This window comes from Ursus americanus, chromosome X, assembly GCF_024610735.1.
Source record: "Ursus americanus isolate L20-20 chromosome X, mUrsAme1.1.p, whole genome shotgun sequence".
Lineage (NCBI taxonomy): Eukaryota > Metazoa > Chordata > Mammalia > Carnivora > Ursidae > Ursus > Ursus americanus.
This window is the reverse complement of record NC_142164.1, coordinates 8,056,399-8,128,487: the sequence shown is the minus strand read 5'-3', so window position 1 is coordinate 8,128,487 and position 72,089 is coordinate 8,056,399. Positions and strand designations below refer to the sequence as shown.

At 39.9% G+C, this 72,089-nt stretch overlaps 1 pseudogene; it reads right to left on the bottom strand.

Annotated features, from left to right (window-relative positions):
- Window positions 1-30,468: 30,468 nt before the first annotated feature.
- On the bottom strand, window positions 30,469-55,869 carry LOC123786854 (melanoma-associated antigen 8-like; annotated as a pseudogene).
- Window positions 55,870-72,089: the final 16,220 nt, after the last annotated feature.

The following is a 72,089-nucleotide window of genomic DNA, read 5'->3' as shown; positions in this document are numbered from 1 at the left end:
AAAACAATAATTTGGTTTCCCATGGCCAAAAGGTGTTGCAGCTTTTATTACGGGAGTATATACATTATTTTCTATTGCTGCAGTAACATATTACCACAAGTGTAGTGGCTTAGGGCAATAAACATTTATTATGCTGTAATTCTGGGGGGTCAGAAGTCCAAAATGTATCTTAGTGGGCTGAAGGAGTCAACAGGATGTGCTCCTTCTGGAGGCTCCAGGAGGAAATCCATTCCTTCGCTTTCCCCAGGTTCTAACAGGCTCCGAGCAATCCTCGGTTCATGGCTCCTTCCTGCATCACGGAAGTCACAGTTGTGGCATCTTTAATATGTCTCTGGCTTTGACTCTTCGGTTTCTACTTCGGAGGACCTTGTGATTACATTAGGCCCAACCTGATAACCCAGGATAATCTTATCTCAAGACCTTTAACTGAATCATCTGCAAAGTCTTTTTTGCTCCGTAAGTTAACACAGTCAAAGCTTTGGGGGATTAAGACACGGTCATCTTTGAGGGGGGCATTGTGTTTATCCTAGTATATGTACAATGGGGGAGGTGGTGTAAACATGCTCTAGGCTGTGAAGCAGTGGCATTTCCGTTAAGCTACGGGATGGTTCTAAAGCCTAGGTCTGCTGCACAAACAGGAAGACCCCACTCCCACACCAAATATAGCATCCTGGACCTCATCCCGGATTTCTAGGTGTAGAACCTTGGAAAATGTATTCCGAGAAATCTTCTTCCTATATCTCCTCCCCCAAATGAGTTTCTATCACAGCAAGTCTATAAACCAGCATCTGAGGTTTTTCTTTACCCTCTGCCAATTTTAATGACTTATGGCGCCATACCACTGATTTCCAAAACATGTTTGTGGAGTGATTTTCCCACATTGGCATGCTCCAAAAAAAAGTGTGTGGCCAGAATTTATGAGGGTTTCTTCATATTTTATTCTGCTCTCAGAGAGTGTTAGGTATTCGTAACTAAATAAAGGTTCTGCAAATCCCACAGTACATAAGCCTGGTTAACTTCATTTTACCTAGTTTCTCCAGCTTACTTGACGACAGAACACTTTTCTGTCCTTAATACTTGTCAATATCCCATAGAATACAGTTTCATAAATGCTTCCCTGGGATCCAGTGAAAGAAAGATCAAGAGTTTTGATTCCAAGGAGAAAGAGAATAAAGTATGGTTGTGTTTTGGGAAATGGGGTGTGAACGTTTCTGAGAAAACTAGTAATATCAAGTCACACATATCTACGTTTGCTCCAAAATACACTACGCAAGTAAAACGTTCAACCCAGACTTGCAGATACAAATTCTTCCTTGCCAATATTTTGCCTTGTTTATTTGAACTCTCAGCTTCTTGACTTTACTATTACTTGGAGTTCTGGCAAACAAATGATAAGCTGCTTTTCTCATGATAACAGACAGTACGTATCTTTTCAGGTGTATTTTAGAGAAAACGGATTGCTTCAGTCTTAAAACATGTCTTGGCATTGGACACATGCTGTTTTATGCTTATCTCCAGAAGATTCTTTTTTTTTTTAAAGATTTTATTTATTTATTTGACAGAGAGAGACAGCCAGCGAGAGAGGGAACACAAGCAGGGGGAGTGGGAGAGGAAGAAGCAGGCTCTTAGTGGAGGAGCCTGATGTGGGGCTCAAACCCAGAACGCTGGGATCACGCCCTGAGCTGAAGGCAGATGCTTAACCACTGCGCTACCCAGGCGCCCCTCTCCAGAAGATTCTTGATAAAAATTAGAATTGAGATGAGCTGACTATAGAGACTTGTGTCCATAGAAATGTCAACAGTATTTCTGATGAGTTTTTCCAGAATGTAGACCAAAGAATCGTGTTCTTAAAGTACAAACTAGTGAACATTGAATAGTAAAATATTGGGACTAACTGGAACGTGGTATTCTGAATTCAACCAATATCGAGATTATAAAACATTGTAAGTAGGTTTAATTTCTGTAAAACTATGAGAATAAAGGCAATCAGTGTGCAGGGAATTCGAGTGCAGATACTGATGCTAGCTTGTCTGGATTAAAAGACTCCAGTTCTGGGGCGCCTGGCTGGCTCAGTTGGTTAAGCGTTTGCCTTCAGCTCAGGTCATGATCCCAGAACCCTGGGATGGAGTCCTGCCTCGGGCTCCCTGCTCAGCGGGGAGCCCTCTTCTCCTGCTGCCTGCCTCTCCCCCTACTTGTGCTCTCTCTCTCTCTGATAAATAAATTTAAAAAGTCTTCAAAAATTTTTTTAAAATATTAAAAGACCCCAGTTCTGCTATTACAAGTTGTAGGGTGTTGGGCAAGTGACAGTCTTTCTTTCCTTCAGTTGGTTCATATGTAAGGTGGGATAACACTAGTTAGTATTCACTTCATAAGATGTTTTTGAAGATTCAATTAGTTAATATATGTATAGCAGTTAGAGCAGTTTCTGGTTTATATCATACCGTAAGCCCTGCTATTATGATTATTACTACAATGAAAAGCATACACCAAATAACAGTGAATCCTCATGGATTTTTTTTTTGCTTTTTTTTAAGATTTTATTTTTAAGTAATAGTTACTATGTGTATGCCCAACGTGGGGCTCGAACTCAAATCCGAGATCAGGAGCTGCATGCTCCACCGACTGAGCCAGCCAGGCGCCCCTCATGAGGTTATTTTAAAATTTTATTCTGGACTTTGTCTCAGAGAATTATAAATTCCAAAGAAGTAAAGCTCAATTTGGTGAGGTTTTGTTAAAATTGGTTATTAAGTAGATCTCAAAAAGTCAACGGCATTTTCTTCTTTCCATCAGTGTATTTAATAATTTTATAAATTATAATTTTCAAAAATCGTATATTTTTTTCAAAATCTCTTTTAAGATTGATAATAAAATACAGACAATAAGATCGTTTTGCAGTTTTCGTATAAAAATGTTTACAGAAAGGGAAGTCAACATCCTGAAAGTCTTAATTTGGTACTCTATGCTACATCGTCTCAGTTAGTAAGATCCACATTGAAAATTGAATCTTACTGTTTAGGGGCTACCTAGTTGCGAAACTAAAATAGCCTTCAGTTCAGACACCTGAAGCATAGACTGGACAAATTCCAATTCTAGATTTAGGATCAAAGTTTAGTATGGGAAATTTATCACTTAGTGTATTATTTATTTAAATTGTTCTCTTTTAATGGCATTATAAATCATTTATCAATTTATTATAAAAATTTCAAATGAAATCTAACTGAATTAGAATAGGCAATCCAGTTTTGAATAAGAAACCCAGGCAAGTGAATCTTAGGGACATCATGATGTTATCATTATTTATTAAAGGTAATATTATAATCCAATACTTACTATGTGTCCAATTGCTCTAAGTGCATAATCACATTTAAGCCTCACAAATATCTTCTTGAAATAAATATTTTACCCATAGTACAGATGACAAAATAGGTTTTAAGTGATTAAAGGACTTATTCTTTGCTACATAGCTAGTGATTTGCAGAACCAAAACTTGAATAATGTGGTCTGACACAAAGATGTGTGTCATTAACCTCTACAGTATTAACTGCATTACAAAGCAAAATTAATTGTCCGTCTATTAAAAATATCAAGATGTTCATTTTTTTTTGTTAAGAGAAAGAAACATGTAGCTAATGAGTACATTGTGACCTTTAAGGAAATGGTATGCTATTTCAGTACGAAGAGGGAAATATGAAAAGAACAAGGATTTTGGCTTTCTTAAAAAAGATTTTATTTATTTGACAGAGAGAGCGAGAGCGCGCATGTGTGGGTGAGCACGCAAGCAGGGGGAGTGGCAGGCAGAGGGAGAGGGAGAAGCAGGGTCTCTGCTGAGCAGGGAGCCCAATGTAGGGCTCTATCCCAGGACCCTGGGATCATGACCTGAGCTGAAGGCAGATGCTTGACCGACTGAGCCAGCCAGGCACCCCAAGAACAGGGATTTAGGAGTGAGAAAGAGCTGGACTTAAATCCTGGCCTGACAGCTTATGAGTTGTGTGATCTATAAAACAGATAATAACAACAACATAATTGTCAGGAGGAATAATATAAGAATATCTAGCAGAGAGCCTGGAACATAGGTTACCTAGTCAATAAAATGAGCAATTTAAAGGCTCCGAGAAATACTGCAGTAAAAAAACCCACAAATATTTGGGCCCATGTTTCTCAAGTGGATCTCCTTTTGAATGTCATTTATTTCATGGTACCCAGTGTTCCAGAGAAGCAAGGTTAGGAAACTGAGTTTAAAAAAATTGCCATCTTTCTGAGAAGAGGATATTAGTAGGGGTGCAATAGGAGTAGTAATAGAAAGGGAAAGGAAGGGAGAGATGCAGAACACACCATTTAAGATGATTCTACCATTTTGAATTAACGATGAGGCCTCAAGAAGGATAGAAGAGGAAGGGTAAGTGATGCAAAGGTTGGAGCCTGAATTGGACTAAAGCGTCCTCAGTTTTGACTTGAGTATTTCTTTAAGATGTATTTTAATGTCTAAGGTTGAGGCTTGCTATTCAGGCCTTCAGCATTTTGCAGGGAGGTGTCATTGAAATAATAGGAATGGGGGGACACCTGGGTGGCTCAGTCGGTTAAGCAGCCAACTCTTGATTTCGTCTCAGGTCATGAGATGGTCCTGGGATCGAGCCCCTCTTTGGCTCTGCTCAGCGAGAAGTCTGCTTCAGGGTTCTCTCTCTTCCTCTGCCCCTCCCCCCACTCACTCTCTCTCTTTCTCTGAAATAAATAAATAAATCTTTTTAAAAAAGAAATCATGGAAATGGAATTAATTGAATTTACTGACTTATGACTCAAAGAATATCCTTGCTGTCATGCCTGAATGTTTAGGCATATTGCATTTCTACATTGCCAATACTGTGTGGAGAGGACTCAGAGACAGAAATAATCTCACGAGTACATCATGTTCCTGACAAATGCTGTGAACATTTAGAGACCTTTGGATTTTGGATATGAAAGAATGAATGGTTTAAGAACATTGTAAGTGGGTCCCATGGGCTCCATCATGGTTAAAGGAGCCCTGTCTAATGAAGTATATTTGGATGTTTCCAGCAATGTGGTGGATAACAGCATCCTAAGGCAAAGACAACTGTTTTCTATATATTTCCTTAATTGAGATATTAGTGGAACAAATTGTGATATGTATGAATGGATTTGAATGGACTATAATAAATGTTTGATTTGGGTAACCTGCTGATTTCCTAATCAAAAGGAAAATAAGACAAACTCTTACAGCTGAAGGAAAAACAAAGTTTGGAATGATCTCATTGCAGCAACGTTTTCTCAGAAAATCCTAATTATGTAATAAATCCCCATGTACAACAATATTTCTTAATAGGAAAAAATGAGATCCATTGAAAATGAAAACATTCAGAATGCATAGAAATGGAGCTAATTTTATAGCATTTCACTATTATGTATTGAAGTTTTTATTTTGTAAACACAAGCAATTTATTTCATAAAAGCAAACTAATTATTCCCTCTTCCTGCAAAAACAGGGGAAAAAAATCCTATAATTTACTCCTTCCCACTCAGAGATAAAGATACACTCCGCAGATATGAAATGAGCCCATTCTTTTGAATGCTACTGGCTGACATTTACTGTTTAGGTGTGATGATCTCTCTGGCTTTCACATTAGAAAACAACACCATCCTTGGAAGAGGAACATAAAGCAAATAAAGGAAAAAACAAAACACAGCCTGAAAGTAACTTCAACAATTTCCTATGCTTTGTTCTTCTCCTCGCTTACAAACATCAAAGAGTCAACTGCTGTTTAAGATGATAAGTTGTGGAAAGGGAAACTTGGCAACATCCATTGGTTTGAGCCAAAGCTCTTTTTCTTTTACACGTGGGGCGGTGAGTCAGTGGAGATGATCTCAAACACAGCATGTTTGCACACTTTCATCATCCCTCCGTGGTGGGAATTAGATGCCGAATTACTTCTCACCAGCCATTGTACTCAATCCTGCTCCAATGGGTGAGTATTGTTTGGTTGGAGAAGAGTATTCAGAGGATTTCTTGTTGGAGCAGAATCCTGTCAAGGATCACATTTTTATGGCTTTTTGAATCCTCTCGATTAGAAAGAAAGCTTGAAGGGATGGAAGTAAAGAGGATTTCATAGGCATACCGATGTTCAAGTAAAATATTGGTGAAGAAAATCATGAGTCCTTGGAATTGAAGCTGAAAATATATATATAATAGAAAAATAACTTTATTTTGTAAACATTTCTAAGCTTGAAAAACATAAATATTGACATACAACGAGTTAAGTCTTGCCTGGAGAATTGAAAATTCAGTGCCCGTTCTTTTGAAAACTGAAATTGTCCATTACAACATTTCCTGAATGGAGGTCAGCTGGCAAGGTCATTCTACTTCTTGCTAGTGTTTAGTTTACTTACAGCGTAACAGTGGAAAGATCCCTGTACATAGATTCCGAAGGCACAGACTCATCTACCAACTCTGCCATTTATTATCTAAATGAGTTTGGAAATGTGACCTTAAAAAATATTTTTACTATAAAGTTATAAAATATTCTCATAGTAAAAATTCAAATAGTAGAAGAGGGTACACATAGAAAAGTCATTTCTCCACTCTCCAGTCCTACTGTAGTTTGTCTATCATTCCAGAAATGTTAATGTATTTGTAAACATAAGTATTTTTCACTTAAAAATATAAATAGGGTCACATCAGGCATATTCCTCTACAGTGTGTGTTTAAAAAATAATATTTCATGGATATTTTTCCATATTACCACATCCAGACTTTATCTTTTTTTCTTTTTTCTCCTAGTTAATATTTTATTTTATTTTATTTTATTTTATTTTATTTTATTTTATTTTATTTTATTATTAGTTTCAAGGTAGAATTTAGTGATTCACCAGTTGCATATAACACCCAGTGCTCATTACATCAAGTGCCCTCCTTAATGCCCTTCACCCAATTAATGACCCCATCCCACCATCCCCCTCCCCTCCAGCAGTCCTGTTTGTTTCCTAAAGTTAAGAGTCTCTCATGGTTTGCCTCTGTCTGTTTTTTTCATCTTATTTTATTTTTCCTTCCCTTCCCCTATGTTCATCTGTTTTGTTTCTTAAATTCCACATTTGAGTGAAATCATATGGTATTTGTCTTTCTCTGACTGACTTATTTCGCTTAGCGTAATACCCTCTAGTTCCCATCCACGTCATTGCAAATGGGTATTTTCCCACATTACCACATCCAGATCTTCATCATTTTAAAGACTGGATAATTGATTTACTCAATTGCCTATTGATGGATGTTTAGATTAAACCTAGTATTTTATCCATAATATCTTCCTGTACTGACCCATTGTATGGCAGTGGGTGAGTACTAGGGAGCGCCTTCTAAAGTTTACATTTGGCATTGACTAGAAGTATAGATGATTGGATTTTTGAATGTTCTGTGGCGGGGTTGGCAGTTGAAACTGAGCTCTCAGGATCTCGTCAGTACTAGAAGAATGGTGTCATTCATGTTCACTGGGTGCTGCCCCTAAGCTATGTTGCTTTTGCCCCGTTACAAACTTTGCATTTGCACCAAATTCCAGTTTTCCGAAAGGAGTTAAGAATGCTGGGTCCGCAATAGCTCTGTTATAAGAAGCTGGTGTTTGGTTGCATACAGATGAATATAATTTTGCTACTGTCGTTTTCTTTTTCCTCGGCTGGTTACAGAATTGAGGTTAGGGACAAGTCTTTGGAGAAAGTGTAGATCATGAGAAACAGGTTAATGAATATAAGGAAAATATTCAGGTAATTCTGGGATGCCTTGACATAGTACCTTCAAAGAAATGTCTCACCTAAGTTGTTCAATGCAGTGAGGGCAATTTCAATGATGTTTAAAAAATGTATTTTTTACCAGACCCTCACATATTTGTATTCATTTCTAAAAATCAGGTGGAATTTTCTGCCAGTAGACCATTTGGTTAGCTTTTATGATTACCCATATTTCTTAATATTTTAGTAACCGCCCTCCCCAAAATAGTATATAGAATGCATGTGTAGCTATTATAATGAGAAAGCAAAACTCATAGGATAGGCTTAGAAAGAGACTACTTTGTTTTTCCCATTGTTCTTTTAAATCTTTTCTGTGGCCTTGGTGCTTCCCCTGCCACAGATTCTAACTGGGGCAAAGTTTTTCTGGTCATTCCTACATAGTACAGTTTCTTGATCACTTCAACTAAAACCAAACCAAATGAGCAGAACCACTCTCAGTGTAAGAATTACAAAGCCCTGCCCTGGGGCACCCGGGTGGCATCTGACTCTTGGTTTCCACTCAGGTCGTGATCTCAGGGTCATGAGATCGAGCCCCATGTCGGGCTCCGAGCTCAGCCCAGAGTCTGCTTGAAAGTCTCTCTCCCTCTCCCTCTGCCCCTCCCGCTTGTGATCGCTCTCACACGCTCTCCCTTTCTCTAAAGTAAATAAATGACAATGCCCTGACCAATATAATTGCTATTTCTCGAATCGTCTTTTATTTATTTTTTTTAAGATTTTATTTATTGATTTGACACAGAGAGAGAGACAGCCAGCAAGAGAGGGAACACAAGCAGGGGGAGTGGGAGAGGAAGAAGCAGGCTCCCAGCAGAGCAGGGAGCCCGATGTGGGGCTCGATCCCAGGACCCTGGGATCACGCCCTGAGCCGAAGGCAGACGCTTAATGACTGAGCCACCCAGGTGCCCCTCAAATCGTCTTTTAAATCAGACTTTTACCCTCTCACAAATTCTGCCATGTTCCAAAAGGAAGCTGAGTGGCAGCTTTCTTGTGGTTTTTCCCATCTACTGCTTCTACTCTTTTTCTTCTGTCTTGCCAACCATATTTCTGACTTTTCCATGGCTGGAGTACAAGGAACAAGAAGAAATAAAGAAGCAGAAAAATTCTTATTTGGCATTGTCCTGGTGATCAGCTATTTGTACTTTCTGTGCCTGGTATTAATTTAAGACGGACTTTTTGGGGCGCCTGGGTGGCTCAGTGGTTAAGCGTCTGCCTTCGGCTCAGGGCGTGATCCCTGTGTTCTGGGATTGAGCCCCACATCAGGCTTCTCCGCTGGGAGCCTGCTTCTTCCTCTCCCACTCCCCCTGCTTGTGTTCCCTCTCTCGCTGGCTGTCTCTCTCTCTGTCAAATGAATAAATAAAATCTTAAAAAAAAAATAAGACGGACGTTTTGCCTTGCAGGTGGTTCTGGTGTTCCTCCAAGTTTCCCCTTCCCCTCCATTAGGCTTCTTGTATGGGTAGTCTACTTGACAAGGTAAAGCATCTTCTCCCTTATTTCACTCTCAGTATCTTGGGCAACCTGTGTCCCCTTCAATTTCCCCTTTCTGGATCTTTCTTATGGGTAACCCACTTCCCGAAACATTCCAGCATCCTCTGCCTGGACAAAATGTGGAGGTTAGGTCACCAGGTTCAACCACCCACTCCTTCACTGGACGTTTAAATCAGTCAGCCATCCATTTCTTGTACACTCAGTTTTCTTCAAAACTGTGAAATACTGGTTGATTGTGTCCTGCAACCTTCTGGGGACATGTGGATTTCTAAGCTGGAGAAGAAGGGTAAGTACTACCAGGTCTCCTGAAACTTGCCTTCAGTATGTCCTTGAATCCCTTCTCGGAAGATCTGTCCTTTCATCCTCCTTCCAAATGTGCAGATATACTCTCAGACATTTTTCCGTGTCTCCAGAGAAGTTCCCAGCTGCCCAGCCTATGTTTTCTTTCATTTGCTCTGTTGTTGAGGATAGACATCTTACTGCAGTACTCGGCACTTTGGACAGTTCCCTCTCCCCAGGTCCCTGGCAATCACCATTCAACTTTCTCTCTCTACCAGGAGGTTTTCTCTTGTGCCACGTTGTCTTCGGATCTCCAGGCACTGAAGCTCCTTCCTCCTACGTAGAAGCAACACACAAGACATTTGTCTGTGAACAAATTCATAAGCACTTCTTAACGTTATCACTAACTTCTTAACATTATCACTAACTTAATATCATCTTTGGCTTTTAACATAGTGACTAATAATGGTAGCAAAAATAACAGCAGCTAACCTTTACTCCGTAGAAAGCTCCAGGCGCTGTTGTAGGTGTTCGTGAGGCAGTAACATAGGTCATGTGCACAGCAACCAGGAGAAAGTCACCCTGACACCCCTCGGCTTACGAAGAAGTTGATACACGAGGAGTTGAGTGACTTCCCCGAGGTCTGACGGCTGTGATTGTGAGCCTGGAATCCACACTCTTAACCAACGGGCTGCCTCTTGGCTGCGCTAAGAGTAGCAGTCGAGCAGCTTGCCCGTGTCTGCTCGTGTGTGCGGGGCGTCGTACTGCCAGGAGCTCCAAGACGTCCTCGTCTACCCGGCTCGCGCTTCAGCAGCGTGTGCTTGGAGTTTTGTTTGCGGCCCTCTCGTGCGTTCCCATGCCATACTTTTAAGTTTTGTGGAAACGTTCCTCAGTTCCTCGTCCCCTGTCACATGGATCTCATCAATTAATCAGCTGCAACTCAACTCTCAATTTGCTGCCGAAAAGAAATTTCTCTGTGCAGACATCCCTCATTCTTGTGACTGGGTTGGGTCATTCTGCTTAGAATTCGTACGGCTCCATGAATTTCTTCTTCGTCTTTAATATAGGAATCATTATTTTAAGGGGCCGTTTTAATGCCTGTCTCACCCTCTGTATTGGATACCCAATAAGAGGAGGAATTGTGCCTGCCCTGTGTACTAAATCCTGCTAACCAATGACTTCTCTTTTTTTCCATGTAGGATCCCTTCACACGGTCCATTTCACTCTTGCTTCCCTTTGTCATTAACTGATCTAGGCTTGACATTACTTTCTGGTTTTCCTTTACTTCTGGTTAATGTAATGGATTCTCTATCAGTTTTATTTGATTCATCAAGTACTTAGTCTACATGAGCCTTGACCTCAAGAAACTGTAAGTTCAAAGGAAAAGACAAGTAAAAAATCGAGAGGATAATGCTGAGATGTATCTTATAACAGAGTTTGGAGAGTTTATGAAACGGACTAACACATTAGACCCCAACAGCTGTGCTACAAAGTGTGTAGTGAATCCTCCAACTGCCCTTAATAGTTTTCTCTAAAAACATCAGGAGGAAGAAAGTAAAAGTAGACTTTGGAACCTATTTTAACCTACGATTGCTCTCTCTAAAATAGTTTCTTGCTACGCTGCTCCTTCCTTCCTCAGGAAATCGAAATGGTGCACAAAAGCATCTCTTTCCTTTTTAGTTGTTCTTATGTGACTTAAGCACAGGTTTCAACCTTGGCCGGAGGAAGCAGCTTGTTTGCAAAAACAAAAGAGGAATCAGTGTTTTCTCAACTGTAACTGCAGTCTTAAAATACACAGTGGCTATTTCATTTGCAGTTCACACCTACCCGTCCTCCTTCTGGCTTGTCAAGCCCCATTCGGCTTTTATGACACAGGGGAGGGAAGGGCAAGGACTCCACGCCTCTTAGCCCTGCCTGCTACGGCAGAGCCCGTATATCCCACCCCATCTGTAGCACTGCCACGCGGCCGCACAGGGACAAGACAGTTTCTCGGCAGGGGGCGGCCACAAGACTCTCACTGGGTGTTTGTCCTCCCCCAGATTTCTGGAGATGGGATGATGAAGGTGCCTGGGCAAGCCTCCGACCCTCTCTTGAACATGCTTGTCTGTCCTTCCAAGGGGGATTGAGTCCTACAGACATGGACTGTCAAATTCCTTATTTCCCACCTCAGAATGCCCCTAACCCCCTCTGGTTCTACCTCAGAAAAATGAGTTCATTTTCTGTTCCAAGGATGACCCCCACGCCTGTATTTGATTTGTCTTTTCCTGACTATATCACCTTAGAGGGAAGACCTCGAACCGAGTCTAAATCTTCTGTTGTGTAAACTATCACCTTTTATTATTGTATTTTGCCCTTTTGATTTATTTCTGACAAAATGCATTTCTGGCGACCTTACTGGTGAAGGCTCTTTCATGGGCTGCTATCAGTTACGAAAGTTAGCCAAGTTTGGCTCAATGTATCACACTCCTGGATCCTTGTGCAAGGCGCACATTCAGTGTGCTTTCTGCAGAGCCTTGTAATGGTGTTGGGGGGCAGTATGGTGGTCAAGAAAGGAACACTGTCTTTGCTAGGCTCTTGATTTCAATTGCTGGATCTCATTCTCTTTATAAAAAGTGTGCCATTGAGAAAATGTTATTTGTTTCACCTAGTATGCGAACCCAATATCCTAGACTTTGTGGAAGCATGTGCTTGGGCCTTGCAGTTGGACCAGAGTGCAGCATGTTTCTGTTTGTGACTCTTATGTTTGCCTCAAAATCAAATAGTCCCTGTAAATGTATCCCAGGAAAGAGAAAGCATCCCCATTCTCTCAGGCTACTTAGTGGTTAGCAAGGAAAAGAGACTGTTTTTCTTCCCTCTTTACTCTCTAAAACATGTTCGTGAAAGAAGGCTCTCTGATTCTGGGTCGCGAAGTACACTCTTTTTACCATGGTAGGGTAGCTGATTCAAGAGGCACAGAAAGTGCTCAGAAGATGGAATAATGAAAATAATTCCTTATGTTTACATACTGATGTTCAGGGCAGTAACTACCACTTCCCCCACGTTTAAAATCCAATATGTCAAATAAGAAGATGGTAATTAAATATCCACACTAACTTTTACCACCCCGTGTTTCCCTTCCGATTCACGGATCCCTGTTCCACGGTTTCAGTAACTACTTCTGCGTGTCAGGCACTGTACTTGACCCTGGGGCTAAGTAGTTAACAAAATTGACAGAGATCCTTGACCTCATGGACTTGACCTTGTAGAGAAGGGAGACAGAAAACAAATGGAAAAAAGGAATAAATTATAGCAATTTAGATGTTAATACATTCTATGGATAAAAATAAATCAGTGGAAGGGAAAATGTGTGCTGAGGGTTAGTGGTCACAAATTTAGACAGAATGGTAGTGAAGGCCTCACCAAGAAGGTGTTATCTGATCAGTCATAAAAAGATGAGGGTAACAGGCCACCTCTTATTTAGCTGTGTACTCTTGTGGGTTTGTTTTTTTTTTAGGATTTTATTTACTTATTTGAGAAAGAGAGCCGGGAGAGGAGCAGAGGGAGAGGGACAAGTAGACTCCATGCTGAGCACAGAGACTGACAGGGGACTTGATCCCATGGCCCTGAGATCATGACCTGAGCTGAAATCAAGAGTCAGTCACTTAACTAACTGAGCCACCCAGGTGCCCCTAACCGTGTACTCTTGAGAGTGTTATTAACTTCTCTGAGCCTCAGTTTTCTCATTTTTTATATTAATTTTTTACCTAAGTGTAGTTGACATGCAATGTTACATTAGTTTCAGGTGTATAGCATAGTGATTCAACAAGTTTAAACATTACGCTATGCTCACCACAAGCGTAGCTACCATCTCTCACCGTACATCTCTATTACAATACCATTGACGATATTCCTTATGCTGTGCCTGATTCATTCCATAACGGGAAGCCTTTATCTCCCGCTGCCTTTCACCCATTTTTTGTAAAGATTTTATTTATTTGACAGAGACAGCCAGTGAGAGAGGGAACACAAGCAGGGGGAGTGGGAGAGAAAGAAGCAGGCTCCCAGTGGAGGAGCCTGATGCGGGGCTCAATCCCAGAATGCTGGATCACGCCCTGAGCCGAAGGCAGATGCTTAACGACTGTGCCACCCAGGCTCCCCCTTTCACCCATTTTGCCTGTCCCCTACCACCCTCCCTTCTGTCAACCATCAGTTTGTTCTCTGTGTTTACAGGTCTGATTCTGCTTTTTGTTTGTTTATTCATTTTTTAAAGATTCCACATGTGAGTGATAATCGTATGATATTTGACATTCTCAGTCCGACTTATTTCACTTAGCATACTACCGTCTGGGTCTACCACGTTGTCAAAAATGGCATGCTCTCATCCTTTTTATGGCTGTGTAATATTCCATTGTCTAAATGTACCATATCATCCTTATCCATTTCTCTATTAATGGACTCTCAAGTTGCTTCCATATCTTAGCTATTATAAATAATACTGCAGTAAACATAGGGGCATATATATCCTTTCAAATTAGTGTTTTCATTTTCTTTGTCACTTGAGGATAAAGCTACCTAGCAGAGTTATTTTTAAGATTTAAATGAGAGGATGTTAATAAAGTACCTGTCACCCAGTAAATGATTAATAAATGGTAGCTTTATTAAAAATGAATCACTTTCAGTAATAGTCATCTGAGCTCAAATGTTTCCGAAAGTGAATTAATGTGAGTTATTGTTTTCTTTATTTTCCCTCTGACATATAGTTAACTTTTCAGTTAAATTTCTCCCTTGGCTTCTGTATTTGAAAGCTGCCAGGTTCTTAAGAAGCATTGAAATTGTTATCTCCCATAATCAGTTACACTGTCTGCCTAGGTAATGGGAATTAATGAGTGGATTAGACTTGTCAGCCAGCTCCCTTGAGTTCATTGTTTCCTATGGAATAATGGCAAAAGGAGCAGTAGATAAAAAGCTTTTTTAAAAAAACTTTCCATGAGATAGAAAAAGCCTGTAACACAAGCATGCCTTCAAAGAGATTGAAACATGACCTAACTATAAATAGATATTTGCAGAATCAGTCTAGGCTAATAAAATGAACACATAGTTTTTGTCCTAAATGCCAGTTATTTTGCCCAGTGCCAACAGAAAAAAAGAAATTGAAATGTTATAGGAAACAAAATAGTCAGGGGCGCCTGAGTGGCACAGTTGTTAAGCGTCTGCTTTCGGCTCAGGGCGTGATCCCAGCATTCTGGGATCGGGCCCCACGTCAAGCTCCTCCGCTGGGAGCCTGCTTCTTCCTCTCCCACTCCCCCTGCTTGTGTTCCCTCTCTCCCTGGCTGTCTCTCTGTCAATTAAATAAATAAAGTCTTAAAAAAAAGAAAAGAGAAAAAAAGAAACAAAATAGGCAAACATAATTATGAGTAGAAATTGAATCCAATAAAAATATTTCCAGTCTGAAAATTATTATAGTAAACAGTAATAATGCATTCATATCCAGGGGGCACATAATTTAGGGAACCAGATTTTCCTGGGAGAATTCTCACAGTGATTTAGATGTAGGATTTTTCTCTGAAGTCTTCCAAAATATTAAGTGTTACTGAATACCTGGCATTTGTCTTGGTAATGTAGGGGAGGAAAATAATTTTCTTTCTACCCTTCTAGGTTCTTGAATGAGCCCCCTCCCCCATGGTAATAAAAGATTAATGGGAGAAAAACACACTGAAGTTTAATAACGTGTGTACCTCCTGTATACATGAGAGAGACCCAGGAGAACTGAGTAACTCCCTGGTAATGGCCCAAGCCACTTCCTTATATACCATCTCCAGCTAAAGACAAATGAAAGGGATAGGGAGGCAGTTATGAGAAGTTATCAGGAGAAGCCCCATAAACAAGGGTATGATAGTTATACAGATTTAAGTTGTTGTCTTCTCCATTGATGACAGTTTCCAGAGATTTACAGTCATCCTCTTCTTCCTGGTACAGAGAGGGAGACAGCCTTACAAATGGAGATTTCCTTTATACATGTACATGTCTTTTACAAAAGGGTAACTTCTATTTGGTTTTCTGAGCTTCTCCTATGTCTGCTTTTTAAAAATAACTAGCCTTGGTGTACCTGGGTGGCTCAGTCGGTTAAGCATCTAACTCTTGATTTCGACTCAGGTCATGATCTCAGGGTCCTGGGGTTGAGCCCTGCATTGGGCTCTGTTCTCAGCAGGGAGTCTGCTTGTCTCCTCCCTCTGCTCCTTCCCCTGTGTGCTCTCTCTCTTTCTTTCACTCCCCCCCCCAAATAAATAAATAAACCTTTAAAAAAACAGCCTCGGGGCGCCTGGGGGGCTCAGTCAGTTGAGCATCCCACTCTTGATCTTAGCTCAGGTCATGATCTCATAGTTATGAGTCTAAGCCCCATGTTGGGCTCTGCACTGGGTGTGGAGCCTACTTAAAAAAATATATTAGCCACCCTAAAATAATCCTTATGCCAAAGAGGAATGTTTTGTAGTTGGAAATTTTGCTCCCCTTAAGTAACCTGATCTGAAAATGTGACATTTACTCTCATTCAGTAAACTTGAGGATACGAGTAAAGGTTTGTAGTGAATGTGGAGGTTAGGATGGTCACAGGACAGTGAAACTTCGAGGCTCAAATGGTAGTTAAGTATGAGAGACTATAGACCAATAGAAAAGGTATGAACTCTGCAACCAGGTGTTGGTGTAATGGCTCTGTTTTGTATGTACCAGGTATTTGACCTAACCTCTCTGTGCTCGGGTCCTTTTTAATCTCTAAAATATTATGCCAGCAATTTCATGTTTGAGCCCGGTTGTACCTACCCTAAAGGTAATATTGAGGGATTGAGTTAATTGGCATGAAGTGATTAAAATGGTGCGTGAAAGATAGTAAGTCCTGTCTAAATATTATTATAGCCAGGTCATCTAATGAAGCAAAAGTCTATTGGCTGGTGGGTGAGGATTTACTGCTCTGGTTGAATGTTCGTCGTGAAGGGTACAGGTCAGTCCCGTGGGAAAGGAAGCTATAAAAGATGATTCCTGCTGAATCAGACTGATCCATTTTCACTCCCTCTCTGGTCAGAATCATGACAGTAAGCATAATGCACCTACTAGAAATTACTACATGATAGCTTTGGAGCCATCAATGAAAGAATGTGGGTTTTCTTTCAGTAGGGTATAGTTGTATATACAGGGAGAATTAACCTCTAGACTTGGTTTGCTGCTTTTATGCAATTTTTTCCCCACCTTCTTGAAACAGTTTTAGTCCCATGTTTGAAATTATATCTATAAGCTTAGGTCTCCAAAATGTGTGTGCATCTGTCACCCGAGTTCTCTCCTGAATTCAGATGTTCATGTACAAAGGTCTACTCTGCATCTCAACATAGAAGTCTAATTGGCATCTCAAACTTGTATCCAAAACTAAGCTTCCAATTCCTTCTGTAAACATTCTCCAACTCACTAAATGCCAACTCCATGTTTCCAGGTGCTTAGGCAGGAAAATACTGATGTCATTCTTGGTTTCTCTCATTCTCTCATACCTCTGATTAAAAAAATCTGACATATTTTACCACCTATACATTCAAAATAAATCTGGATTCTGACCGCCTCTCACCAACTACACCACTGACATCCTTGTCTAAATTACCACTTATGAACGTGTGTGGTAACGACCTAGCTGCTTTTTCTTCTATTCTCATCCCACAGAACAGAGAAAGTGATCCTTTGAAAACATGAAACAGCTTATACCACATCTTTACTTTCAATTCTCCAATGGCTTCCCATCTCATTCAGAACAAACTCCAATGTCCTTACTATGTTCTCATAGTATCTCATGGTATTTCTCATGGCATCATGGTATCTGTCCCCGGTTGACCTCTCCAACCTTATCTCTTGTTCATTTCATTCCAGCTGCAATGGCCTCCTTTCCATTCCTCAGACATGCCTAACAATTTCCTTTCTCAAAGATTTTGCATTGTACTTATTTTCATCTGGAATGCTTTTCCTCAGGATATTTGCAAAGATTAAACTACCAGTGTATTCAAGTGTCTTATCAAATGTTATCAGAGAGACTTCATCCAACTCATGAAAAACAGTAGTCCCTGTAGGTACTCCTATCCTTGTTATTCTGCTTTGTTTTTCTTCAGAGCACTTATCACGCCAACATATTATAGTACGCATTCGCTTATTTTTAAGCTACTTACTCATCACTTATTTATATGTATTATTATACTGTATGTGTAGGTTTCTGATTATTTTTTGTAACCAGAGATGGTTTTTACAAATGAAATAACATTCAGTTAAACAAAACATTGCAAAATATTGATATTTAATAAAAAGTTGCCTTGTATAATTTCTGTAAATTATACTTGTTCTGAAAAAGGTGTAATGCCCTAATGATAAAAAGATTTCTAAACCAAAAAAAAAAAAAGACAGAAAAAAAGAGAGAGAGAGAATGAACCAATTCTGCAACACCTTGACCTTGGACTTCTGGTCTCCAGGACTGGGAGGCACCAAGTTTCTGTTGTTCAAGCTGATCAGTGCGTGGCGCTTTGTTAAGGCAGCCTCGGCAAACTAATACAATGTTGTTGTTTTTTTATAATGATGAGGAAATTCCTTTTTATTCTTGTTTTTGACTCTTCTTATCACGCAGCCAAGAACACAGCCCCCTTAGGGATAGTAGCAGTTGCTTTGGTGCTCACTTCTCGGCTACATTATGAATGGTCAGGATGCATACCATTTCCCATGGCTGTGTTTTTCCTTATTTTCGTTAAGGGACTTTATTTTTTAGAAGAGTTTTAGGTTCACAGCAAAATGGAGCAGAAGGGACAGAGATTTCCTATATACCCTCTGCTCCCCACATGCGTTGCCTCTCCCATTAGCAGCGTCCTCACCAGAGTGGTACGTTTATTACAATTGAACGGCCTGCATCGGCACATCATTATCACCCGGAGTCCATAGTTGACATGAGGTTTCACTTGTGCTATTGTAATTTCTATGGATTTGGACAAAGTGGTAATGACATGGCATCTACCATTAGAATATCATACAGGGTAATTTTACTGTCCTACCCTGACAATCTTCTGTCTGTTTATCTCTTCCTCCCCCAAACTCTTGTAACCACCAATCTTTTTTGGTCTCAGTTTTATCTTTTCCAGAATGTCATATAGTTGGAATCATACAGTATGTAGCTTTTTCACATAATAATATGCACTTAAGGTGCCTTGCCTTTTCATGGCTTGATAAGCTTCTGTCTTTTTAGTGCTGAATAATAATGCACTGTCTGGATGGACCACAGTTTGTTTATCCATTCACCTACTGAAGGACATCTTGGTTGCTTCCAAGTTTTGGCAATTAGGAATAAAGCTACTATAAACATCTGAGTGCAGGGTGTTCTGTGGACATGTTTTCAACTCTTTTAGGTAAATACCAAGGAGCGGGATTGCTGGATCATATGGTAAACGTATTTCGAGTTTTGTAAGAAGCTGCCAAACTGTCTTCCAAAGTGGCTGTCCCATTTTGCATTCCCACCAGCAATGAAAGAGAATTCTTATGGTTCCATATCCTTGCCAGTATTTGCTATAGTCATTGTTCCAGGTTTTAGTCATTTTAATAAGGGTATGGTGGTATCTCCTTGTTTGAATTTGCGTTTCCCTGGTTATGTATGATGATATATGATGTGAAGCAGGTTTTTGTGTACTTATTTGCCATTTGCATATCTTTTCTTTCTTTTTTTTAAAAAAATTATTTATTTATTTGACAGAGAGCAACAGAGAGCACAAGCAGGGGGAGCAGCAGACAGAGGGAGAGGGAGAAGCAGGCTCCCCACCAAACAAGGAGCCCTGCATGGGGCTTGATCCCAGGACCCTGGGATCATGACCTGAGCTGACGGCAGCTGCTTAACCGACTGAGCCACCCAGGCGCCCCTGCATATCTTTTTCAATGAGGTACCTGTTACAGTCTTTGGTCCCTTTTTAAATTGAGTTGCTTGTTTTCTTATTGTTGCATTTTAAGAGTTCTTGGTGTATTTTGGATAACATTCTTTATCAGAAATGTCCAGTGAAAATATTTTCTCCCAGTCTCTAGCCTGTCATTTTCATTTTCTTTTTTTTTTTTTAAGATTTTATTTATTTATTTGACAGAGAGAGAGACAGCCAGCGAGAGAGGGAACACAGGCAGGGGGAGTGGGAGAGGAAGAAGCAGGCTTCCAGTGGAGGAGCCTGATGTGGGGGTCGATCCCAGAATGCCAGGATCACGCCCTGAGCCGAAGGCAGACGCTTAACCACTGAGCCACCCAGGCGCCCCTAGCCTGTCATTTTCTGTTGACAGTGTCTTCATCAGAGCAGAAAAATTTAATTTCAGTGAGGTCTAGCTTATCAATGTTTTATTTCATGGATTGTGCCTTTGTTGTTGTATCTGAAAATCATTGCCACACCCAAGGTCATCTAGGTGTTCCTCTGTGTTATAGAAGTTTTATAATTTAGTGTTCTACATGTAAGTCTGTGATCCATTTTGAGTTAAGTTTTGTGAAGGGAATAAGGTCTATGTCTAGATTCATATTTTGCATGTGGATGTCCAGTTGTTTCAGCACTATTTGTTGAAAGACTATCTTTGCTCCTTGTGTTGCTTTTTCTCCTTTGTCAAGGGTTAGTTGGCTATATTGATGTGGGTCTATTTCTGGACTCTATTTGTTCCATGGATCTATTTGTTTATTCTTTTACCAATGCCACATTATCTTTTTTTAAAAAAGATATTTATTTATTTGAGAGAGAGAGAGCACTAGCAGGGTGAGGGGCAGAGGGACAAACAGACTCCCCAATGAGCAAGGAGCCTGAAGCAGGGCTCAATCCCAGGACCCTGAGATCGTGACCTGAGCCAAAGGCAGACAGTCAACTGCCTGAGCCACCCAGGCGCCCCAATGTCACATTATCTAGATTACTGTAGCAGGTGTATACTTTCTACTGTTGCTTCCCCAAGTAGATGGGATTACCTCTGGAATCAAAGTTTTACTGGGCTGGAGCCAGATCATAAATAAAGCTGTTGATGGGTCCACAGTGGAATCTGCAGTTGGCAGGCCTATTGCTAGTGGCTTTGGCAGGCAGAGACCTAGATGGAATGGCCTATGGGACCTTATTCAGTAGGGTGGTACCAGACCACGGGTCAACTTCAGTGTTCACAGTTGGGTCCTCAGACAATGGGCCTATTACTAGTTGTATAGATGAGAGAGGCTCCTGCTAGTCTCTGGGTGTGCTTTTGCTGGGTCACTGGGTGAGTCCCTGGACAGGCAGAATTTTTTTTGCAGAATTTGGCTGGAAGGGGCTGTGGCCTAGTTATAGGGCCATTAAAATTAGGATCTCCTGGGACACCCACGGCTGGCAGGATTTCTTATGGACTGCTGCTAGAAAGGTCTGAAGCTGAGTAGAGGGTGCTGTTAGGATTTCCAGTAGCAAAGACAGGATTGTCTCCTGCTAGGACCCTGGGTCGGCAAGGCTACTTATGGACTGCAGCTGGGATGGGCTAGAGCCCAGTTACAGAGCTGTTTCAGAATCTACAGTTAGACCAGGTTTGGAGGGCTTGCCTCCAAGGGCTCCCAGACTGTGCCTGAAACAGGCGAGAGCTGAGTCATAGGCCGCTTCAATGTCCATGACCATGACCAGGTCTTTGGGCCTTTTACCTGAGAAACCAAGGGATGTGACTCCTCATAGGTTCCTTGGTGTATGGTGCTGTTGGCAGAACCAAGGACAAACGGGGCTGTAGCTGAACCCACAACAGGTATGGAGCTGTTTCTGGGTCTGTAGCCAGGATCACAGCTGGCACATCAGCCACCTGGGTGTGGGCCTGCCTTCTCAAAATGACTTTCCTTGGTCTTGAACTCCACCAGGGATTCACATCTTCCTACCTGGATCCCAGGGTTCCCATAAAGGCAATTTTGTCAATGAATGGCTGCACCCCGCTCTTGTTATTTTTTACATACAGCTTTATTGAGATGTGTTTCACATACCATCAATTTACCATTTTAAAGTGTATAACTCAGTGGTTTTTAATGTATTTTACAGAGTTGTGCAATCATTACCACAATTTAATTCCAGAATATTTTTGCCATCCCCAAAGGAAACCTCATACCTGTTAGCAATTATCCCTTCTCCCCATTCATCCAGCCCTAGTGCAACTGCTACTGTATAAATGGAATCACAGAAAATGTGGGTTTTTTTGACTCACTTATTTCACTTACTAAGTATTTTCAAGATTGATCCATATTGTAGCATGCATCGGTTCTTAATTCCATTTTTACCGCAGCATACTGTTCCATTGTACGGATATACCACATTTTATTTATCCACTTATCTTTTGATGGGCATTTGAGTTGTTTCCACTCTGGAGTTATCTTAAATAATGTGCCTGTGAACATTCACACATGAGTTTCTGTGTGAACATATGTTTCAGTTCTCTTGCACATACACTTAGAAGTGAAATTGCTGAAACATATAACATGTATATGTTTACTATTTCAAGGAAATGGCCAAGTATTTTTGGAGCCATACACATTGAAGATTAAATTTAAAAAAAATTTTTTTTAAATAAACTCTATGCCCAATGTGGGGCTCTAGCTTATGACCCCGAGATCAAGAGTCACGTGCTCTACTGACTCAGCCAGCCAGGTGCCCCTGGAGATGAAATATTTTTAAGACCAAGTCACTTATCTTTAACTATAAATTGATATTGACTTGTAAAATTGATACTGAATCTGGCAGGTAATTTCACAGGGTTTGCATTTGCTAGGTGCTTTAAAATACACATTTTGGTCATTTGTATATCCTTTTTCCTCACATATTAGTATGCTCCCTCTTTAGCTCAGTCTCGTTAGCAGGGGTACAAGGTCAACGTGACTTTTTGTTAGTGCAGCGCTCATGCTTTTGATTACTTTGTATGTCCTGTCAAAGCAAAGTTTATTGTGATCTGTAGCATTTTGAATTTTTTATTCTTCTCTAAAATTTAGGTTTATCCACCTCGATATGGCCCCATTGCCAGTGGAGTCAATCAAAGTCCTTTTAATTTACTGGAAGACTAGAAAGTAAGTTTTGCTTTTTCCTGTTTGCACATTAAACAAAAATGATTTGACCACATGTTTCTTTTCAATCTCCTATGCTGGTATTTTCAAATATATTAACAGACAATGTAAAGAGTTAGTTAATCCTGGAGTAGATTTTAGAGAATGGATTTTACTTGTTCTGTACTTAATTTTGTAAAGTGAGAACATGATGTATGTAAATTTATGGCATTTTGATCAACAATGAATAACAATGATATATAATAAGATATTCAGTATTCATAAAGATGCTAGGCATTTAAATATAGTACTTTGATAATTTTTGCTAGGAATATTCATTATATATAATAACAAATAGGAATAGAATATACTCATTAAACTTTGAAAAAGGAAAAATGTCTTCTTGTTATCTCTTGATGAATTCAGTCGATTAAAGGCTTTTGTCAATTAATGTTTATTGTTTCACACTATGTTTCCTATTTGTCTGACCCCCTTCACTGAAAACCAATTTATATTACAGTTTCCTCTTATTCAAACTTTTCACCAATGGTAAAAGTAGAAATAAATTTGTGGCAGTGATAAATGGGCCAATATTTGAAAAAATGTAATGCCATTAAAGAACAGAATTCTTCTGATGTATACTGTAGGACACATTCCTACCTAGAGCTAAATATCTCTTTCAAAAAGCCCCCTCTAAGTAATATCACTTCTTTCTTTTTATTCTTTTAAATAACTTCTTTAATGTATTCTGAAATTGAATGAAGCATTGAATCTTTCATTTTTTGTTTTGTTCTTATTTACGTCCTCACCATTTTTCACTGTGTTTTTCTATTACCTAATCAATCTTAAAAAACAACTGGATAATTGCTTGGTATATCTTGAAGTATAAGCTCATCTACAAACAAACCCTTTTTTATTACTATTTTCTGGGATTGTATATGTGTATTTGTATATATAAAAGGCATCACTGAGTAAAAGGCATCTGGGTGGCTCAGTCAGTTGTGTGACTGACTCTTGGTTTTGGCTCAGCTCATGATCTCATGGGTTGTGAGATCAAGACTCCCACCCACTCCTCCGCCTTCATGCTCAGTGGGGAGTCCGCTTACAGATTCTCTCCCTCTGTCCCTGCTCTTACTTGTGCACTCTCCCTCTCTCTTTCTCTCTCAAATAAATAAATCTTTAAAAAAAAGATTTGTTTCTTAAAAAAATGAAACATTTTGAAAATATTATTTCAGAAACCATGTATCTAGGCTAAGAAATGTTTTAACATATCAAATTTTCTTTTTTTAAAGATTTGTTTATTTGTTTTTAGAGAGAAAGAGAGCAAGAGAGAGCAAGTGTGAGTGTGGAGGGGGAGGGGCAGAGGAAGAGGGAGAGAGAGAATCTCAGGCAGGCTCCCTGCTGAGAGGGAAGCCTGATGTGGAACTCGACCCCACATCCCCAAGATTATGACCTGAGCTGAAACCAAGAGCTGGTCGCCTAACTGATTGAGCCACCCAGGTGCCCCAACATCTCAAATTTTCTAATAATTGGTATGAACTATTCTTCTGAAATGTTACTTTTAAGTATTGAGATGGTCCAGTGGTAGGCATAAATAAAAAAAAATTTTAGAAACAAAGTCTTTTGGAAAGGACAGGTATAATGTTGAAAAGTACTTCCTTGATCCATGATACATATTCCAGGTGAGACATGAGTCTGGATGAGTCCCATGTCCTAAGAAAAAAAAGAGTGCTGACTTTATATTAATACTGGATTTAGAATCATTGGACCCAATGACTTGCTTTTGAAGAGTTGCACTAAGCTCATTGTTACCAAGGCCCTCAATCTTCCTCCTGCTTCACCTGAATTTCTGGAGCATTAGTTCCTCCATGTACCTATGCATCCATCCATAGCCTTCCCATAGATATTTATGGAGTTTTTATAAGCTCCAGGCACTGTTACAGGCGCTGAGCGTAAAGTGGAGAACAAGAGGTTGAGGGAGATTACATTCTCTTGGGAGAAGGGAGCTGAATATAGGTTATTCAGTAAGTAAATATATTGAAAATTATTTTAGTTGGTAATGAATATAGTAAGAAGGGAAGAAACAAGGTGTCACAGACCTACTTTCACTCAAGCTGTTCTTAATAGACAAAGTAAAATACCCTAGCGGCTGTTTTCTATTAAAACAGTTTTATGCTATTCCCAAACTTTAATAAAATTAACAGTAGAGAAAGTCTGTCTTCCTTATATAAAGCTTATGCATTAATACTTATTGTATGTAATTATCATTAAGGTAACAGAAATATAATTAGGTATTTAGTGTACTGAATGGATTGAACAGAATAACTTCCATATAAATCTTAGAGTATGTAATTTAATGTTGTAAAAACACTTTTCATTTATCACAAAAGATAAATGTAAATATTGCCTCAATCAAAATTCTCACTGATTATAAATTATAGAGATGAAGTATAGCAAGGTGTTGTTGTATATTCATTTAAATTTTTCAAAAGATCCTTATTATATAAAGAAAACTATCCCTATACGTAATCTATCTATGGAAACTCTGCTGCTGTTTCATTGCTCATCTCATAACACTAACAAGTATATGATCATTGCTGTGTGTCAGGTACCCTTCCACCCACTTTACATACATTAATTTATGCAATACTCAGAATGACCCTACAAAGTACATCTTACTATTATCCATGTTTTATAGATAAGGAAGCAAGCATTGAGAGATTAAGTAACTTGCTCGAAGTCACAATCGAGAAGTGTTGGAGCTGAGATGTCACCTCCTACTTGAGGGGTTTCCTGGTTATATCAATCATAATTAACCTTTCTTTTATCTGTTCTCTTACAAGCTGCTTGTGCCTATACCATTGTTTGGCAAGGAAAAAAGCAAGGAGAATTTTAAAAAGAGGTTATTATAGCAATACGGACTGCAGAAGAAATCCGGGCAAGAGGTGGTGGTGTATTGGACCAAGGTGATAGCATTGTGGGGAGTTAGAATTGGTGGGTATATAAATAGAAGAGAGAGCCAACGAGGTGTTCTGACATGGGGGAGGCAGAGAGTGAGAGGAAGAAAGGAGTGAAGGATGATATCAAAGTGTTTGTACTCGAGCACTGTATGCATAGAGTTGTCACTAATTAAGATGAGAACGACTCTTGAAGGAGCAGGTTTTGTGGGAGAAGAAAAGAAGATTAGATGTGCCTATGAGTAGACATCCATGTGGGAATGTTGAGTAGGCCATTGTATATAGGAGTCAAGAATTCAATGGAGGGATCTATGCTGGGGATAGATGGTATTAAAATCTAGAATACTGGCTGTGATTACTAATGGAATGAGTGTAACTGGAGAAGAGAAAAGAATCAAGGACTGAGGCCTGGAGTACTCCAAAGCTTAGAGATCAGGGAGATGAAGAAGAAGTAGTACAAAATAATAAGAAGGATTTCACAGTGAACCAAGAGAGTCTTTTAGAAGCTTACTATAAAAAGCATTTCAAGGGTAGGGGAGTGATCAACTGTGTTAAATGCTGCTGATGTTTAAAGGAAGATAAGAGTCACAATGGGTGCAGCAGTTTAGGGGTCATTGGTGAGCTTTATAAAAGCAATTTTGGTCAAGGGATAGAGATTAGAGTGGATTTGAGGAGAATGGGAAGAGAAGAGTGGAGACATTGAATACAGACCACAATTTTGAGGCGTTTTGCTGTAAAAAGAGACACAGATTAACAGCTACATAGAACTGTGTGCCAAGTTTTTATATGAATTTGGAAAAGAGGAACAGTAGAGGGGAGAAATGGTGATACAGGAAAGAGAGGTGGTAATTGCTAAGCAGAGGCAAGCAGTGATAATTCAGCACCCAGTTAGAATGCTTGGCCTTAGCTAGGCCCACCTTTACCACCTGTGCTGTAACGGGAGGGAGAATGGAGAGTGTGGGGGTTCAGATAGAGGGAGGAAGCTGATGGTGGGAGTTTGTAGACATTCTCTTCTAATTTCTGTATTTTTCCCCACGTAATAGGAAGCAAGGGGGGAAGGAAGAGAAGGTAGAAGATATGGAATCGTTGTCTGTGAGCTACAGTTGTGACTGTGTTAGCATCACGGCCAAGTAGCATGGTGTGCCCACGTGAGGTAGCGACCCTCACCTGAAAGTAGGGGTGCTCGGCACGGGTTTGATTTGTTTCTCAGCTCGAGGCAACTTCCTGGGGAAATGGGAGGGTAGGCAGAGGGGGTTCCATACAATCAGGGTTTTGCCCAGTGAGTCAGATGAAGAAAGAAGATGAGGCAAGTGAAGTCCAGGAAAGTATATGCGAGTATTTGTAGCCAAATGATTATATGTGGATCATAACTTTAAATAGATTAAGGATTAAAATGGTGGCAGGAGGATGATGAGGGACAGTGAAAGTGTAGTAGTTGCAGTGAAATGTATGTCCAAATGGAGTCAAAAGATTGTTGGGCTTTGGGTAGGAGAATGAGCTGCAGCTGTATAGGGATACTGCTAAAGGAGGGTTCTAGAGTGAATACAGATATTGGTAACTCTAAGGTCAAGCATAGGACCATGGAAATAGATGGACGTTGAAGGACATTGAAGAGAGGTGAAAATGTTGGAATTGTTTTAAGGATCATCTGTGGAGTTGATGAAATAATCACTATTTGTGACAAGAATAGTGTTAGAGTGCATGTCAGTGAGGCTGCAATTAAATCTTCAAGAAATGAGGAGGAGTGCCCAGAGATGTGTAGATTACTGCCACAGGGAGGAAGAGTGGGTGGCATATTCTAAAAATATTTGATTCAAAACTGGGTGTTTTAGGGAAGTGGGAGGAAGAATAATCTGGAAGCCTCATCGGCCTAATAGTAGTAGGGCTATGGGAAAAACATGTGTAAGTTAAGTGTTGTCCTAGGGAGAGATCCAAGATTCCGTAAAGTGAGAAAGTGATGAGAAACCCTGAACAAATAAACCATTATGGAAATTGACTCCTTAGTTAAAATCTATTCTTAACTACCTCGTCACCCCACCCCACCATACTAGTACACACAAATAGACTCTGGTGGCTTCATTGGTGATCGCAATAACATATTCAGAAACAAGTAATGTCGATCTCCTACAAACCATTCCAGACTTTGTACTATATATTTTACTTATTTTGTACAAGGTGAAGACTTTGTTTTTGGCAATAATCAACACCTTAATTAGCATAGAGGTTAGCACTACAGGGTGGGAGGCGAAGGGCCATGGATCAGCCTTCCACACATAGCACACTTCAACTGGCTGATATTTTATTTTTTTCTTGGTCTAGTTGATGGGTATAGGCATGGATATTTTATTATTTTTTGTAGGTTTTTATGCAAATAAAATACTTCATAATAATATTTAAAAACCAAATTGTGCTAAGGAAGCTGATATGTCATTTTTTAAGTATTCTTTTGAGGGGTGCTTGCTTGGCTCAGTCTGTAGAGCATGTGACTCAATCTCGGGGTTGTGAGTTCAAGCCCCACCTTGAATGATATATATATATATATATATATATATATTCTTTTTAAAAAAGATTTATGTATCTATTTTAGAGAGAGAGAGAGAGCGCGAAACCTGGGGGGTGGCTGGGGAAGAGGGAGACAGAGAGAGAAACTCAGACTCCACGCTGACCATGGAGCCTGATGCGCGACTCGATCTCATGACCTGAGCCAAAACCAGTAGTCGGACACTTAACTGACTGCACCATGCAGGCGCCCCAAAAATATATATTCTTTTTTAAAAAAGATTTTATTTATTTTTGAGAGAGAGAGAGAGAGCAGTGGGGAGGGGTAGAGGGAGAAGCAGGCTCCCCGCCGAGCAGAGAGCACTTTGTGGGACTCGATCCCAGGACCCTGAGATCATGACCTGAGCCGAAGGCAGACGCTTCACCAACAGAGCCACCCAGGCGCCCAAGAATATATATTCTTTTGAGGACCTTGGTTGGTTGTGAAACAAAGATGAGAGGATAGCAACAATTTCAAGGGGCTATGTAGTCCAAGAAGTCTTGTTTTGTGTTTTCTTTTTTTTTTTTTTTTACAATAGGTGGTTCTTGGGGCATGTTTAGTTTTTATAAGGAAAAGGCAACTAAAAGGGGAATTTGAAAGTACATGGTGGAAGTCACAAAGAATCCTGGAAGAGATGGAACAATACTGACCAGGGGACTTTCTCAAAACAAGGGAATGGGAGCCTCATATTCTGAAGTTGGGGCAATTTGTACGTATTTGAATAAGAAGTTAAAGAAGTTTATGTCTAATATGCTTACATTTCTCTACAAATTAGAAGGCATTTATACTATAAGATAGTCCTTAACTTGTGCTCAAATACCTGCAATGATTAAATGCAAAGTACCTCCTTTCTGAGCAGCCGAGTCTGTCTTTGGCTGGCTTTGTCTGTTCTGTACTTCCTGTTCCTGAACTTGTTTGCTTTTAATAGTGGTTCTACCTCTGTCCTTTGGGATATCACATAGCAGCAGGCCATCACTTTCTGCAAACTAACATCTTACTCGTCACATTTCAATAATCCATATTTTTTTTGTCCAATAACTCGTTCTAGCGAACAACGAACCAAGCATTTCCTCTCATTGATTTCAATCACCTTAAGCTTGAAGGATACTTTGGCCACTTTTCTATCCCTAGAAATTATATTGAATTTTATAGTTTGATATGAATTACATATTCCAAGTATTTTATTTTAGTTAGCATCTATAATAAAATTATCATTTGGTTTTGAAATTCCTTGAACTATGGTGGTATATTTGCAGTGCTTTTATGGGTTTCAATGAACAGAATTGAAAATTTGTTATTGACATAATTTTTAAGTGGTTTTAAAGCTATTACACACAATTTAAATACCTTAAATGAAAAACAGATATCTGGGGCTCCTGGGTGGCTCAATTGATTAAGCATCTGCCTTCTGCTCAGGTCATGATCCTAGGTCCTGGGATCGAGCCCCACATCAGGCTCCCTGCTCAGTGGGGAGTCTGCCTCTCCCTCTACCTGCCACTCCCCTGCTTGTGCTCTCTGTCTGTCTCTCTTGCAGATAAATAAATAAAATCTTAAAAAGAAAAAAGTAAAACAGTATCTGGAGAATTTTTAGCATATTCAAATAGTAAGTGCTAGTACTACGTTGTATATACTGATTATTACCACATTTTTGCTGTTCCATTTAAAAAGAAACAATTATAGTTCCAGTATGTAGTTTACATGCATTTTATTACTTTCTACTTTTGGGGGATGATATTCTAAACTCTCTAATATTACCCATTCACTGTTGTGTTAATTTTTCCCATAGAAAACTAATTCAGAACTGTGAAAAGTCTTTGGGCTCCTACGGAATCTGAATGAAATTTATAGAAGCCAATAAAATAGTAGATTCACAGAAAAACATGTAAGGCCATTTTCACTCAAACAACATTGTGTTCATTTGAATATACAATTTTTTTCCCTAAAATTAACCTTTACATTATATTTCTTTTCACATCACTGTCTCCTTCTGTCTTACTCCATACCTCTACCTGTTCTTTTCTTGCATCTCTCGCCTCCTTTCTAATTTCCCTCTCACTGTCCTATTTCAGAATATTGGAACTTGTGACCGGGACTGTTGGTAAAATCTCCTAAATGATCTCTGACTTCAGTCATTTCCTCCCTCCTCAGTAATCTATCTTTCCTACAACACCAGGGACACTCTTTAAAAACAGATGGAAGATAACATTCTACCGCTCAAAAATCTTCAAGAAAAACCTCCTCCCTCTTGCAGTCAGAGTTCTTTACAATTTTGCACAAGCCTGCCTTCCCAGCTTTTGCTTTTGTGACACCTTCCAGTGCCCTATACTTTCTAGCTCATCTGGTATATTGACTTTGCTCCCAAATCAATGGTTCTAGCTTCTGTGACTTTGCTCAAGCTTTACTCCTCATTTCTCAGAGATTCCTGTCAAGTCATACTGTCCTTTCGAAGGCACAGCTTCGATTCCATTTCTCCTAGAAAGACCATAAAGTATAAACATACTAGCCCAGCTGCCGGTGTCAGACGGACTGGATTTGCACTGTGTTCTACCCTTTGCTACCTGTAGAGCTTTAGATAAATCACTTAACTTATTACATCTGATGGTTTGTGGGACACATCCAAATTGTTCAAGGACAACTTGGGAAAAACGAAACAAAATTTAAGAACATTTTATCATGCATGTGTTGAATTTTCCTTACAAAGTAGTAATTTGGAAACACTAATCTAATGCCAAAACACTATCTGGGAATCTGGTAGGGAATTGTAATTTATGGATGTACAGTAACGCTCACAGTAAAAATCATATTATTTGGCATCCAGTCAAAAATTACAACCCAAAATGAGGAGAAAAAAACCATTAAAGCTAGCTCAAAAATGATAGGCTTGGGTTTTTTTTGGGGGGGGGGTGTTTCTGTGTGTTTTTTTTGGGCCAGAAATCGACAAGCTTGTTCTAAACTTCATGTGGAAATTGAAAGGACCTAGAATATCCAAAACAACTTTGCTGAAGTAAAACAAAATCGGAGTACTCACTCCACCTGATTTCAAGGTTCGTTATAAAGATACAATGTGGCAGGGGCGCCTGAGTGGTTCAGTCAGTTAAGCATTGACTCCGTTTCTGCTCAGGTCATGACCTCAGTGTTGTGAGATCCAGCCCGAAGTCGGGCTCCACACTCAGTGCAAAGTCGACTTGAGATTCTCTCTCTCTCTCTTCCTCTGCCCCTCCCCCCTCAAAATAAATAGACAAATCTTAAAAGAAAGATACGGTGTGGTATTGCTTATATGAAGATAGACACATGGATCAGTAGCACAGAATAGAAAACCTGGAAGAAAACCTACACATATGGTTAATGGATTTTCTACAAGTGTTTCAAGGCAATATAATGAATACAATTATTCCTTTCAGCAAATTGTGCCATAACAATTATCTATCCACATGCAAAAAGTGAACCACAGCCCCGTATAAAAATTAACTCAAAATGGGTCACAGACATAAATGTAAAATCTAAAACTTTGAAACTTTTAGGAGAAAGTTTGTGCGACCTTGATTAAAGGAAAGATTATTTCTACACCAAAAGCATACCGTAAAAGAAATCCAGAAAAGTTAATGAATTGGGCTTCATTAAAATGAATTTCTGTTCTTCAAAAGACTGCTAGAGAATGAAAAGAGAAGCCATACACGGAAGGAAAATTTTTCGGACAAAGTATCTCCAAATGCAAGCACACGAAGAGATGTTTCATGTCATTAGTTATTATGGAAATGCAAATTAAACTATGAGGTACGGCTATACACCTATTAAAATGGCTCAAATTTAGATTGACACACTAGGTGCTTGTAGCATATAGAGTAACTCCTACACGTTCCTGAAGGGAATGCAAAATGGTACAGTCACTTTGGAAAATAATTTATCAGTTTGTTAAAAAGCTGCACGTGCACTTGGGATTTCACACAGCCATTCTGCTCCTACACACACACACACGCACGCACGCACACGCACGCACACGCGTGCACACAGACACACAAGCTTTATTTCTATTTTTATTGAGGTATAATTGACATATAACACATTAATTTCACGGGTACAGCATAGTGATTTGATATTTGAATACACTGAAATGATCACCACAGGAAGTCTGATTACCATTCACCACCATATGTAGTTATAAATTTTTTTCTTGTAAAAAGAGGTTTTAAGATTTACTCTCTTAGCAACTTTCAGATACACAATACAGTATTATCAACTGTAGTCACCATGCTGTACCTGACATTCCCAGGATTTACTTATTTTATAACTGGAAGTTTGTACCTTTTGACTCCCTTCATCTGTTTCACCCACACCCTATCCCCCCACCTCCTGCAGCCACCAGTCTCTTCTCTGTACCTGTGAGCTTTTTCTTTGTTTTGATATATTTTGTATTTTTTAGATTCCACATATAAATGAAATCATATGGTATTTGTTTTTCTCTGTCTGACTTATTACAGTTAGCAATAATCATAGCAGCCTTATTTGTAATAGCCCCAAATGGGGAAAAACCCAAATCTCTATCAATGTGAATAAATAGCCACAAAAATGAATGAACAATTTGATACATGCAATGATAATGATGAATCTCAAATTAATTATACAGAGTGAAAAAAGTCATACTGAAGAGTCATTCTGTGTGGGTCCATCAATATAAAGTTCAAGACACAGAAATTAATCAATAGGGTCATAGAGCAGCTCAGTGTTCGTGTATGTGGGGTTAGGCTAGGTTGTGCACGAAGGAGGGATTACAAAGAGTTTGAGGAAACTTTTGAGGATAATGGTTATGCCCATTATCTTTATGGTAGTGATGGTTTCATCACTACCATAAATATTGTACACATATTTCAAATCTTGCCAAATTGTATGGTTCAGTTATGTGCATTTTATTGTATATCAGTTGTATCTCAAAGTGTTAAAAATGAAAATAATTAACAGATTTAAGCAATTATCTGATTCTGAAGTACCACTGACCACTGTAGTATACACTCTTAAAGGCAGCGACAGTGTTCTTCTGTCCTCTTTGAAATCTTACTCTTTAATACAGCATCTTTTTTTTTTGAAGATTTTGTTTATTTGTTAGAGAGAGAGAGTGAGCACAAGCAGGGAGAGCGGCAGGCAGAGCAGGCAGAGGCAGAGGGAGAAGCAGGCTCCCCACTGACCAAGGAGCCCAGTATGGGACTCGATCCCAGGACCCTGGCCGAAGGCAGCCAGTTAACCGACTGAGCTACCCAGGCGTCCCTCTCTAGTATAGCATCTTAGATATAATAAATATGATATAAGTCATCTTCAAATTGAATTGAGACAATTACAGTCTTCCAAATCACAAACCAACAAAAAGGAATGATAAAGTAATAAAGTATTTGCTATTCAAAAATCATGGTGGATTCTGTTGCTGATGTATTATATTATTGGCATCATGAGACCAAAAATGTATGGTTCATACGACTTTGTAAGTGGCAAGGGGATCTTTCATGGCCACAGATTAAACCCAAATGTCTAAACAATTTTTTGTGAAAGAGTGTACCCAACCACATGACTAACGGGGGCATTAAGGCATGAATGGTGCAAACAACCAACTCACACAAACTGTGGGAACACATCACAAAATACATCATACGAACAATAAATCGATCGCTTCATTTTTTTTAAAGATTTTATTTATTTATTTGACAGAGAGAGAGGCAGCGAGAGAGGGAACACAAGCAGGGGGAGTGGGAGAGGGAGAAGCAGGCTTCCCGCTGAGCAGGGAGCCCAATGTGGGGCTTGATCCCAGGACCCTGGGATCATGACCTGAACCGAAGGCAGACGGACGCTTAATGGCTGAGCCACCCAGGTGCCCCATGGTGGCCTTATTTTTAATGCATGGTAGAGAGCATGTTTTGTTTGGTTTTATTTTCTCTGTTTCTTTGTTGTTGGTGGTGTTTTCTTCCCTCTTCCCTTCCTTCCTCCCTCTCTCCTTCCCTCCCTCCTTCTTCCTTCCTTCCTTCCTTCCTTCCTTCCTGCCTGCCTGCCTGCCTGCTTTAACCCTAGGAGCAATTAGCAGATAATCATTTTCCGTTTTAGCTGATCAATCTAATAAATGCAAACACTACCTTAAAATCAGAATGTGGAGGAGATTTGCTAATTAGCTAATAAATCCAGACATTATAAACCCCCTTAACTAAGCCATTTTGGGAGGAAAATGTGACTTTATTGTACCAGTGGGCCCTAGGTCTGAAATAAGTGATAGGATTCCCAGACTCCACCCTATCTCTGGGCTTTACACTGAGCCAGTTTTCACACTGCATAATCTACTTGGGAAGAAAATGTGACCTGTTTAATATTAAGTTATTCCTATTGGCTGTTTACAAACCAGAAGCGTTAGATGGGTGATAGATAGCAATGTACTGAGCTAACACAGTTCTCGTTTCTTGGTGTTGAGACTAACGATAAATCATTGGTTCAGTCATTCTGAGTATAGTGTACTAGCCACTGAGTTGGGGGTTCTTGGTGTGTGAAAAAGATGAATCAGAAACACTTTCTTTTTTTGAGTTTGCAACAAAATCGAGGAGACAAACAGCTAGGAAACATATAAAGCAGAGTCAAGTACAGCTAAGAGTGATGCAAGAAATTTTCTGGGAGAGTATAGAAGGAATAATTACCATAAGATCACACTAGTTTCTGAAGCCCGAGAAGGTATTTTTCTCATTAAATATGGCTATTATTTGGTTTAACTATTGATGAAACAAAGGCAGCTGTCAGGTGAATACCTGCTCTGGTATTGCTGCTGTGATAACATTCATCAACTCTGTCTTTGCCTGAGTTCTCGATCTTTAATAAAGAAAAATAACATCAGTGCATTTCAAAGAGCTTTTATGATGTGGATGGTTGCCACAGAAATGACCACTGAATACCAGAACACTGAGCACAATTGTTACAGAAAGTTAAACATCTGTAACCATGGGAAAATGACTTTCAACGTATCCTTTGCCCTCATAAGTGAAACTAGCCATGTAAATCACATAAGAGACTCTATTCTATTAATTCCATCTTGTATCCTTGTTACTAGTAATCCTGCCATTTGAATAAAATAAAAGTATAATTATTTGATGGACATATTATAAATTATGTCATTTATGAACAATGACTCATTCTGTTACATTAAATTTGTATATTGAATTCTACTTTGTTTCATTAAGTAGCTAAATATCAAGAGTGTAACATTAAAAATTCGACCTACAAAGTGACAGATAAAACATAACTTGGAATTTCAAAATGTGATACGCAACATAGTACTGGAACTGCTAACCAGTGCGCTAATGCAAAAAAAAAAAAAAAAAAAAAGGAAAGAAGAATAAAAGACATACAGATTGGAAAGGAAGGAATAATATTGTTCTTATTTGCAGAGGACGTAGTTGTTTAGATACAAAATCTCAACAAATCTACAAGTCTCCTAGAACTAACAAGTAGGTTTAGTAGTGTCATAGTGTATAAGGCCAACACAGAAAAATCTATTGTGTTTCTATATGTTAGCAATGAACATTTGGAAACCAGAATTAAAAATACAATGTCATTAATCACTCCAAAGAAAATGAAATACTTAGGTATACACTTAATCAACGTTTCAAAAGTTGTTCTGTGAAAGGCAATGTTAAGAGAATGAAAAGAGGAGATAGAGACTGGGAGAAAATTTGTAAATTGCATATTTGACAAAGGACTTGTATTCGGAATATATAAAGGACTCCAAGCTCTACAGTGGAAAAGCAACCAACCTAATTAAAAAATGGGCAAAACGTTTGAAAAGACACATTACCAAAGAAGATATACAAATGGCAAATAAGCACATGAGAAGATATTCAATATCACTTACCATTAGGGAGATGCAGATTAAGAGCACAATGAAATATCACTATAAACTGATCAGAATGGCTGAAATAGAACATAGTGGTAACTGACATGCCTGGCTGGCTCGGTGGGTGGAGCATGTGACTCGATCTGGGGGTTGTGAATTCAAGCCCCACACTGGACCTAAAGCCTACTTAAAAAAAATGGTGGTGACACTACAATGAGGAATCATCTCACATCTGTTAGAATGGCTATAATCCAAAAGACTTGAGATAACAAGTTTTGGGGAGGACGTGGAGAAAGGGGAACCCTCGTGCACTCTTGGGGGGAATGTAAAGTGGTACAGCAATTATGGAATACAGTATGAAAGTTCCTCAAAAAATTAAAAATAGAACTATATGATCCCATTTCTGAGTATTTATCTAAAAGGATAGAAATTAGGATCTCAAAGAGATATTAGTACTACCATTTTCTTGCAGTGCTACTCACAATAGCCAAGATGTGGAAACAGCCTAAATGTCCATCAATGGGTGAATGGATAATGAAAATGTAGTATATACAAACAATGGAATATTATCCAGCCTTATAATAAGCAGGAAACCCTACAGTATGTGATAGCGGTTCTGAATCTTGAGTGAAATGAGCCTGTTGCAGAAGGACAAATCCCACGAGTCCACTTATATGAGATATTGAAAATAGTCAAACTCATAGAAGCAAAGAATAGAATGGTATTGCCAGGGACTGGGAGAGGTGGGGGATGGGGAATTGGTAGTCAGCATGTATAAGATGTCATGTATGCAAAATGAGTGAGTTCTAGGTATCTGATGTACAACATTGTGCCTAGAGATAACAATGATGTATTTTATACTTAAAAATCTAAGAGGGTATATGTTAAGTGTTTTTACCACAATAAAAATGTAAATTCATTTTTAAAAATTATCTGAATTGGTACATAGTTGATGACTATGATTGCATCTTGATATACTATTTATCAAAAAATATATCATTACTGGGGTGCCTGGCTGGCTCAGTCAGTAGAGCATCTGACTCTTGATCTTGGGGTCACGATTTCAAACCACATGTTGGGTATAAAGATTACTTTTTTAAAAAAAGATACCATTGCTTATCCTTTCCAGTGTTTTTTTAACCTCGAATCCGATTTTGTCTGGTATGTATAATACCCCTCTACTTGGATTCTTTTAGCACTTCATTAATAAATATTTTCCTGTCTTTTGTTGTTAAGCTCTTTGTATCATTACACTTTAAGAGTATCCCTTGTGAACAGCTTATGGTTGTTATTTTTGTATGTTTTGCTTTGTTTTCTTCTATTTTGAATTCTCTGACTTTAAATAGGGGAATTTAATGTATTCACATTTATTACAATTTCTGGAATGTTTTATTTTAACTCTCCTTATTTTATATACTTAAATTTCCATGCTTTCATGCTTTTGCTTCTTAAAAACAGACTCTTGTTGAATTGATGAAATTTTCTTTGTTTTATTTTTTTCTAATGGTTTAGAACTTAAGCATCTTACATTGTTTGACAAACTGCCACTTAAACTCATATGTTCTATTGGCATCTAGAATTAATACTTAGTCCCAAAGACAAGCCACTTATCATTAAACCACCTTCCCTGACTATATTTCCTTGGTGGTAACCATGTATATGGACAGACTTACTACGAAAAATGATAGTATATAAAATTTTTGCATCTTTAAATATCACTAACTACCAAATTAAATGTTTGCATCAATAATTATTAACAAAGACTAAAATAAAACATAAGTAGCCGTTTAAGGAGCAAATCTAAAATGAGTTCACTGTTATTAGTAACCATTACCTTAGAATTTATTTTCTCAACACTTGCATTCCTACACTTCAATTATTACTTTATATAGAAATACATAAATATAATTTTAGATATGTGTGTATATATATTTGTATGTTATATAATTGTATATTATGAATAAATATAATTTTAAATACTTGGCTTTGGAATACCACTCACAGTTGTAATGCTGACCTACTCAGAGTTCTGACACACCTTCTTTAATTCATATCATCAGAAATTTTATAAGAGTATTTAATATTTATATGTGTTCCAAAGACAGTGCCCGGTGACTTCTACTACCTTCCAAATAGCTGAATTCATGCATGTACTGACTATAAATATGAGATTTGTCACATCTCCAATCGAGAGGAATAACGATTCATTTTAAGAGATAAATCTGATGTACCAAACTATGCTAAAGACAGTTACAGCATGAAGTTTATAAATATGCATTTCCATTTCATCACTTGTATCAGTAGTTATGCTAAAGGACCATTAAAAATTGTAAACAGACTTAGAATACAGCAAAATAAAGGCCTTAAGTACAGTTTGGTTGAGCAACTGAAATGTATCTAAATCTGACACCTGTAGAATGCTGTAAATAGAATCAAAACCTTTTTTTGTGTTTTAAAGCATGCTCCAGTGTCTATTAACATTGCTAAAAAGTGTCTGTTTATAACTTCATAAATTTCATTTTCTTAAATCACATAGCACAGAGGTTTTTTTATACTTTAAGTAGTTATTTCTGTGATAGGTTTCATTTCTTCCTGCTCTCACTCCCATCATCAGTTTGAGTCAGATTTACTGAGAACTTATTTTGGTGCTGGGCCTGCGTGCAATAGTGTGAAGGAGTTACTGCTCTGCTCAGAGTGTGCTCCTCTTTCTCACCTGTGTAATCCCTTCTCTTACGACCGAATTTCCGTCCACTTACAATTTCTGCAACATTACAACCCTTTAAGAAACCTTGTTGTGTTATACATGACTTCGAATTTTGCAAAACGCTATGATCATGTGTGCACGTAAATCACACATTTGGGTGCACCAGTTTAGAACGCATATCTGTTGTCCTGAATGTCCACAACGTGCATCTACATGTATTCACGAATGCTTGCGAATGCATGTGTGAGTGCACGTGCACCCACAGAGCTAAGAAATGTATTCCAGGGTGTCCGCACCATCATTGAACCACTAGTGCTTTGCAATAATTATTTAAACTCTGCTATTATATAGTCTTTTCTCTGAGCATCTTTTCATATGTTTACTAATCGTTTGTATTTCTCTTTCTGTGAATGTCCGGTGTGTCTTCCTTGCCTGCTTTTCTATTTAGGCTTGTTTTTGTTTTCAACATATAGATTCACCTTACATGTTTAGATAACTCTTTGTCATGTTTCCTCAAAATATTATCTCCCAGTCTGTTGTGTCTGTTTTTTTTTAAGATTTTATTTATTTATTTGACAGAGACAGAGAGAGAGAGCACAAGCAGGGGGAGAGGCAGGCAGAGGGAGAAGCAGGCTCCCTGTAGAGCAGGGAGCCCGATCCAGGGCTCCATCCCAGGACCCTGGGATCATGACCTGAGCCGAAGGCTGATGCTTAACCAACTGAGCCACCCAGGCGCCCCAGTTGTGTCTTTTTTTAACGTTTTGTTGTCAAATAATTTTACACTTAAAAGAATTGCAAAGCTTTTTGTGCAGAGTTCCTGGACAGCATTTAGGGATCTTCCCCTGGTGTTAACATCTTACATAATAAGCATCATAAAATTATCAAACCTGAGAAATTAATGTTGATACAATACTATTTACTAAACTGTGGACTTTATTCATATTTCACCAGGTTTTCTACTTATCTCCTTTTTTGGTTGCAGAATCCAATCCAGGGTCCCACATTTCATTTAGTTGCCATGACCCCTAGTCTCCTCCAATCGGAAATGTCCTCTGTCTTTCCTTATCTTTCATAACCTTGAAACTCTGGTCAGGTGTTTTTTTTTTTTTTTTAAAGATTTTATTTATTTATTCGACAGAGATAGAGACAGCCAGCGAGAGAGGGAATACAAGCAGGGGGAGTGGGAGAGGAAGAAGCAGGCTCATAGCAGAGGAGCCTGATTTGGGGCTCGATCCCACAGCACCAGGATCACGCCCTGAGCCGAAGGCAGACGCTTAACCGCTGTGCCACCCAGGCGCCCCTGGTCAGGTGTTTGTTGAACGCCCCTCAATTTGTTTTTTCCTAATATATATAATATATATTATATATTGCCTTTCACCCATTTTTTTTAAGATTTTATTTATTTATTTGACAGAGAGACAGCCAGCGAGAGAGGGAACACAGGCAGGGGGAGTGGGAGAGGAAGAAGCCGGCTCCCAGCGGAGGAGCCTGATGCGGGGCTCGATCCCAGAATGCTGGGATCACACCCTGAGCCAAAGGCAGACGCTTAACAACTGAGCCACCCAGGTGCCCCACCTAATATATTTTTTTCTTGATTAGACTGAGGCTATTGATTTGGGGATGAAGAGCACATAAATGTTGTGCCCTTTACCTTGCACCATGTGAGGACATTCACCACATCCGTAAGTTCTATTACAGGAGATGTAAACTTCGATTGCTTTGGTGAAGTTGGTGTCTGCCACATTTCTCTCTCTAAAAGTTATTTTTTTTCCTGTCCATATACTACACCTAAGAAGCTTATCATTAAGTCTAGTCCATGCTTAAGTGTGTGAAAAGTTAAGCCACAGGGCGCCTGGGAGGCTCAGTCGTTGAAACATTGGGCTCTCGATTTCAGCTCAGGTCATGATCTCAGGGTCCTGAGGTCAGCCCTGCATTGGGCTCTACACTCAGTGCAGAGTCTGCTTCTCTCTCTCCTACCCCCGTTTGCACACGTGCTCTCTGTGTCTCTCAAATAAATAAATAAAATCTTTTTTTAAAAAAAGTAAAAGAAAAATTAAGCTACACTTCTCAAGGTACGTCAGAAGTTTCAGGAATGTATGTTAAAACCACCAAAGTCATTAATCTTGGGGGGAGATAACTTGAGTCTATGCAAATATCCTGTTTCTCTTAAACTTTTGCCAACTATTATTACTTTTTACAGTGGATCTTGCCTGCCACAATTATCACTGATGTTCTTTTATTTTTTTAAAGATTTTATTTATTTATTTATTTATTTATTTATTTATTTATTTATTTATTTCAGAGAGAGAGAGACAGAGAGAGCAAGCAGGGGGAGGAGCAGAGGGAGAGGGACAAGAAAACTCTGTGCTGAGCATGGAGCCTAACGTGGGGCTGGATCTCACAACCCTGAGATCATGACCTAAGCGAAACCAAGAGTTGGTTGCTTAACCAACGGAGCCACCCAGGCGCCCCTATCACTGTTGTTCTAATGGAGGTTATCAATTTCTCACATTCCCACCACGATTCATTTAGGATTCCCATCATTCATTTACATTGGTTTAGGCTCACAGGCATTAATCGTATTCTTTGGGTTTTAATCCAAACCTACCATTGTTTCTTTTACTTTTCATATTGCTCTACCTGTGGCCACTTGGGTCTCTTTTGGTTGGTGCCTATGTCCTTTTGACAGTCCTTCTATCCACTCCCCTCTCTGCTTTCGCACTTCTGAGCTTTCTGGCATCATAAGATGTTCTAGGTGCACCACTAAGGCCTGGAATTAACCATCACCCAAAGAGCCCTGGCTCCTTTTATTGGTAAATGGTGTTTAAAGATGGAAATCTGGGAGCTATGTGTGTGTTCTTACTGGGTTGTCATTGTTTCTAGGCCCTCTAGACAGACAGAGCTATGAATTAAATGTATGCTAACTAAGTATACAGAATATATACTTATATACATATAATTATCTTTATATTTGTTTATCCACATAACTGTATACATACTAAAATGAACATGAGTTCTTAAGCTATTTCCAACTGTAATCCACTACCACAGGGTTCATTAGAGCATTCCCTTTTGCTTAATTGTAACTTCTTTCTTTGACAATGAGAAACTTGGCTTTCGTTTTTACAATGTATTTTACTTACTTTTTTACAACCTAGGATACACGTATTGTGATTTCAGATTTGCTAACTCTTAGTCTTGTGAAAACCAAATTTAACAATTAGAGTGCAAGCCTTGTGTACACGTCTTTTTGTCTTTAACCTTGCAGTATCTAATCAAAACATCATTTTCAAAAACTTATGATGTACTATGTACTGGTTAACTGAACATAATAAAAAATCATTTTCTTTTTTTTAAAAAAGATTTTATTTACTTATTTTTGAGAGCGAGAGAGCACGCAAGCACAAGCTAGAGGAGGAGCAGAGGGCAAGGGAGAAGCAGACTCCCCCCTAAGCAGGGAGCCTGATGCAGGGCTTGAACCCAGGACCCCGGGATCATGACCTGAGCCGCAGGCAGATGTTTAACCGGCTGAGCCACCCAGGTGACCCAAAACATTTTCAAAAGTTGCTTATGTCAGCTTCTTTCTTCCACACGTCCTCAGTGTGGTCGTGACCTACATTTTGCTATTAGATTCATTTGTCACAGTCTGCATTCCATCTTGGGTTTCTGTGACATCCTGTTTGATTTTTAAAATTTTTTCACTAATAATAAATCTTTGTAGTGTATAGTTCTAAGGGTTTTGACAAATGCAGAGTCACGTACTGACTTCCATAGAACCACACAGAAGGGGTCCGACACTATGAAAGTTAGCTTGCACTGACCCATTGTAATCTACCTCCTTTCCCCAATGCCTGAAAGCCATTGGTCCTGTTCTCCATTCCTATACATTTGCCTTTTCCAGGTTGCCATATAAATGGAATAACACAATATGCAGCTTTCTGGCAGGCTTCTTTCGATTAGAAAGATACATTTGAAAACCATCCACGTTATTGTATAGATCAATCAATGATTCCTTTCATTTCATTTCTGAGTATTGTAGGTTATGAATGTACCATAGTTTGGTTTATATTAACTCATGGAGAGACAACTGGTTTGTTTTTGGATTTTGGCAATTAAGAAAAAAAGTGCTATAAACATTCATACACAGGTTTTTGTGTGAACATAAGTTGTGGACTCACTTGGGTAAATGCCCAGGAGTGCGATTGCTGGATTGTATGGCAAGTTTCACTTTGTAAGAAAGGGCCAAATTCTGCATGCCCGCCAACTGTGTGTTAAGTTATAGATACCCCACATCCTCAGCAGTACCTTTTTTTCCCTTTTTTTTTTGCCTTTTAATAAATGTGTAGTGATATTGCAATTTTAACTTTCATTTCTCGATTGAATAATGATGTTGAATAACTTTTCCAATGCTCGTTTGCAATCTCTGTGTATTGTTTGGTGAAATGTCTGTTCAGAACTCTGGCCCATTTATTGTTTGTGTTGTTGAGTTTTAACTCAGCTCTATTGTATAGAGAATATATAATCACATAATCAAATGTGTTATTTGAAAAATGTTTCCTAGTCTGCAGCTTGTCTTTTCATTCCATTAGCACTGTCTTTTACAGAGCAAAAGTTTTAAGTTTTCATAATGTCCAATTTATCAGTTTATCATTTGAAGGATCATGCTGTTGATGTTTTATCTGAAAGCTCTTTGACTAACCTATCACACAAATTTTTAGTTATTTTTAGTATAAGTTGTACAGTGTGTGGTAAAGTTCATTTTTATGCTCAGGAATGTTGTTCTATTATTCTACCACCATTTGTTGAAAAGGTTATTTATCGAATTGCCTTTGCACCGCTATTAAAAATCACTTGTCTGTATTTGTGTGTGACTCTTTCTGAGTCTGTTGTTACATTAGAAAAGTGATAGAAGTGTCGCTCAAGTGGGGGGAAGGGAGGCAGAGGGAGAGGGAGAGGGAGAAGCGGACTCCCTGCTGACCAGAGCTCCTTCCCAGGACCCCAAGATTATGACCTGAGCCAAAGGCAGACGTTTAACTGACTGAGCAACCCAGGTGCCCAGAGACAGTTTGAATTCTATTTCAAATTTTTTTTTTACTTATAAAATAGTTTAGAATTTCAAGTGTGATGTTCAAGAGAAGACATCTGTGCCTTGTTCTTGAACTTAAGGGAAAAGCATTCATACTCTCACCATTAAGAATGTTGTGAGCTGGAGGGTTTTGAGTACATGACCTTTATTAGGTTGTGTACATTGTCTTCAACTCCAAGTTTCTTGAGACATTTTATTAGGATTTAAATTTGTTGAATGCTTTTTCTGAGTCTATTGATGTGATCATACAATTTTCCCCTCCTCTGTTCCTATGTTAAAATATATTGATAGATTTTCAGATGTCAAAACCAGTCCTTCAGTTTTGGAATGAAACCCACTTGTTTTTGATGTATGATCCTTATTATGTATAAGCAGATTGGATTTGTGAATATTTTGTTGAGGGTTTTGCATGTACGTTCATGAGAGTTATTGGTCTATACAGATACTAGTCTGTAGTGTCATTGTCTGTTTTTAATATTAGGATAATGCTGGAATCATAATATGGGAAAAGAGGTGTTTATTTTCTACTTTCTGGATGATATCATGTACAATTGGTATTTCTTCTTCAAATGTTTGGTAGAATTTGCCAGTAAAACCATCTAGGCTGGAGTTTTCTTTGTTTTGGAAAGTTTTTCAACTACCAACTCAATTTCTTTAGTAAAGATATAAGATTGTTTAGATTACCTGTTTCATTTAGAGTGAGTTTTGGTAATTAGTAGCTGTGAGGTATTCATCATACATTTTATGTAAATTGTTACATTTTTCAGACATTGAGTTATTTGTAACATTCCCTCACTATTTATTTAATGTCTCTCTGGGCAGTAGTGATACCTCCTCTTCCATTCTTGAAAGTGGCAATTTGTGTGTTCTCTTTTTATCTTGGTCAGAATGGCTAGAAGTTTATCAATTTTGTTGATCTTCTCAAAGAACCAACTTTTGATTTGTCTTTTTTTTTAATTATTTTCTTTTCGCAATTTAGTCTTCCTGCTCAAATCTTTATTATTTCCTCCCTCTGCTTGTTTTGTGTTTAATTTGCTCTTTCTCCATAAGTTCTTGAAGTTGAAGCTTAGGTTATGGCTTTAAGGGGTGCCTGGATGGCTCAGATGGTTGGGCATCTGCCTTCGGCTCAGGTTGTGATCTCAGGGTCCTGGGATCAAGCCCCATGTCAGGCTCCCAGCTCAGCGGAGAGTCTGCTTCTCCCTCTCCCTCTGCCTCTCCCCCTGCCTGTGCTCTCTCTGTCTCTCTTTCTCAAATGAATAAGTAAAAAAAGTCTTTCAAAAACAAAATGAAATTTTCTTCTTTTAATGCTTCAAATATAATTCAATATAATAGATGCCATTAAACATAAGCATTTAGTATTATATAAAGATCTTATTTATTTACTTACCTACTTACTTACTTATTTATTTAAGAGAGAGCAAGGGTGAGAGAGCACAAAGCAGAGGGATCATGAACTGAGTTGAAGGCAGACATTTAACTGAGCCACCCAGGCACCCCACATTTAGTATTATAAAATTCTTTATAAGTTTTGCTTAGATGCATTCCATAAATTTTGATGTTTTGTATTATAATTTTAATTCATTTCAATAATTTCTATTTTACTTTAAGATTTAGATGTATGTTATTTAATTTTAAAATATTTGAGGATTTTCTAGGTATGTTTTTGTTGCTAATTTCTAGCTTAATTTATTTGTGGGCCAAGAACATAATTCGTATGTTTTCTATTTTTAAACACATTTAAGTTTATTTTGTGACTCAGAATATGGTCTCATTTGGTAAACATTCCATGTACACTTGAGAATTCTTCACAAGCTTTTTGTGATCAGTTCCTCATTTGTAAAAGGAACTAAAAATAGTACCTGTGTATGAGGTTTGTTTGTATTCTGCTATAAGTGAAAGATAACCTGAAAAATACTTGCTTAATAAGTAGGCTTTTTTTTTTCACTCAGACCAAAAATATAGGGGTAGGCAAACAAGGGTTGGTATAAATGCCAAAGAGGTCATCAAAAATTATTTTTAGATATCTTCCTGTTCATAACAACTTCATTTAGTGCTTTTGTTACTTGTGACCATAAGATGCTCATTCTATCTCCAGGCATTAAATTCTCATTCTAGGAGGAAAGGTAAAGGATGAAAAAGCAGAAGGGTTGTGCTTACAGTAGAGAATCAAAATCATCCCAGAAATCCTCAATTTCAAGGGAACATGGGGTGAGGAGAGTCTGCTTTTATTTGAAGGTGGACCAGTGCTTATTAAAGCATACACTATACGGGCACCTGGGGGGCTCAGTCGGCTAAGCCTCTGAGTCTTGGTTTCGGCTCAGGTCCTGATCTCAGGGTTGTGAGCTGGAGCCCCAAGCTGGGCTCCACACTCTGCTCCAAGTCTGTCTCAGATTCTTTCTCTCTCTCCCTCTGCCCCTCCCTCTCGTGCCCTCTCTCTCTCTCTCTTTCTAAAATAAATAAATAAATCTTTGAAATGTATACTATAAACCTTAGGGCAACAACTAACAAACTTTTTGAAAGGTATACGCAGTGAGCAAATAGCAAAGGTAAAATTGAAGAAAAATGCTCAGCGAATCCAAGTGAAGGCAGAAAGGAGGAGAAACAGAGAAGAAATAGAAAACAGTGGGACACAGATTAATCCGACCAAATCCGCAGCGATTTTAAGTGTGAGTAGTCTAAACACATCAGTCAAAATTCAGAGATTGTTAAATTGAATAAAAAAGCAAGATAGAACTAGATGCTGTCTTTGAGAACCCCACTTTATGTATAAAGATGTAGGCACCTACAAGTAAAAACGATGAAGAATGTTAAATAGTGCATATACCAACAAGATGAAAGTTGGCCTGGTTCTGTTCATACCAAAGTAGAAATTAGGATGAGAAACACCATCGTACATAAAAAGAAACATTACATGATGATAATGTGGCAAATTATTCAAGGAGATATAACATAACAAATGCTTTGTTTCGTGGTTATAGCCTTAAGAAGTAGAAGAGTTGAGGTTTAAACTAAAGCACGTTCATAATATATTTCCCATGTATATTCAAAATTCTTCCTGAGCTTGCAATTCAGTTTCACTAAGGTATCTGTTAATTCCTGCGCCAGTGTCACAATCTTGATTAAAATTGCTTTATAGTGCATTTTAATTCCTGTAAAGGTTAATTCCCTTGCTATTATTTTTAAAACAATTTCTTGGTGTTTCTCATAAATATTCTTTCATATTAACTTTAAGGAATATTCTGTTGAGTATGAACAAGTCTACACACATAAATTTCACCACTTAGATGAAATAAACCAATTCCTCAAAAAATGCAAACTACCCCAACCTATTCAATATGAAGTAGATAGTCTGAATAGTCTTATAGCTAGTAAGGAAATTGAGCTTGTAATTCTTACATCTGCTCCGCTTTCAAGGAGCCTCGAATAAAGAAATATAATAAATAAAATAGCCAGCTCAAGAGAGGTGTCAATCAACAAGGTTGATGTCTTTTGAAACATTGTGGATTATTTGAGAATAATCTGCATCGTGTGTTGATAGACTCACGTTTGTATTTGTGAGACAGTGTTTTGGGGCCTGGGCTAGGTTCAGGAAAGTGAGGGAAACCAAATATCTATTCTACGAGGTTTTCCTGGTTGCTTGATATACTTTATACACATCATCTCATTTAAGGCTTCCCATAATCCAATGATGTGATTGGTATTATTGTTTTCTCTATTTTATAATTAGAGCAAATTCTTTTTTTATGTTCAGTTAGCCAACACATAGTACATCATTAGTTTTTGATGTAGTGTTCAACGATTCTTTAGTTGCATATAATACCCAGTGCTCATCACAACACGTGCCCTCCTTAATGCCTACCACCCAGTCACCCCAGCCTCCCAACCCCCTCCTTTCTGTAACCCTTAGTTTGTTTCCTGGAGTCCAGAGTCTCTCCTGGTTTGTCTCCCTCTCTGAATTCTTCCCATTCAGTTTTCCCTCCCTTTCCCTATGGTCCTCTGTGCTATTCCTTACATTCCACAAATGAGTGAAACCATATGATAATTGTCTTTCTCTGCTTGACTTGTTTCACTTAGCATAATCTCCTCCAGTCCCGTCCATGTTGCTGCAAATGGTGGGTAGTCATCCTTTGTGATGGCAGAGTAATAGTCCATTGTATATATGGACCACATCTTTATCCATTCATCTGTTGAAGGGCATCATGGCTCCTTCCACAGTTTGGCTATTGTGGACAATGCTTCTATGCACATTGGGGTGCAGGTGGCCCTTCTTTTCACTTCATCTGTATCTTTGGGGTAAATACCTAGTCGCGCAATTGCTGGATGATAGGGTAGCTCTATTTTCAACTTCTTGAGAAAACTCCATACTGTTTTCCAGAGTGGCTGTACCAACTTGCATTCCCACCAACAGTGTAAGAGGGTTCCCCTTTCTCTACATCCTCACCAACATTTGTTGTTTCCTGCCTTGTTAATTTTAGCCGTTCTGACTGGTGTGAGGTGATATCTCATTGTGGTTTTGATTTGAATTTCCCTGATGCTGAGTGATGTGGAACATTTTTCATGAATTACAGAAAATTCTTATACAGTGCTTATCACCTGTCACATATTATTCTAAGCCTTTATGTGTTAATCCTGTCAGCAATCCCAGGAGATTAGCACTATTTATATCCCCATTTTGTTTTCAAGACATCTGAGATACAGAGAATTGTACACCGTACAAACTTTTCCTTAACCACTCTTCTGTGCTACATTGGGAAGGATGACTAATTTTCTCCAGCCAAGGTCAGTAACTTGGAAAGGCGGGATACAAATCCAGCTGTGTATGACTCCAAAACCCGTGTTCTCTCCTCTCTCCCCATGAGCAGAAGTGAGAAGGGCTAAAGGTCTGGAATGATCTTGTGCTGTAGACATTTGTAAGTAATCATAGTTCCTCATTTTCTAGATATTTTCTCAGGAGCTGCTACAGACATAGGGCTATATGACTCTCTGTTAAAATCTGCCAGTAACAAATAAATTAATAGTTCATAGGAAAGTTGTGGTCTCAACAATGAGCTTCACGTTTGTAGTTGGGTGAATTTTTGGATTTTTTTTTAATTCAAAATCAGAAGTAAAGACAATAAAAACAAAAATAAAGTAGTGAGATTACATTAAATAAGAAAGCTTCTGCACTGCAAAGGAAACTGTCAATAAAATGAAGTCAATCACTAGGATGGGCAAAAATATTCTCAAATCATATATTTCATAAGGGATTAATATCCAAAATATATTAAAAACTCACACAACTCACTAACAAAACACAATCTGATTTTTAAAACGGGCAGAGGACCTGAATAGACATTTTTTCCAAAGAAGACATCTAAATAGCCAACAGGTACATTAGAAAGCCCTCGACATCAGGAAAATGCAAATCCAAACCACAATGAGATATCCCGTCACGCCTGCTCGAATTGCTTTGATCAAAAAGAAAAGAGATAACAAGCCCTGATGAGGATGTGGAAGAAAAAGAATCCTAGTCCACTGTTGGAATTGGTGCAGCCACTATGGACACGCTAGGGAGTTTTCTCAAAAAAGTGAAGATAGAACTACCATAGGACCCAGCAATCCCATTTCTGGGTATATATGCAAAGGGAATGAAAGCAGGATCTTGAAGAGCTAGCCACACTGCCATGCTCACTGCAGTAGTAGTCCCAGTAGCGCAGACATGGAAACATCTTAACACTCCTCAGGGAGTGAATGCATAAAGAAGATGTGGTATGTGTGCGTAATGGAGTATTCCTCAGCCCTGAGAGAGAAGGAATTTCTGCCATTTGTGACAACATGGATGGACCCTGAAGGCATTATGCTGAGTGAAAGAAGCCAGACAGAGGGAGATAAATACTGTGTAGTATCACTTATATTTGGAATCTTAAAAAAAAAAAAGTCAAGCTGATAGACACAGAGAGTAGAAAAGTGGTTGCTAGGGGTTGGGGCACATAGAGAAAGCAGGTAAAAGGGTATGAACTTTCAGGTATGTGATGAATAAAATCTGAGGATCTAATGGAAAACACGGTGACTGTAGTTGCTAAGAAACACTGTGTTATATAATTGAAATTTGCCGAGATGGTACAACTTAAATGGTCTCACCAAGAAAACAAAACAGAGCAAAACTAGTATGTGAGGTGATGGATATGTTAATTAACTAGATGGAGAGAATCCTTTTACAGTGTGTAGGTATATCAAATCACCATGAGGTACACTTGAAATATCTTACAATTTTATATGTCAATTATGCCAACATAGAGCTGAAGAAAAACAAACAAAACACTACTGCCTTTGCAATTAAAACATTTAAACACTCCTCACAACAGAAATACTAGCTCTATGTTACTAGTTAATGTAACTGCTAGCTACTAATCCTACTAATAAAGTTTCTTATGTTCACATAAATTCCGATGGCAGTGGGCAGGGTCTCTGCTCTCAGGTGACCCAAGGATCCAGGCTCCTTCCACCTTGGCTTCCTCATTGGAACACTGGCAGCCGTGTTTGCTGCTGAGTGGAAGAGAAAGCCTACAAGCAGCCTGCTGGCTTCTGTCTAATGACGTACGGAGTGGCAAAGTTTTCCCCCATGTCCAGGAAGGAGACAAAGATAAGATGTGACGTGACGTGGATGAACACTTGTAGTCTCTCCCATAGGCTGACGCACAGTACGTACTCAAAAAAGAGCCACCATTATAATTTGTTATGAGAATGACTTTCTTCATTTCTTGAAGGAGTTTCTGACAAGGCCAAGTATACCCTAAATTCTCCAACTTTTTCAGGTGCCTAGTGTGTGACAGGAACTTTCAAACACAGGATCATGTGCTTTTCCGAGGATCCTGTAAATGTCAGAAGGGAGTATTTGCCCCTCTTCACTCACTAGCACTTTTGCGCACTGCCCTTTGCATTAACCTCTATAATCTCAGTAGGCTGAGAATTTTCTCCTTCCTTTTGATTCGTGGTCAAAATCTTAACTTGTGAGTCTCTGCTCCCCTCCACAGGTGCCCTTAGGCAAACTGAAAACCAGGATTTTCCTGTGTGGAAGGTCCACAGACACAGAGGCAGTAGAAGGATATATTTTTTTTTTCTTTTTAAAGAGTTAGCATGTCTACCCGGGAACAAATTTTTGCTTCCTAGGAGGATTCCAGGGTTTTAGGGATTCAGCTCCAGTAGATGTCTTTAAATGCCTAGGTAAGCAGATTCGTCTGGGTAGCTGTTCGCTGGCCAGTTTCAAAAAGACATCCATTTAAAATTCTGCAGCTATCACAGCGGTTTTAAAAATAAAAAACCCTCTAATTTCAGGGTTATAGCCTCCAAACCAGGAGATTATGTGCCCAGTCAGAATCTACTCACTAGCGCATTGGGAAAACACTTTGAGGCCAAGAGGGAAGGACTAGGCATTGAAACATCGTGTCTAAAGTGAACTTCTAAGTCAAAGGGGCTGTTGCTATGACAGAGGATCCAGGGTGAGGGATGGGAGGCAAGGGGAGTTCTGTGAGGAGCAGCAATTCTTTATGTCAGGGGAAGGGCAGGTGATCAATTCTAGGCTGTTCCACTGGGAGTAAAGCATAGCCTTCAGAGGAAGATTTAGCAGGGAGCTAGTGAGCTGGTCAGGTTCCTGAGTTGGACAGGAGGGCACACTGAGGAACACCAAGGGACAGTGCTGTCATGTGGGAAAGTGCTGGCACTGGACAGAAATAGAGTTGGCTCTCAAGGGGGACATATGGGGTACGGAGAGGAGCCTCTGTCAACAAAGCCCACAGGCAGTACCCAAGTCCTGTTTGATTTGCATTGTCACCTTCCTTCTTAGGCCTGCCTTCAGTATCTTGGGACAGAGACCTTCTTTTTGTGGCCTGAGAGACATTACAGAAAACTGAGAAGAGAAACGAATGAACTAAGAGATGGAAGACGCCTCAGGCTGGGAGTGGGAACCACACGGACTCTAGATGAATTGAGACTAGAAGTCTAATCCCAGCCCTGTCATGAGGACCTGGGGAATCATCAAGTGCTATGAACCTCAGGCTCTTCATCTCTGAGGTGAATTTGGTGAGCCCCGACTTGTTCTGCTGTAATGTGTGTGACGTGAGTCATATCCGGTATATACCGCATCCTGAGTGAATGGTGAGGAGTCTGGCTCCTGGGTAACAACCCTAACGTGTCATTTTTCCGGCCTGACCCAGGCAACTACAAAGGCTTCACCTGGCAGGCTCATGGGGACTCAGCCCTTCTCGTATTTGCATTCCCAGCCCCTGTACTTTTATTCTCAAGTGTCTTTATCTGAGGCCTCGGGCAGAGATCTTCTGGGCCTCTACTGAGGCCTCCTTAAGGGGGGGAGGAGAACGAAACCTTGAAGACACTTTCCCCACCTGCCTTAGCCCCTCCCCCTTGCCTTCCTCTGATTTCAGGGTGCATGCAACTGCCCTGAGCCCTTTGTTCTGGCTCTCTCAACAGTGAGGTGACCCCCACGTCTGCACTCACCCCCCTGACCCTCGACTTGGTGCACCGTTATCAGGAGGAAAACGAGATAGAAGGAATTGGCACTTTCTCCTGTTTTCACTCTTGCTTATAGTATCACGGGACGTGATCAGCCTTAGCTCTGTTCTGTCTGGCTTGTTGCTTCAATCAGCTCCTCTGACACCTGGCCCCTTAGCTCTTGGTCCCACTCAGCCAAGCTCCTGACAGATGACCGTTGCTTCTAATATGATTTTGGCACCAGAGCCTTCCGCCCTCTCCTCTGGGAATTTGTTTTGTGATCCAGGTCCTCTCAGAGAATACTCTCAGACACTGGGCACCAAGTCAGTCAGAGATGCTGCTTCATAAATCTAAGTCAGCAAATTCCCACTTAGAGAATAGACTACTTGGTTTGGGTGTGGGGCTGTGGGTTAGTCTTCACCAGCCGGATCCAACTCAAAGCTCCTAGAATTCAGTCAAGTCAAAGACCAACTCCTTCTAACCCTTCCAGCTGCTCTTCTATCCAAAACACTATTTCCATTCCTTTCACCCCACCAAAAAACTAGTCCTTGCTTAGAGAGGGCCAACATCCACTTAGAGTAACCTAAGTCTAATGCCATTTTAATGGAGAAGGTTCTGGCTCTCCCAGGCCAGGGAAAAGAGTGCCATCCTAGTGGCTTCTTGGCATCACTTTAAGGAAGTATCACCCTATTTCTCGAGAAATCCTTGCAGAACACCTGGTTCGTGCATTGTGTTCAACTACACTGGGCTTTGAAAAGAGCTCAGAACACGTTCCATACCTGCCTCAGGTAGAGTTATTTCTCTCTGATTTATCCCTGATCCAAAAGTAACTGCTAGGACACTTTTCTGTTCCAGACCTTTCTCTCAACCGTAAGGCATGCCTTTTCAGAGTCTGGCCCCAGCAGGACTTAAAATTCACTCCCACAGAAGGAAGTGCACTTTCCCAATGCCCCAGATGGTGTTGGCTCAGGGTTCTTACACTTGGTTGCTCCTTATTTTTACCTTGTCCTGTAGCTCTTAGGGGACATCTCACCATCTTCCCGATAGGACTGCTGCTCTGAATCTCTACCATTCTCTGGGTGGGGGTGTGCCCTGCTGATCCCAGGATCCCCCTTACTAACACAGAGCCTTCCAAAGAGCAAGCACTTAATTCATGTTTGGCAAATAGACGAGCCAGTGAGAAAGAATTCATTTCAGATTTAATTTCTCCTACGTCCTTGAATAAGCCAAACAACCCTGGTAGGCATCACTTAAGTTTACATGACAGACTAAAAAGGGTAAGTGAATCCAAGAGAGAGCCGTCCTTTATGTTTTGCCTCTATTCTGTGAACGCCTTGATTTTGCTTCCACACTTGCTCACATCTCCAAGGGATTCCTATTCTAATGCCTTGTTATCTCGTTCCAGGTCACAAAAAAGATGGGGGGTTTTCCGATTTGTTTTGTAAAATATCAAAACACACAAACCTGATGAACAACTCTAAATGTGTGACCATCGTCATTCATAAAGTTAGATTCTGAAGCTAATTAAACTTTCTGTTATGAGGAATGATATTTGAGGGGCACCTCGCTGGCTCAGTCAGTAGAAATGCGACTCTTAATCTCAGGACTGTGACTTTAAGCCCCACATTGGATGTAGAGATTACATAAAAATAAAAACTTATTAAAAAAAAAAACAGGGGCGCCTGGGTGGCTCAGTCAGTGAAGCGTCTGCCTTCAGCTCAGGTCATGATCTCAGGGTCCTGGGATCGAGTCCCGCATTGGGCTCCTTGCTCAGTAGGGAGTCTGCTTCTCCCTCTCCCTTTGCCCCTCCCCCCCCACTTATGCACGCATGCTCTCTCAAATAAATAAAATCTTTAAATAAATAAGTAAATGGCAAAGCATATGAAAGAATATTTCACCAAAGAGGATATACAGAAGGTGTATCAAAACTTCCTCATACCAGCATGGGAAGGAAGTGGGGTTGGTGCCATTGACCTTGGCAAAAAACTGTAGGACTTCCATCTTGCTGGTTGCGGCATGGGCCCTGGGACCCCACAGGAACCGGTATCAGGCAGGGTCACTGTCCAACACCTGCCAGTACTCCAGGTATCCTTCCTGCACCCAGACTTTGGTGAGGAGCTCCCCGGGCTCCCTGTAGATGATGTGCTCCCTGCCTGCATACACCCCCATGACTCCCAGCGCCTCCCACACCTCCTCCTCGGGGGCACGGTCGCCCTCCAGGAGGATCACCCCCAAGAGCAGCATCAGGAGGCCGGTCTTGGGCATGCCCTGCTCACCGCTCGGCATCCCATCGTGTAGCAGTGGCTGGCAAGGTCCACTTCCTTCACCTCAATGCCAAAGACAATCTCCATGCACTCACAGGCTTTCCTGAAGATCTCAGGGCTCTTTGGTGACACTCTTCAGTGTTTCTGCCTCTGTGATGGGCTCCTTTGTTACCTACTTGACACTCAGGAACCGCACCAATTTGGCCACCTTTTTGTTAAGTGCATCACTGAGCAAGGACTTAGGCTCTGGTGGAGTCCCTTCTCTTCTTGGCTTCTAGAACTCTCATCAGATTGACTCAATGGAGTGGCTGTGATGGCAGTAGGGAAGGAGCAGGCTGTCTGAGAACTCTGGGGAACACATGGTTTTCCAGCAGCAGGCACCACGTCTGGGGTGCCCAGGATCAAAGGAGAAAGAGGAGGAGGTTGTGGCTTCTTCCTCCTGAGGCATGGGACCCTGCACACAGGTCCCAGGGCTGTCTTGGGGCCTGAAAGTCTTCCTCAAGCTGGCAGTGCTCACTCTTCTGACCCAGAGGCATGATGACTTATATCGGGTGTAGCTTGCAGGAGGGTGGGCATTGGGGATCCCCAGACGTTGGGGGCGGAGGAAAAGCATCAGTGGCCTCAGGTGAGAAACTCATCCATGACAGCTCAGATAAAGGCAGCTTCCAGGTCTCCTTTTTGGTGATGCTCTTGGGCCTCACAGGGCTCCTGTTCTCCTGGATGGCCTGTTTCCCAAGATCCGAAAGAGGAATTGAGAGAGCTCCTCAGGGTGCAGCTGGCACAGCCTGAGGCTTCTAGACTGAGATAGGCCACGGATGGTCAAGCATTGTGGGGTCCCATCTTCTGGAGCCCTTGGTAGACACTCAGGGTGTGCGCTTCACCTTGACTCCTGGCACGGTGCCAGCCCTCTCTGATACGCTGACCTGACGACATGGGCCTCAGACCCAGGCTTTCACCTCCCAGTTCTTAGAGCTCCTATAAGGGGAATTGAAGGGGCAGCTCGGGGTGTAGACTACAGGCACAGTCCTGGGTCCCCAGTGCTGACAGGAGGGCTGCGGCCAGACTCTGTGAGGTCCCCACTGTTCGGGGGTGGATGGTTCTCTTAGTGCTCAGAGTCCTAATCTTTCCTCTGCCAGGGTCTGGGCCCCACCACTCTGCTGAGCTCTGACTTTCTTCTGAGGAAGAAGTAAGGGGCACCACCTCTGGTATACTTGCCCAGGGCTCATAGCAGGGGCCTCCTTCGTCTATAGTAGGAGGGCCCAGGTTGTTACTCATATTTACTGCTGACAGGGCCTGCTCCATCCTCTACCTCAGCTGACCTGACTTTGCATCCTCAGATTGAAGGCCTCCCTGAGAGGAACCACCACCTGCAGCGCCATCATGGAAGGAATCACCTACCACCACCTGCAACGCCATCATGGAAGGGATCGCCTACCACAACTGGCCACCCCTAATTTGTGTCTCCCAGGTACGACAGCAGGGGCTGGGCTCATCTGTTCTGGGACAGGGGTACCTGCAGTTCTCCTTCAGGATATTCAGCTTTATATCTGTATCCCACCCCCACCGTGCCTTTTTCTCAGACCTCCCTGAGACCACTGAGACAAAAGTAAAAAGATGCCAAATCCAGCTAATTTTGCCTGAGGTCTCCCAGGCCTGGCAGCAGGGGCAGGCCAGGTTTCTGTGGGATGCCCTCTCTCTGGGGTGGGGAGGCATTCTGAGTCCTTTTCAATGTAGTCGCAGCTACTCCTGACAGGGCTTAGGCCACCCGTATTCTGTTGACCCGAGAATCCTTCCCCCGGGCCACGGCTCCAGTCTTCCCAGGGCCTCCTGTGTGTGGTGGGAGCTTCCCTGCCCTTCCTCAGAGCCCTCACTTTGATGCCTGCTGAGCTGACGCTAGCCCCCGCAGGCCAAGATTCTCATCTCCCTGACATCCCTGATCCAGAAATGAGGCAGGGGTGCTTATCCTTCCCTGCTACCCAGGATCTCCAGGCGTGACAACAGGAGTCAGGGCAGATTTTTGTGGGGACCCCTCTAGTTCTAAGGTGGAGGTATTTCAGTCATTCTCTAGGTATTCCTATTTCCTCCTGACAGGCCTGGGACCCTTTCATTCCGCTGGCCTGAGGATGTTCTCATCTCCCTGACACCGCGACAGGTAAGTGTTGGGTAGGCTTTGCCTGACATCCATGCCCGGAGCTTTACAGAACAGATAGCAGACGGGGGTCCCGGTGAAAAACCCCTCTGGCTGCAGGGGGAGGTTCCTTCCGGATCCTTGCCTTGACACCCAGCAGAGTCTGGGACCCGTCCCTTTGCTGACCCGAGTCCAGTCAGCCCAGTTGAAGCCTCATCTCCTTCAGACTCGGAGGTTGAAGTCAGGAAACTAAATCCAAGGACCCGGCCTCGGGCCTCCCTGGGTTGAAAGCAGGCATTAGGGCTGGGGTCCAGTCCGCTCTGCGGTGGGAGGTCAGTTGAGCCTTCCCACAGGGTCATCGCTTTGACGCCTGGAACGGCCTGAGCCCTCTTCCTCCGCACACCCTCGAATCAAGGCTGCACGTCCCGGTTCCCAGAGCTGCCAATGAGGGGGTGCTTCGCTTATCCCGACAGCCCTGCCGGGCGTCAACCAGGGCTGACGTGGGGTGCAGTGGGATTCTGTGGGGTCCACACTGTTGTTCCGGGGTGGGTGGACCCCCCGCTCCTCACTCATGGGGCTCTTTGCTGGGGGAGTCTGCCCCCTCTGCCAGCTGCGCTGCTCTTACCGGAAGGTTTTGTGTCTCAGGCCAGACGCTAGACGGGGCGGCAGCGGCACCCGTGACAGGTGGTGGAAATTCGGAGAAGAAGCCGCCTTCCTATGCTGTCTCCTCACCTAAAAGACGTAGACCTTGGCAATGTTCTGTTCTGAAGCTTCACTTCCTACACCGCAGTGGCTAAGCAGCATGGTTTGCGGAGTTCCTGCCCTTTTGAGGTTCTCCGATCTTGCATTGTCCAGTAGAGTACTTTCCAGCTTCCTTAAGCCTCGCTGATGTTAAGAAGTGTATTCTGTAGCTCGCGCAAGCATGTGTGTTTGTGCAGTTCGCTCTGATGCTTGCGATTCCCTCTGCAGACCTTCTTCTGATTCTATCACAATATTTGTTTAAGGCCAGGCTTCCCTCGCTAAAGTGGTTTCAGCCGGTTATTAGCGCGGACCCCCGCAGGCACACAGCAGCAATCAAGCCAATGTTTCCTGATACCTGGTACCACCCCAGGGCCACTGGCGTCCGTGGTCCGAGGTGATGCCTCAGATTCCTTCGGTGAAACAGGGCAGACATTTAAACCTGTTCTTCCCATGGGCCCTCCTGAAGTCCACTGCTGCCTCCCCAAACAGGTACCAGTTCAACACAGGGATTTCTCATGCTTTGCTTCGATTTTGTTGTTGAACGCCTGAAAAGTGTCCCCCCAAAGATGCCATCTCCCAGTCTCCAGAACCTGTAAATGCTGCCTTCTTTGGGAAAAGGGTCTTTGCAGATGTGATTAACCTAAGAATCTTTCGAAGGGAGAGGAGTAGCGGGATTATCCAGGTGGGCCCTAAATGCAGTCCCTTATATCCTTAGAAGAGGGCAGCAGAAGGAAGATCGACAAAGAAGGCAAGGTGAAGATGGAGCCCGGGGAAATTTGAAGATGTTGACCTTGAAGATTGCAGTTACACTGCCACAAGCTGAGGAAGGCCAGCAGCTACCAGAAGCTGCAAGAGGCAAGGAATGGATTCTACCCAGGATCTCCAGACGGAGTGTGGCCCTGTCAGCGTCTTGATTTCAGGTCAGTGAGTGATTTGGGGCTTCTGGCTTCCAGAACTGTAGGTGAGTTCATTCCTGTTGTTTAAGCCGCTCCGTTCATGGCAGCTCGATACAGCAGATCTAGGAAGCTAATACACCATTGTTTTCATTCTCCCTTCTGGAGTTTTCCAGGGTTGAGTTTTGGGAGTGGAAGACAGCAGCACAAACTTCACTATCATTTTGGCAACCATAGTTAAGGCACTACATCTGTAAACAATTGAAGGAGAATTAGCATCTTTACGATAGTTTGTTTCACATTAGGGAATATGGTGTACTTCTCTATTTGGGACAATTTTCGTCTGAATCGATCAGTAAAATTTTATATTTGCCTCCATAAAGATCTTATACATTTTTGTGATTTGTAGTTCCTCTTGGATAACTTCTGGATTCTGTTGCTATTGTGAATGGAATATTATGTGTTACATGTTCTAAGTAGTTACTGCTTTTGTGCGGTAAGGCTCTTGATTTTGCTATGTTGACCTCCTCTATACAGGCTTTCTGAAGTCCCTTATCCATTTGAATATATTCCACACACCTCTTCCTTTTAATTTTCTAGGCAAATGGTCATCTCTATAACAAATAGTATCTCCTTTCAGTATTCTTATCTCTTATTTATTTTGACATCCACATCTCTGGCTTTGTGTTCCAGTGCAGTTCTAAAGAGTATAGATCTGTCTTGTTCCTGACTTTAATGTGAATGCTTCTAACATTTCACCTCGAACCATGCTTGCAGTCGAATTTGGGAAAAGGAGGCTCCCTTCTATTCTTAGTTTGCCGGAGTCTGTACCATGAACACGTGTTGCGTTTCTTCCAAAGGCTTTTTCGATGCTCACTGGCACTAACCCTTGCTCCCCTCTCATTTGTTTATGTAGGGGTTAGCGGTTGAAAGTGTTCTCCAGTGTGAAGTCATAGTTTCATTCCTTGGACACAGCCCGTTTGCTCACTGAATTCCCCGCTCTCTTAACTATGCTATTTTATTTGAGAAATTTATTGTCATATGAATGAGCTTGGTTCAAGTGTTCTGTTAGTGGGATTGGGGGCGAGGTCCTCACTTGGTTTTTTAATCAAGGGGAGCTGACTGGGGAAAAATGAGTTGAATAATATCCACCCCCCCTTTTTGGTATGCTTTGGAAAAGTTTACAAACCTGGCAATTAATTCCCCTGAGCATTTGATAGAAGTGGTCTCCAAAATAGTCTTATCTCAGACATTTGAGAGTGACTTAAATTTTGAATATGGTTTCCATTTGTATTTTTGAATCAACGTTTTATGTTTCTTTATGGATGAATTTGGTTTTATTTTCTAAAAAATGGTCCGTTTCCCTTAGGCTTTCAAATTTAGTGGTATGATACTTATAATAACAAGTATCACAAAAACTCCCAAACTCATATACCAATAGAGAGAACAGTATAATGAACTCAATATACCTGACATTCAGCATCAACAATCATTAATATGTGACCAATGCATTTCCGATTATACCTCCACTATTCACCCATCCTGCAACTGCAACGTGAAGCAAATCTAAGGCATCATGGGGCGCCTGGGGGGCTCAGTCGGTTAAGGGTCTGCCTTTGGCTCAGGTCATGATGTCAGGGTCCTGGGATCAAGTCCTGCACCGGGATCCCTGCTCAGTGGGGAGCCTGCTTCTCCCTCTCCCTCTGCTGTTCCCCCTGCTCGTGCTCGTGCTCTGTTTCTGTGTCATATAAATAAATAAAATCTTTAAAAAAATTTTTTTTAAATCTAAAGCATTGCCCCTAAGTAGTTCAGCATGCATTTCTGAAAGATAAGGAATGTTTTGTAAAACATAAACTTAATATAATAACTATACCTAAAAAAGTCCTTAGAATCAAATATCCACTTTTTCATACTTATCTGACAGCCCAATTACTTTAAAAATATTTTTTGAATTGATGTATAAATATGGTATATACATCCTGGTTGTTTATGTCCCATACGTTTCTCTTAATCTACAAAATGTCCCTATAGCACTGCTTTTTCCTTGCATTAAAAAAAAAAAAAAGTCTTGTGCTTTGTTCCATTTCCCATAGTCTGGATTTTGCTCACAGTGGTAACCCAACAGGTTCTCCAGCTCTCTGTATTTTTTAAACTGGTAAAGGCAGAAGCTTGATCAGATTGGTGTTTGCTTATTTTTTCCCTCCCTCCCTTCCAGAAGACCACTCCACAGCTGAGGGTGTGTACTTCCATTAGGAAGCTTACACTGCCTGGTTGTTTCCCTTTGTGTTGATGTTAGCAGTCATTGATGGTTATCACCTCTATCTATTAATCCATTATGGGCTCGCAGAATAAGCATTCTATCATTCCCTCCTTATTAGCTGAAATTCCTCTATACCTCTAAATGTGGAAATATTTCCCCATGGTTTGGTTATCCTGAGGGAACTTGCATTCCCTTATAGTAAACTCTCTTCATCTAAATTTTGTACAAATTTGTTTAACTTGTTTGTTCCTGCTTTTCTCTTTAGTAATTGATCATTATTGCAAAAATGGCTACCTTATAGGTATTTCCAGAAATGGCTTGTGGTGGTTGGCGCTGCTGTTTTCGGTTTCATTATTTTCTGCATTTATCTTCATTATTTCCTGGCTTTTACTTCTTTAGGTCAAATGCGCTGTTCATTCCAGACCTTCTGAAGTGCCTGGCTGTTTTAAGCATTTATTTCCTAATACATCTTTTCAAGACTGTCCGTTTCTCACTGAGTACCACTTAGCCGCATCATACAGGTAGTATATTGCATGTCTTCGTGTGCAGTGCTTGAAGATTTTACAAGCTGAATACCTCACTCTACTACTTATGCTATTACAATTTATGTGTGTATGTATACACACACACTAACTAAAATGTGTTTTGAGTAGGCTTTAAAGAGGACAAAAGAGGATATTTAGAGGAAGTTTCATAAACTGGAGGCATGTTTTTGTTTTCATATTAATTATAACAGACTCTTAAACATATTTGACTGCCAGGGAGAGAGTTGAGTTTCTCCTATGAATGTGAATAAGTTTACCACTAGAAAATCATTACGATTGGCAGCGCGTAAAGAACTGTAGCCTGCAGATGTCAGCCCCTATGTCGAGCAGGGGCCAAGTGTGGGATAGCGCTGAGGGAAAGTAGGTCGAGTACAGCAGATTAATAGAATAAAGGGCAAACTTCATTGAGCATCAAAGTAAACACATCCACAACAAACTAGCAGTAGAAGGGAAATTCTTTTTTTTAAATCTTTTTGTTTTATTTTATTAAATAATGGTAAGTGTACTTTTTAATCCCCATCCCCCTTCTCCCCCCATTCCTCTACCACTTCCCCTCTGGTAATCATCAGTTTGTTCTCTCTAGTTAAGACCCTGATTCTTGGCTTCTCTCTCTCTTTCTCTTTCTCTCTCTCTCTTTTCTTCCTTTGCTCATTTGTTTTGTTTCTTAAATTCCACATATGAGTGAAATCACATGGTATTTGTCTTTCTCCGACTGACTGACTTTGCTCAACATCATACTCTCCAGCTCCATCCATGTCATTGCAAATGGCAAGATTTTATTCCTTTTTATGGCTGACTAATATTCCATTGTATACATACACCACATCTCCTTTATCCACTCATTTATCGATGGACACTTGGGCTGCTTCCATAACTTGGCTATTAGAAATAATGCTGCTATAAACACAAGGGTACATGTATCCCTTTGAATTAGTGTTCTTGTGTTTTGGGGCTAAATACCCAGTATAATATCACAATTCCTGGATCATAGGGTATTTCTGTTGTTAATTTAATGAGGAAACTCCATACCGTTTTCCAGAGTGGCTGCACCAGTTTGCATTCTCACCAACAGTGCACTAGTGTTCGTTTTTCTCCACATCCTCACCAATACTTACTGTTTCTTGTGGTGTTGATTTTAGCCATTCTGACAGCTGTGAGTTGATATCTCATTTTACTTTTGATTTGCAGTTCCTGATGATGAGTGATGATGAGCATCTTTTCATGGGTCTGTTGGCCATCTCAATGTCTTCTTTGGAGAAATGTCTGTTCATGTCTTCTGCCCATTTTTTAATTGGATTATTTGTTTCTTGGTTATTGAGTTGTATAAGTTCTTTATATATTTTGGATACTAACCCTTTATCAGATATGTCATTTGCAAATACCTTCTTCCATTCCATAGGTTGCCTTTATGTTTTGTTGAATGCTTCCTTCACTGTGCAGAAGCTTTTTATTTTGATGTAGCCCTAATAGTTTATCTTTGCTTTTATTTCCCTTGCCTCAGGAGACATATCTAGAAATGTTGCTATAGCCGATGTCAGAGAGATTATTGCCAGACTTAAAGCTTTTCCCCCAAGGTGAGAAAGAAGAAAGGATGTCTGCCCTTATCCCTTAATAGTCAACATTGTACTGAAGGTTCTAGCCAGAGCAATTAGGCAAGAATATATAAATATTTAAAAAAGCCATCCAGATTGGAGAGGAAGAAATAAAACTATCCTTATTCACAGATGACATGAGATTGTATAAAATAAATCCTGTGGAATACACACACACACACACACACACACACACACACAAACTTAGAGCAAATAAGAATTCAGTGAGGTTGCAAGATACAAGATCAAATACATATATCAATTGTATTTCTTTTTTTTAAGACTTATTTTAGAGAGTGAGTGTGTCAGGGGGGAGGGGCAGAGAGAGAGGGAGAAGGAGAGAAGCAGACTCCCAACTGAGCATGGAGCCTGAGACAGGGCCTGATCTCACGATCCTGAGATCACAACCTGAGCCAAAATCAAGAGTCAGACACTTAACCGACTGAGCCACCCACACGCCCTCAATTGTATTTCTATAAACTAGCAAGGAACAATAATTTTAAAAAACTAAGTAATTTCCATTTGCAGTAGCATCAAAAAAACCCAAAATCTTTAGGGGAATTTAAAAAAATAAGTACAAGGCTTATACATATAAATTTCCAAAATATTATTGAAAGAAATTAAAGAAGACCTAAATAAAGACTTCCTGTTTTCATGGATTGGAAGACTCAATATTGTTAAGATGGTGATACTCTTCTAAGTGACCTACGGATTCAATCCTAACTGGCATTTTTTGCAGAAATTGGCAAGCTGGTTCCCAAATGCTCATGGAAATTTAAGGGACCTAGAATAGGTAAAAAAAAATCTTGCAAAAGAAGAACACACTAGAAGGACTCAGAATTTCCAATTTCAGCTACAAAGCTACAGTAATCAAGCCAGTGCAGTATTGGCATAAGATAGACACATAAATCAAAGGAAAAGAATTTGAAGTATAGACATAAACATCTACATGTATGGTCAGTTGATTTCTCTTTTTCAAGAAGCTTAACCAGACAATTTTATGTGGAAACGATCCTCTTTTCAGTTATTCTACTGCCATTTTTTGACACGTCACATGCAAAAGAATGAGTTTGGACCCCTAACTTACATCACATACAAAAATTAAGTCCAGATGAGCCACAGACCTAAATATAAAGCTAAAACTATTAAACCCTTGCAAGAAAACCTAGCTATAAACCTTTATGACTTTGGATATGGCCATGCTTTTTTAGAAACGACACTCAAATTACAAGCAACCAAGAAAGAATTTGACTTCATCAAAATTGGGAAATTTTGTGTATCAAAGCACATGATCAAGAAAATGAAAAGACAACCCACATAATGGGAGGAAATACTGGCAAATCTTACATATCTGGTAAGGGTCTAGCATCCAAAATATATGAGGAATTTTTACAACTCAGCAAAAAAATAACTCAAATAAAAATGGGCAATTTCTTTCATCAGTGTTCTGTAGTTCCTAGAGTGTAAATCCTTTACCTCTCTGGTTAGGTTTATAACAAGGTTTCTTATAGGTTTTGGTGCTGTTGTAAATGGAATGGATTCCCTAATTTCTCGTTCTACAGTCGCATTGTTAGTGTATAGAAAAGCAACCCAGTTCTGTGCATTGATTTTGTATCCCGCCACATTGCTGAATTGCTGTATGAGTTCCAGTCATTTGGGGGTGGAGTCTTTTGGGTTTTCCACATAAAGTATCATGTCATCTGCAAAGAGAGAGAGTTTGACTTCTTCTTTGCCAATTTGAATACCTTTTATTTCTTTTTGTTGTCTGATTGCTGTTGCAAGGACTTCTAGTACTATGTTGAACAATAGTGGCAAGAGTGGGCATCCTTGTCGTGTTCCTGATCTTAAGAGAAAAGCTCTCAGCTTTTCCCCATTGAGAATGATGTTCACTGTGGGCATTTCATAGATGGTTTTTGTGAATTTGAGGTATAGTCAAGCAGAGAAAGACAATTATCATACGGTTTCACTTATATGTGAAACATAAGGGATAGCATGGAGGACATTAGGAGAAGGAAGGGAAAACTGAAGGGGTAGAAATCAGAGGGGGAGATGAACCATGAGAGGCTCTGGACTCTAGGAAACAAACTGAGGGTTACAGAGGGGAGGGGATGGGAGGATGGGTTAGCCCGGTGATGGGTATTAAGGAGGGCACATGATGTGATGAGGACTGGATGTTATACCCTAACAATGAATCATGGAACACTACATCAAAAACTAATGACTAACATTACACAATAAAAAAAAAATAAAGATAAAATTTTTAAAAATGGGCAAAAGGGAACCTGGCTGGCTCAAGTCGGTGGAGCATGCAACTTTTGATCTTGGGGTTGTGAGTTTTACACCTTTGTCAAGGTGTCAGTCGTTTTTTGTGGCTTGGTTTCCAGGTCCTTTGTTTTGTTACATTCATCCATGTGTCTATTTCTTTGCTAATACTACAATGTTTTGCTTGCTATAGCTTAAGTCCTATCTCTTAAAACAGGGTAATGCTGTTCTTTCCACTTTCTTCTTTTTCCGAAATTATTTTATCTACTCTAGGTCCCTTTACTTTTTCATATAAAATTTAAATTCAGTTTTTCTAAATCCATAAAAATCCTGTTGGGCTTTTTTTTTTTTTTAAGTAAGCTCCGCACACAACATGGGTCTCGAACTCACAGTCAGAGATCAGGAGTGCCCCTCTTGTTGGGATTTTGGTTGGAATCATGTTCAATCTATAGATCAATTTAGGGAGAGTGGACATATTTACTATTTTGAGTCTTCCAAACAGTGTCTCTTTGTTCTATGTAGTTTTTCTTTTATTTTTTTCATCAGTGTTTTTTTAGGATTAAGCATACAGAACTAGTACATGTTTTCTTAGATTAACTCAAAAAACGGAGATACTGAGTTATTATCATAAGTGGTATTGTAAAAACTTTCACTTCACAATTGTACATTGGTAGTATATAGCAATTGGATTGACTTTTATATGTTGGCCTTGTAACCCGTGACCATGTTATGCTTGTTAATTCTAGGGCTCATGCTGAGATCTGAACATAGATATTAGTCTTGTGGATACAGATAGAAAGAGGGCATGTAGGGCATGTGTCACTGTCATCCTCTGCATGGTATAAAGATCCTCAGCATGGTAAGAAAGACAAGTGAGAAAACTCTTCTCTCAAGCAGCGGTGAGCCATCTCTGTAGGCTCAGGATTTAAGAAAATCTAGAGCTTCAAGATTCTCAAACGTATTTATGCAAAAATCACTATCCCATATTCCAGCTTTCAACCATTTTAGGGCTCTGACTTTGGCCAAGGATGCTTGCCAAGTATGAGATCCGTTCACCATTTTCTGAAATTCTGCTACCCAAACAATTAAGTCTTGGGTCTGTCTGATCTTTAGCTCAGCCGAACCTGTGGTAGCAAGAGATACGAGTTTCTTTAAACACTGCTACGGAGCCCTCTAACTCACACTTTGCTCTGAACTGATGATTAATTGAATTGAATTTGTTATTTTTTCTCTTCAAAACATCATTGGCACCTAACAATGGCTAGCCAGTTTTACAATTACTATTACCATTTCCCTGTCTTTGTTTAAATGACAGAAATACTGCACAGGTCAGTCCATTCCCTTTTACCTGTATCTCATCTCAGTCCACCACAGTGAATAACAACTGTATTGTCAAAACATTCCAGAGAATACCAATACCCAGCCTCCAAGTAGCGATTTGCCAGCCAGCGGTGAGTAACCAAATTCCAAATCCACATTCTTAGAATCTGCTTCCTAGGCACACTTATGTTACCAATTGTCTTAGCATGTTATTTCTTAGAAAGGAGCATGGGAAGGATATTCTTGTGCAAATGCTATAATGATTGAGTGCTTTCAGGAGGCACTGGGAAGTAAGTGAGGAAAGCCGGTTAGAGTAAGGAATGAAGCGTAGCAAAGCTGTGAGTTTAGAGAAGAGTAGCTTCAACTGTGAGTTTAGCTGAAGACTAGCTTCAACTGTATCCCAGTTAGAGTTCTCAGGGGTGAACGGTACCAGAGCTGTGTTGCCTTGTGGGAAGGGAGTTACCACTGTATCCTTGTATCAGTAGTCTACTGTATGGATATACCACATTTTATTCATCCATTAATGAAATGATGAGCATTTGGGTTGCTTTCACTTTTTGGCTATTATGTATAAAGCTATTTCAAATATAGCTGTTATCAGCATTTATATACTGGTCTTTGTGTGTATCTAAGCTTTCATTCTCCCGAGTGAATACCTAGGATCGGGATAGCTGGGTCATATCCTGTTTGTTTGAGGTTTCAAAAAAAAGAAAAAGTAGTTCTCAAAGTAACCATACCATTTGTCACTTTCTACAGCAATATTTGAGAGATCCAGTTACTCCCCATACTTGCCATCTCTTGGTTTTATTAATATAAAATTGATAAAACTTTAATTTCAACCATTTTCATTGGTTAGACTCACAGGCAGACTGTCACGCCTTTGGTAAACTCAGATCTCAGTTCAGTTCTTTAACCCGTAAGTGTAAATTGCTTTTAGTTTGTGTGATGTATATGTGGTTCAGGATTCATCCAGAAACGAGTTTAAAACCATTATTATGATTTTACCTTCTCTAGTACTCTCTCCTCCTGGACCTCTACCATCCAGCAACCTGGTGTTCTCAGGCCCCTTCCCCTGCTTCTTCCTTACACACCTGTTTTATTTTGGAGTTTTAGGCAGTACACCGACCCTCGGAGCACAGCGTGTGTCTGTGTGTGCACACACACATATACATACACACACCCAACAATTTCACTCCATGCCAATCGCTTGCCCCAAGTTTTCACACCCCTCCAAAATCTGCATACCCGGTTAAATCTCCAGCCCACTATTTATTTTTTAAAAATAATTATAGTAGTAGTTATTTTAAATATAATTCATCCAGCGTTTATTATTATTATTTCTGGGAGGATTTGTTTGTTAGAAGCTCACTCCTTCATACTGGAAGTGAAACTCACCTGGTGTACTTCTTGTTTACTCAATTGCCTCTCTCTCTCAATGACATAAAGTTCAATAGTATTAGTTCAAAAGTACCAAGGATATTATTCCTTCGTTCACCAATTGCTGACTAGTTAAAGGATCAGATCCCACATTCGATCTCTTAGCAAAATACATTTCTAGCATAAACAAACTATGTTCATTCTCCTTTCCTGACCTCATGACGTTACAGTCACGTCACATAAACACATACAAAACAGTAAGAAATTCTCTCTATATAGTATATAAAACTATTGCTGGAGTGAAATGACACCCAAAGCACAAAAGCCATTTTCAAGGTCATACTATGAGTCTATGGCGGACGAGTCAAGGTTTCTTAAATGCCCAGTGAATTTATCAGCAGCCTTCAATCAAGGGAGATAACTGATAAACCATTTCTTTTAGTGCCCTCCCACTTTGACTCTGGGATTGTACCTGTGACTTGTTTTAGCCAATCGGATATTTGCAAATATGACACAAGCAGAGGCTTGAGAAGTGCTATTGGGCTTGCTTGCTCTGGATTTTCTGCCATGAGAACATGACCCAGGCTAGTTATATGGAGCACAGCTGGGTCATCCCAGTCAGCTCTGATGAAAAAATTCTAGGTCAGTTCTTCTGACTTCCAGTTATGAACCAGTGTAGCTAAGATTAACTCAGCCTAGTTTAGCTGCACCTTATATCCTTGTGAGTTACAGAAAGGATTGTCATAGCCACAGGGTCTTATGATGGGTTGCTCTGCAGCATTACTGTGGCTAAAGGTAGTTGGTATATTATTTTATATTATATATTATTTTATCCTTACAATTCTCCATGTGCCTCTGGCTTGAGGTCTCTCATGAGGCTTGTTGATGGGGGAAAAAGCTATCAGTTTATAAAGTTACTTATATGACTGTTTGGAGATTCTCAGTTCCTTACTGCAGGGGGCTTCTCACAGGGCTGCCTCATGACGGGCAGATCGATTCCATCAGAATAAGAGATCTAAGAGAGGGAGGGTGACAATATTCAAGCTGGAAGGCACAGACTTATTTGTTTTGTTTTAATTTTACAAACTTTCCCCCCCAGCTTTATTGAGATATAATCGACATACAACATCGAGACAGTTTAAGGTGTACGGTGTGTTGATCTGACACACTGATGTGTTGCAGTATGACCACCACAATAGCATTATAGCTGACATATCCAACACATCACAGAATTCCATTTCTTTTTGTGGGGAGACCATTTAAGGTCTACGATCTTAGCAACTTCCAAGTGCATGATACAGTATTGTTAACTATAATCACTGTGCGGTAACTTAGATCCCCAAAACGTATTCATCTTCTAACTGGAAGCTTATACTCTTTGACCAGCAGCATCTCTCTATTTCCCCCACTCCTCAATCCCAGGTGAATACCATTTCTACAATATACTCCGAGATCATGACCTGAGCCAAAGGCAGATGCTTAACCGACTGAGCCATTCAGGTGCCCCAGGAAGTTATTTTTAAATCAAGTTGTTAGCAAATGCCTGACTGAGAAGGTGACATCAAAGCAGTATTTGAAAGAATGAAATCTGTGGAAGAGATCTTCTGGAAGAGTGGAGAACAATTGTGAAGGTCACAAAACTGGAATATGGTACTGGAATATGCTTACTATATTCCAGAAACAGAAAGCAGGCCAGTATGCTGGTAACAAGGTGAACAGGGGGAGAGTATTTGAAGATGGGGTCAGAGAGGTAAAGAGGTCAGTGTAGATCAGAGGGTGTTCGAAGGGAGTTTTGTGGAGACTTAATAGAATATTGTCCAAACATTGGTTTTTACTCTGAATGAAGTGGGACCTGTTAGAGGAATTGTAGTCATATGATCTGTCGGATATGTGTACAGAATCACTCTAGCTACTGTAAAGAGAAAGGAATGAAAGGCGTAAGAGGGAGAATGCAGGGGACTGTCTAGAGGTTATCTCGGCGAGCCATGCTAGAGATGGTGGTGATCTGGACCAGTGTGGTAATGGATAACGTGTGGAGAAGTATTTGGCTGGATTCTGGATAATTTTTGAAGCTAAGTCCATGAGGATTTTCTGGCTGATTGGAGATGAGGTGTTAGAGAATGAGTCGAATGAAATATGAAGGAAAAACCACATGGATGGATCTTCCATTAACTGCAGTGGAAGATGTAGCAGGTGCCTCTGTTGCAAAGCCACAAATCATAAAGAAAACTGTATAAATGTGACACATTACTATAAAAATTCTAAGAAAAGTAGCTATAACTAACATTGAAAGACAAGTCACAGGCAGGAACGTATTTCAATTACGATAAACAACAGAGGTAGTATCTACTACAAACCAAGAATTAAAGTAATAAAAAGCAAGTGAGAGCTATGAATAATAAATTTATAGAAAAGGGAGACCAAATGGCCAATATATACATGAAAAGGTGCTCGATATTACCAGCAGGAAACTGTTATAGAAACAAAAATGAAGTATCATTTCAAATGTAGTAGAGTTGCATACTTTTTATTATAATAATTTTTTATTATATTAGTCACCATGCATACATTTTAAAATCTGATAAGATGAAGCATTGGCATTAATGTAGATCAAAGGGAACTCAGGAAATCCTGACGAGAATAGAAATGACCACACTACTTCTGGGGGAGATTTTGCAAATGCCTTACGAAGTTGGCTTGTATGTATATAAACCCTGTGATCCTGTAGTTTCACTTAAATATTCATCAAACAGGAATAGATGAAGGCATTGAATTTATTCAAAATGGGGAATCATGTACAACAGTTAAAAAGAACTAACGAGAGCTACATGTAACAACATGGATGGAAACATTTACAAACATTACAAGCATTATCTAATCATTTAGAATACTCTTACAAAATTCACAACATTTACAAACATTATCTAATCATTTAGAATACTCTTACAAAATTCACAACATTTACAAACATTTACAAACATTATCTAATCATTTAGAATACTCTTACAAAATTAGATACGTTCCCCAATGTACGGATAAAGAAATAAAGTTTAAAGGTGTTCAGTTTCCCTGACGCCAGGATTTAAATCCTGATCCAGAACTATGTGAATTCCAATTTCATATTATTTGCACTACTGCGTGGGACGTGCAGCGTTTGTCCTCAGTCAAGATGGACCAAAGGAAATGACGAAAATTTTTGCCTTCTTACAAGGCCCCATTTCATTTGTCATTGAAAGGCGATTCAGATCTGAAGATCTAGCATGGCTAAAATGGGAGCTAGGCTTCCGTTTGTAATATATAATGTAAGTGTCAATATTTATCTTTGCAGACTTGGGTCTATTTTTAATTATACACCTAAAGATGCATAATTTGCTCTTCTATGTAGATCAATACTAAGAATGATATTGATTCTTTCCATAATCTCCTCCCCACACTCTTTGACATGGTGTTTCCGTGCAGTATTGATGAATGTCTGCTCCAATCTGCAATTACAGCAATAACAGCTGTGCATTCTAGGATTTTCTGATTAAACTTTTTTCCAAAGTACTAAATGTAGTCATTTAATACATAATAATTATCTTTCCTATTATATATGGTCCATAATTAAACATTAATAAAAATTTAGACTCAGCAATGTAAGATGCATGGATTCCACTGCATATCAGTACTGATGCTGACGGTTTTTGATTGGTTGCCTTACCTCAGAACACTCTATTAGTCAATTGACTTTCCTGCATTCCCTTTATTAAAATTATTTCTCAGAGCTAGGGTATTACTGAAAGAACAAAACAAATAGAAGATTTTGCACAGATGCATACACAACTATGATTTACATACAGAGATACTTCTAAACTTATATACTGGTGTATTTGTGGAAAAGCAAATACTCATAGAAAACCATAAAAGAAACTACATATTTCTTGATAGAGCCATAAGAAAACTGGTATTTCTCAAAATCAGACTGAATTAATTTTATCTGAATGTCTACACATGAAATAATTTTTCATGTGCAAAACTCCAAATAAGTATAATTGTATAGAAACTAAGAGGTAAGAATAAAAACTTACAAAGAACTTCATGAACTCAGAAATAAAAACAGACACTTCAATTAGAAAGTGGTCAAGAGCACTGAAAGGTTTGAACAAAAACCTGGCCAAAGGAGTTAAAAGAATGGCAAATAAGCACATGAAAAAAATGTTCAACATAATTAGCCATTAGGGAAATGTAAATTACAACTACAAGGAGATATTGTTCCACATCTCTCAGAATAGCTACAGTAAAAAAAAAAAATAGTGATAACACAAACAACGAGCAAGGATGCAGAGAAACTGGATCATTCACACATTGCTGGTGGGAATGTAAAATGGTATAGCTATCCTGGAAAACAGTTCGGCACTTGTAGAAATTTTGAATATTTTTTATCTGTTTCACAGCAATTACATTGTTTAAAAATCTTTCCACCATTTGACTCCCATTACCTATTTCTCCCACCCACTATCCTGTTCTCTGCATCTGTGA